General features: G+C 42.5%; 1 gene segment (V, D, J or C); it reads right to left on the minus strand.

The window, feature by feature from the left end:
- Positions 1 to 33,272: 33,272 nt before the first annotated feature.
- LOC140735145 (immunoglobulin heavy constant gamma 4-like) lies at positions 33,273 to 39,672 on the minus strand. The segment is given in 4 exon segments: positions 33,273 to 33,574; positions 36,107 to 36,186; positions 36,288 to 36,407; positions 39,410 to 39,672. Coding segments are annotated over 4 exon segments (471 nt in total).
- Positions 39,673 to 72,089: the final 32,417 nt, after the last annotated feature.

Consider the following 72,089-nt stretch of genomic DNA (forward strand, 5'->3'; position numbering starts at 1 on the left):
TTTGACTCGTGTCAACATGAAGTTTCAATATCCATCTTACTACCCGGATGTTTTTCAGACTGCACAATTTTACTTCCCTCTACCACTACCTCTGGCAGGTTGCTAAACATATCTACTACTTGTCTTCGGATCTAAGTATCCGTGTTGGATCTCTCTCATTTTTTTTTCTTTTTCCATCTTTTTATTATAATTATTAATAACAACAAAATAAAATTGATACATAGATAATGAGACGCTCATGGAGTGAGTACTGTTTTAGATTCGCTCCATAAACTTTACTTTTTTTAACCTTTGATCACCCTTATTCAACTTATTTTTACCTACACCAAAAGATTCTTGCTATTTTTTTGGACTTATCGTTAAGAGTTTATTGTGAATTTTTGAAGATATGTACTCAGAAATTGCTCTTAGATCTAAAGGACGAGAACCTGGGCGGAAACGGAATGGTAATGGAAAGAAGCAAGCTCATCCGCAACGCACTGAGTTAACTTATGAATTGTTATTGGAGGTTTTGGATAAAAAATTTGATGAACAACAACAAATTTTTAAACAAGATATAAAGGCTTTTCGAGATTATATGGATAAGACGGATTCAGTAATTAACCAGCAGCAAGTTCTTATCGCATCTCTGCAAGAAGACGCTAGGAAACGAGATTTGATCATTGAAAAATTGCAACAGGACTTACTTTCGACTACTAAACTGGTGGAAACACTTAAAGCCAAGAGTGTCGACTTTGAGAATCGGTCCAGAAGACAGAATCTACGTATACTTGGTCTCCCAGAAGGTATTGAAAAAGACGACCCTAGGGAGTATTTTGCGCAACTTTTAAAGGATGCGTTCCCGTCTGTTTTTCCAGACAGTCCGCCGTTACTTGATCGCGCGCATAGAATTATGCGTCGATCACCGAGTGCTTCAGCTAAACCTTCGGTCATTTTTTTTGGTAATTTGTTTTTTTTTTATTGAAGTTCATCGTCAAACAAACATTTCCATAAGATGTATTTCAAATTTCTTTCGTAAATATCATGCAGTCCTATATGCCACAAATCTCTACATAATATTTATCTGAGGTATACACTTACAGAAAAGAGAGGAGAGAAAGAACAAGCGAAAGGAGAAATCTATGTACAAGTACGGAGAGATCTTTTTTTTTTACGACATATTGATTTGTGAGGATAACATCAGGCCTATGCGTTGATTCGTAGTTAAATTATTTTTCCCAATATGAATCAAATTGTTACAACTTATGATTAATAGATGCTGTTAACTTCTCCATTTTGTAAATGTCCATTGTAATTTCCATCCATGCATTTAAGGTTGGGCTCTCCCGAAGATAACCATTTCGTAGTAAGCGTCTTTTTACCAGTCACCAGCAGTATATTCATTAAATATTTATCTTTTTACAAACATTCTTGAGGTATATACCCAAAATATATGGTCTTACTTTCTAAGAGTATTTCACATTTAAAGATGCCTTGTAGGGCATTGTGTATCCCACTCCAATAGTCTTTGATAAATGGGAATTCCCAGAAAGTATGATAATGGTTTGTATTTTGATTTCCACAATTTCTCAAGCAAAGAGGGAGGTTACTAACATAATGGGATTTCTGAGGGTGTATTAAAGTATCTTATCAAATTGTTCCATCCGAACACCCTCCCTTTACGTGAACTGGTACACTTCCATTGAAACCTTCATATTATTGTCCATTCTTCCTCAAATATGATTATCCCTCCTTCCTTCTCCCATTTTGTTTTAATGTATGACATCTGACACGTTTTAAGATTTGACAAACCCTTATACACGCTTGAAATGATTTTACTACCGTTATCTCAATTATATGCTTTTCTAAATAGATCTATCAAACATGTACTTGCCTTGGTTACATTTTTAAAAGTCCGATTGTCGCATCTGTAAATACCGATAAAACTCTTATTTTTCTAACAAGTGTTTCTCTTCAAAAATTTCAAAACTGAACAGCATTCCTTCTATCATTATATTGCAAAGAACTGTTATTCATTTAGCTGTCCAGTTCTTAAATCTAGCATCCAGTTTATTCGGCGTAAAATCCGTGTCATATGCACACCATTTATGAATTGCATTTTCTCCCGCTAGATGATATTCCTTTATAATAGTTTTCCATATTTTAAGAGTCCATTTCACCCAAGGGTTATCAATAGTATTTATGTACTTTTGTAGGTTGTTATCGCCCAGAACTGCCTATATGGGGATGGGAAGTATCCCCTCCTCAGTGTATTTCCATTTGGCATCATGTGATGGTTTGCACCAACAGATTACAGCTCTCAGCTGTGCTGAAAAATAATAATCTCGAAGAGAAGGTAGGCCCCATTCTCCCTTTTCCTTGGACAATTGCAAAGTTTTGTTCCATTCATTGAATTGATTTTGATTAATCTCTATTGGTAGGGTCTGAATGAGATATAATAGTCTGGGCAGTATATACATTTTAATAGATTCAATCCTTAAACTGAGACTAAACAAACGGAATACGTTCCATCTTGTTATATCTTGCTTATTTTATATGTAGGCTGACAATCGAATTCTGATAATTTTGCCGAATCGCTTGGCATAATGATGCCCAAATATTTCAAAAACTCTGTTTGCCTAGCCGAGGGATATATACTTTCAATTTTTCTTGATGGGCTATAGTTATAAGAAAGTAAGTGGGGTTTATCTATGTGGATCTTGTATCCTGATAATTGACCATATTGTTCAAAGGATTACGTCAATTTAGGTAAAGAGTATGTTGGTTGCCCTAGATAAATCAAAATTCATCCGTGTAACATGCCAATTTATGCTCTCTCCCTTTAATAATAATTCGCCTCGTATCTTCATTTTGTCTGATGTATTGAGCTAATGGTTCTAGATATAATGCAAGAGTAGAGTAAAACTGGTTGATAAGTACCCATTGATTTTAATACTAGCAGTAGGGTTGTCATATAGTGCCTGTATAGTTTTAATAATTGTGTCATGGAAACCAAATCTATGTTAAACTCAGTAAAGAAAATTCCAATTAACCGAATCAAATGCCTTTTCAGCGTCCGTGCGTATCACTCTGCATCGATGTTATGTTTTTCTATAAGATCAAATAATGTGAAGTGCCCTTCGAATATTGTCTTGTGTTTGGCCTTGTTGTATAAAACCTGTCTGATCGTTATGTATCAGTATGGGTAGAAACTGTTCTATTCGTTTGGCCATGATGGAGGTAAATAATCTATAATCTACATTAGGAACGGATATTGGTCTAAATGACCCACATTCCATTTTATCCTTGCCTTTTTTCTGTATAACTGAGATTATCGCTTCCTTCCAGCTGAGTGGCATTTGAGCCTTTTTTGGAGCCCAGTTCAGTCGCGGGAGTAAGACAAGAATTAACTGATTTAAAATTTCTTTGTGCCACTCTGCCTAATACCCTCTGATCATGGTGACTTGTTGAATTTAAGACTACTAATTGCAGCTTTTAGTTCAACTTCAGTTCTGTCAGCAGCCATGGTTCTATTTTGTTCTTCGCTTAAAGTGGGGAACTCCAAGAATTCAGGAAAGTGCCAGTTTGGGTTATGCTTCCCCCTGGAATTTTAATAGACGTATATCAACTTGCAAAATGTCTCTGTTTCAGAAGCATTAATTTTTTTCCTGATTTCTTGCGTAGCTAAAATATTAATTACATTCCAATTTTTAAAAAAATTTCCTCTAATGTATCCTGTGCCAAATTCAATTTGTGTTTTTTCTCTAGTTCCTTCAGCCTATTTTGTAATTCCTCTAATGCGTTATTCCTTTTTTTCTTATATGAAGATATCGCTATACTTTTCACTCTATTTTCCCTCTATTTCCGCTATAAATATCCCATAGAATGGGAGACGAAACTTCTCCATTATCATTGAATTCTAAATAAAGACCAATTTCTTTTTTACTTTGTTCCTTAAAGTAGGAATCATTCAGTAGACTTGAATTTTGTTTCCAAATAGTATTCTTTGGTTGTAGGGCAGATAGATTTACAGTTGCATCGTTACTTACATCTATTTTCCCAATTCCACAGGTGTTTATTTTGTCATTGTTTTTTCCCAAATGTCATGAAATAGCCTATTCTTGTATTTACAGAATGGGGACAGATTAATGAATATAATCCCTTTTGTTGGGGAAAAGGTCCCTCCATATATCAATTAGACCAACATCGTCAAAAAGTGTATTAACTTTCTTATGTAAGGATTTTGTTTCATAGGTTTTTCTATTGGAAGAGTCTAACTTTGGTTGTAATTGTAAACTTAATTCTCCCCCATATATCTCCCCTATTTCCGTTACCATAATATTACTAATTTTCTGAAAGAAACTAATATCACTTTCTGGGGCTGCATACATATTTAGTTGAGTACCTGATTTTTCCGTCTATATTCCCCCTAGCCAGAATATAGCTGCCCTCCTTATCTCCCATTTCGAATATTTTTTTCAAATTTTAGCTTGTTTGAGATAAGTAACTCCTCTCCTCTGTCCTGATTTATATGAGAAAAACCAATTAGTGAAGCCCATTCTCTTTCGACTTCCATGCTAATTGTCACTTAAGTGAGCTTGCTGTAAATATACTAATGAGTTTGTTCTTTTTTTTCATTTTGGACAGAATTTTGCCGCGTTTGATTGGATTTAACAGCCCATTGACATTAAAAGAAAATAATTTTACTTTGTCCTTAGCCATGTGTATTTATCTGTCAGTAAATCATTGAAATTAGCTGAATAAAACTGAATCGACCTACTCCCTGAACAATTAAGAACCAGGAAACCCGAATAATCAAAAGGGCAACGAAGATGTGATTCAAGGGTCTCTAGTAGATGACCCTGGGTTGAGCTAGATTCTGTGGGAAACGGGTCCAAATGGCTCTTTCAGTGGTAAAGGTTGCCGACCCCTGAGCTAGAAAAAACGTCTAGCTGTTGGGGATAGTCCCTCCTAATTGTCAGTTGAGGGCCCCCATAAAAGTAAGTGAATAAATCTATATCCATCACCCAGAAAGTAGTTCTCTGTGTATTCCTCCTATATATATATTCTCATTTAGGTGACGAAAAAAGTCGGGAATGAATGAATAAAAATAATAATTGAGTAATATAAAATCCACATGTTGGTAAGTATTTCTTGAGATAGGTATAAAACTGTTTGTTTTTGTTTCTGTTCAACTTATCAACACTTTTGAAGTTAGCCAAACCTAATGGCTCTTCTCTAGGGGCTGATACCGTATTCGGAAAGCTCACAGTCTCTTCCAGGTATACTTCTCTCGGCTACATCCTGTCCCCTGCTTTCTCGAATCTTTCACTATTTCCCAAGCAGAGCGGAATAACTGCTCAGCCAGGCTTTCCCTCGGTTTGATCACGCTGACGGGCAACGTCTGGTCTTCATGTCTGTAGTCGCACTTTCCACTGTCTGATACAGCTGGATCCTATCTTCATAAAACACCCGCAGTTTATCAGGCTAAGGAGGTTTGAATGTAATCGTTCCTTGCTTTAATATTGGCTTTACTTCAGAGTATTCTTTACGTTTCTGCAGGACCGCCAGGGGTTAATTTTGATGGAAATTTTAAAATTTCTACCAAAAAAAAAACACCCTCTTCTTTCCTCAGAGCTATTGACTTAAGCTGACATTCTGGACGACGACGTCACCGGAACCTGACCTTTCTCATTCACAGGAGGTTTTAGCCCATAGAACTGCTGCTCACTGGATGTTTTACTTTAATCGTTTAATTGTTTTTCACATCATTCTCTGAAAATACTAGTAACAGTTGTGCGTGAAAATTCCAGGACAGCAGCGGTTTCCAAGATACAGTACCCGAACCGCTCCCGCTGGCACCACCAATCATTCCGATCACATTCACTTAGAGAACTTTTCATCTCCATTCAGCTGTGTATCTAAACATCAAATGAATCTCTTGACCATATATGTGTAAGGTGCAAGAATTTAATTTCTATATCACTCAACCCATAACGAAAGCAGAGCATTGCGATCAGTGTTAAGAGCGATCCCACAAAAACTTTAGCAAAATAAATCACCCGGTGATGCACATGATACCCTGTTAAATATATTACAAGAATGACTACATCAATGAATTAATTGCTGTAAAGCTCTTGCTGTGCTGCTGAAATTTTGATAGGCGACATCAAAATGCAAATCTAACTATATTTTGCGTTGCAGACGCCGCTTTGGCAGTTTTGGACCGACTCCGATCCTCAATAATTCTCTACCGCCACCACTTGTTCACCAGCCGAAATTCGAGCAAAATTGCGAACCGCCCCCCGCCTCTTACTATCTTTTATTACCTTTTTACTGACAAATGTGAAACAATTTGTCATTTTAAAATATACCCTGCAAACTCCGGACTTAAATCCATTTTATTGCGAGCATATTTGGTCATGTTGATGGAATAATTCCATCCTCGAAAAAGAAAACTACACGCTGCCCTTTATAAAGAGTTTCAGCACCAAAGGCCTTACAGTAAGAGAGTTCCAGGCCTGTATACCTATTAAATCACTTCCACTCGATATCCTTCTAGTTGTCTCGAATTTGAACCCACTAAGCAAGGAGCCCCAACTATGAGACTGTCACGACGTGCACTGAGAAACTTCTGATCCCAGGTATGTACGATCCACAGACTCCCACATAGAGACAGTTTTATGTAACAATTCCAACAAGAATATCAGTGGCTTGAATGAGCATCAGCCAGTCGAATCTTTCTCGAAACACCAGGATACCGCAATAAGTGCCAATGGGGAGTCTAGTTTAAATAATCATACTGCGCAGAAAACTCGTGTCAGTCAAAATAAACTTATTAAGATTAAACTGAAAGCAAACTGCTTTAATGACTCTTGATAAAACAATAATTAACAAAGACACTTTCACAGCTCCGTATGGCACTTTGAAGTACATCATTCCCAAAGGCCAACTAGTGACGTCCTAAGAAGACCTAGGTTACTCGAGACAGGGATTGTGAATTCGAGACAGACATGATGCTCTCGAGAAAGTGCCGGGAAATTCGAGACAGAGCTGATATTCTGGAGACTGGACTGGTAAGCTCGAGGCATACCTGATTTCTTTGGTCCGAACTGGTAAACTCGAAACAGGCTTGATGCTCTCGAGACATGGCTGGTAAAATCGATAACATGGCATATAACTCGGGAATATGGAATATTCATTGGATACCTGTACGTCAGTGGGAGGCACAGGAAAACTCGTAGCAGAGCCACGACGCAAGCATTGAGGATATAAGGGACGCTCGCCTCCAGCTAACTGTTGTCGAAGCGGCAGTTGAAACTCCGTCGGGTCCATTTCAGGCTCTAGGTACGACTGTCACTGTGTGCGCTGACAAACATCTGAACCCAGGTGCCGAGGAACAGCAGACTCTCATGTAGAGACATAAACAAGAGTTTATTCATTGTAATTCCAACAGAAAATTGATGGCTTGTCGAGCAGCACCGTGAAATGAATAATTCTCGAAAAATAAGACAAAATATATTAGTATTGCAGCTGAATTTGTTGTTATGAGAAATAAATCTGCAGAAGGAGAACAGATCCGGAAAATAAATTTAGCAAAGGACAACCAAGAAAAGTAGCAATCTGTTGCGTTTTCAGTTTTCCATGCATTTAACTGCTTTACAATCTTTCCACTGCGAACACAAAACAGGAGAAACAGCCACGAAAAGTACACTCAGATGATGTTGTTGAGCCAAGTTTCCCTGAAAGATGGTCCGAAGGATCGCAACAAGAACCTGGTTGTATTCGATACGGCACCTTTCACTTGTCACGTGATTCTTATCATGCGAATCAGTACGGAGTTCCACAAAGGAACATATCTCCGGAGTGTGCGGAGTATAAAGATCGATAACAAGAGCAATACCACAATTTCTTATAACTGGACTCATTTTCGGGATTTAATTGTGCGCGCATGGGACTGAACTCTTTGGACTCGCTTTCATAATTTCTCTTGTCATTCCAATAAAAAAGGCAAGGATGTGATTAGTCTTGTTTGTCATATACATATCGGCACATACAGTGAAGTACAATGTTTAGGTTAACAACCAGCACAGTCCGACGGAACCCACAAACGTCGTAACGCTTTGGAGGTCAGTATATCATACCCACAACTCATGTATACACTCAGTGCCCACTTTATCAGGTATTGCTGATCGTTAATGCAAATACCTAATGAACAAGTCATGCGGCAGCAATTCAATCCGTCGAGGAATTCAGATCTGGTAAAGAGGTTTGTTTATTGTTGAGACCAAACATCAAAATGAGGAATAAGTGGCATTAAACCTGACATGATTGTGGGTGCTAGACAGGGTAGTTTGGGTATTTCGGAAGCTGTGTTTCTCTTGGATTTTTCTGGCACAAAATTCTCGAAAGTGTGCAGAGAATGGTGCGAAGAAAATACGCCAGTGAACGACAGGTCTCTGGACGAAAACACTTTCTTAATGAGATAGGTCAGAGGAGCATGACTGTACTGATGCGAGCTGACAGGAAAGCGACAGCAACTGGAATGACCACGCGTTACAAGATTGATGTGCGGAATAATAAACAGAAGCCTCAATAAAACTGATTTGGGTCCGCAAACACCAAACTTTAAAACAGTGTCAAATTATTTTCACGCTTTATGTTGAATGCAAAAACCATCATCTTCATTATAACGTTAATCAATCACATTGAAACTCTCTTCCCGATCTTTTAATTGATATAGATTCATTTATTTCTCCCACGCAAAGACATCCATATTTCGCTCGTTTTGAACATGTCTCTCCTTAATGTTTTGTTTGTGAAACACAAGTTTCAGTTTCACTGCGCTGTCTCCATGAATAATCATGGGAGTGGAATGACCATTGGTTCTCAAGGTTTGTAACACCTTAAGAAAAGTTTCACTGCTGACCCAATGGTCTTTCTTTAGAAGCAGTGTTTGTGTTATAGTTGGTGATAAAGGATGCTTTGGAATGTGAGCTGGGTCTATCGTTCTGCATAAGATGAAGAGAGTAGACGCCTAGAACCGGTCGTAGGACACACCCGGTGGGAATATTGTGATTAGAGGGAGCCGGACGGTGAGACCGGTGTATTGAGCTCAAACTGGTACTGTACACATTTGCCACTGTGGTGTTATTTTATGGTGGCCAATAGACAACTTCCTCCAGTGATGAGTTTTCCCTTTATTATTTTTAATCTCTACCTAGATGATTTCAGCATTCTACTCCTTAGATCTTATATCATCTCTAACTCTCACCCTGATCTGATCATTAATTAAGAGCACTTACCTTCCTGCCTATCCTTCCGTATTGCCTGATATCCTTGGATATTTAATTCCCAATCCTCTGCACCCTGCAACCACGTTTCGTGTTACGAATACTATGGGCATTCAAGTCAACTGCCTTTACACTCATGGTGCTTTTAAAATCTTGTAATCATTTACTCTTTTGCACTTCTGTTTTCTTCACAGCAAACTTATTTTTTTCCTTTTTTGTCTTTTTTTTACTTTTTTATCTTTATCCTCACTTTTCTCTTTTAATTCTCCAATCTGTTAAACCCATGCCTTACTATTTAGTTTAAAGCCCTATCCATAGCCCTAGTTATGCGATTCGCTAGGATCCAGATCCCATCACGGTTTAGTGCAGTCTGTCCAATTGGTACAGCTCCCTCCTTCCCCAATACTGGTGCCAACTTCCCATGAATTCAAACGTACTTCTTCCACACCAATCCTTGAGCCACGCATTTAACTCGATAATCTTCTTCACCTCCTGTCAGTATGATTCTCATCCTGTACCATCACTGGGAACGTCTCATATTCTGGAGTGAGTATTCGGGATCCATGGCTACAGCGGTGATTGCGCAATCAACCTTTGGACAATGGCAGCGGCTCGCCACCAATTGAACGTTTAGATGATCAAGAAAAAAATCAGCATTGGTTACCAAATTATAATTTATTGAAGCAGTATTTAGGAAAAGGGTTAGTTTTAATCCTAGCAAGCTGTACATAATCAGTGATTGGACTACAGATTAACTGATGTTCATCACTACCGATTGGTCTGAGACTGGGGGAGCTCTGAGTGCGGCATTGGATGGAGAGCTCCGGGAATATGACAAGTGCGCTTGCGGTCGATCGATGGCGCCATGAATCAATTGGGCCTCCTGCGCGTGGGCTTTCTTTCAGGAGTGCACGTTTTCGTCTCGGCGGGTCCGGTTTGTTTCTCCCGCACTGTAAGTTGTTCAGTTTGTGCCGTTACTAACACAACTCTTTAAAAACATTTAATCATACTACTCCGTTGCTATTCTTGCTCCGCACGTACGAAACAAGGTCTAATTCGTTCGTTGTTCACGGAGGATAATATTCACTCTGCCTTTCCAGATCAGTTCGTACCAATCGCCAGCTGAGCGTAGATCTGTAAAGGAATGGCATGTGATTGGTTACCGTAACGCTCCCCACCCTGCACCATTCCTCGCCAGTTTCCGTGTATAGGGCAACTTAATTACGGGTTAATTCCAGATCAAAGGGATGTTATATTAAGGAGCAAAGCGTGGCATTCACCTTTAATTTCCCTGATTACAGCCAATAAAAAAATGCAGGACCCTCTCTTTCGGTCGCTAAACCTGCCCCTGTGATATCCTTCTGATTTCTCTATTATTCTTCAGTCCCTGCTCTATGTAATCTTGCCCAGTCCTGGACCTAATATATCCATAATATTCTACAGCCCATGGACGTCTTGCAGTCCTGACGAAGTGTCTCGGCCCGAAACGTCGACAGTGCTTCTCCCTATAGATGCTGCCCAGCCTGCTGTGTTCCACCAGCATTTCTTATGTGATATCTGTGTAACTCGTCCAAATCCTAAACCCCTTTATGAATGCAGCACAACTTCTATCTCCTCGAGGATCTGTAATCTTCTTTTTTAATGCTATTTCCCTGCAACTCAAATCTCCTCAAATTCCCTGTCCAAATCCATTTCCTGGTGTATTCTTTCTCTTCTTCCGCAACTCCACGACTTCCCAACATCTCTGCACTTCGCAGTTTTGGACTAACGCCAACAGTGTCTCCATTCACTGCTGCGGGTCTGGAAACCCGACCGCTCCTCCTTTGAAGTCGTCCCGCCGACCGGGAGAGTCCAGCTGTATGGTTTGGTGTTAAATTCTGACTATTGTCATATTGGTAATTTGTTTTAAGACATTGAATCCTACACAAAGGTCTTAAAACAACGGGGTTGCTGCGGGTAACTTCAACTTCCCTAAGGTCAAGTGGGATCTCCTTAAAGCAAGAGAATTATACAGTACAACATTTGTTTGGTGAATCCTAAATGGTCTCTATATCAATGTGCAGATGCTCCAGAAAGGGGCTAGGGGAAAATTGAACTGGAGTTTGATAATGAGCTGGTCTATTGACTAATTTTTCACTGGGATAACGGTTATTATAAATATCATTAAATTCGAGCAGGGTAAATTTGCAGAATATTAGAAAGAAGTTAGGCGGCGTAAACTGGGAGCAGCTGTTTGAGCGGAAGTATCGAGACAGGCAGTGAATTTGGTCCAAAAGGAATGAGAAACTTTTGGTTACAAAAAAGATTTCCAAAGCTAACAAATCAGTTAGAGTCCATAAGAATTATACAGAAGCTAGAAACTAACTCGAAGCGGTTTGGAAGTTCAGAAAAGACCATGAAAAGTGATTTGAAAGTCGGATTAAAGAAAATCTTGAGGGTTTCTATACATACAACAAGAGCAAGACGACAACTAGGAGCTGTTAGAACAACTAAATTATAAATGAGGGAACATGTGCATGGATGTGAAGGATGTGATTCAGTGTTTAACATCAAGGAGAAAGATGTAGAAGGTGGCGCGATCAGTGTGCAGGGTACGAATTTGCTTCTGCACTATGAACACTATGAAATAAAGAATGAGGTATTAGTCTGCCTCTCAAGGAACATTAAGTGGGTGTCTTGATAGGATATACGCAGGGTGACTGACAGGCGCAAGAGATGAGATGCTGGAGGTTTGACCAATATCTCAGAGTGTCCTCTCTAGCGGCAGGCAAGGTCGCGGAGAACGAGTACGTAGCTAATTTCCCATTACTGTTGAAAGGAAATTGGGATAATCTTGAGAATTAAAGTCTGGTGAGTCTCGCGTTAGTGGTAGGGAAGTTATTGGAAATAATTCTTAATGATCGGATTTATGAGCGTTTGGAAAACCTGTCTTTGTGCGGGGGACTTCGTATCTTCCTAACTTGATTAAGACTTTTGACGATGGGACGATGGTGATTTGTTGCAGGCAGAGCTATGGATGTTGTCTACATGGATTATAGTAAGGCTTCTGACAAGGTTTCATACAAGAGGCTCAATCGGAAATTAAGCTGCATGTGTTTCTATGGTGAATGGGTCGTTTGAATTCAGAACAGGCTTGCCCATAAAAGATAGACTGCACCAGTCAAAGGGACTTATTCTAGCTGGAGGGCTGTGTCCTGCAGGGATCTGTACTGAGACCTCTGCCATACGTGATATATATATATAATTCTGTAGTAGATAGTTTTAATTAACTGATAATAATTCCAGTTGAAGAACCCAAGCTGTTTTCTGAGAGCCCGGCTGTAGTCACTGCACATGTCGGTCAGACGGTTGAAGTCTCTTCTGAACTCACGTACCCAGTGGAGGTCGCAAGCAATGTGTTCTGGTGCAAACAGCATGCGGACGAAACCCCGGTAGACATCAAATCCACGGACTGCCAAACGACCGGCTGTAGGACTACATACAAAACAGTCTCTGGCGACCTCACATCAGTGCTGGAAATTCAGGAGGTCGGTGTGGAGGATTCGGGTTCCTACTACTGTTCTAGAAGGGATTTGCTGTTTGCGAAGGGACCCACACTCCTGGTTGGAGGTAAGAGAACTCGACAGTGTAATTATACTCCGCCATCTACTTCATGTGAAGTTGCGGTTAACAGTGTCCCAATCTCTGTCTAGACAGTTCCACCAACCGGACCTACATCCTGGTATTTGTCCAACCGTCTGAGAGGAACGGGTCGGTTCCCCTGGTGTGTCTGGTCGGCGGCCTTTCTTCCATCCAGATTGCCATTTACTGGAACATTTCCGGAGACATCATGGACGGATGGAGCGATACCGGCACGCTTGACCCTGACCTGAGTTATAGTGTTAGAAGTCAGATGCCAGTCCCAGTGGAAACCTGGAGGAGCGGCGGAATCTGTACCTGTATCGCACAACTCGGTGGTGCGGGAAAGATGATAATCAAGAGCGTGTCCCATATCACCATTGAATCAGATCAAGATGAGGCAATGTTTTGTACATAAAGTATTGATACTCTTCTGTGGTGGAATGGCGGAACAAATTCGATGGGCTAAACGACCTTATTTTACTCTTATGTCTTATGATCTTATGTCTGCTGGAATAACACAGTCAACATTAATTTGTATTTATTCGTTTTTAACAATCTGCTTACCTCCACCATTGGCTGACCATTTAACAGCTGGGGGTGAAGCTCCTTCTTAACTGTTTGATGTCCGTGATGATCTCACAGTATGGTTGGGAGAGGCTTCCAGGAATTAAACACGGCAACGGTGAAAGAAAGGCGCAGTGTTTCCACGTTAGGATAGTAAACTGGGGAAATGATTGGAAGAGTCAAGGTGGCTGTGAGGCACAGCGGAGAAACGGTCTGAGGAGCTGTATGGCCGCAAGCGTTAGTTCATTCTTTGAGTCGTTCATTGGTTAACGTTGCCATGGGTTTCTGGTCGTACATTATAGTTTGAGGATCAAAGGTCGAACTTATTCGCCATATACACTTGCACGTATTGGGAATTTGCTGTAGTGTGCTGGTCAGGGCACGGCACACAACAGAAGTCAAAAACTTCCTAAAATTATTACAGTAGGGACTGACAAATAAATAATTAAAATAGCATCTACTGATGTAAAATCATTCGTATTACAACCAAATGAAAGCTCGAATAAAGTGTTCTTGGCAACCACGATTTCACCAAACAACAATTCTCTTTCTCTGAGTTGGTGTCGTCCTACAGCGATCCTCCTTGGGATCCTTGTCTTCCTGATTTTCCTAATTATTATTCGGATTTCTAAAGAGCGTAGATCAGGTGAGGGTTGGCCCAGAAATATCAATATAACTATTAACGGTTATCGCTGTCCCTGTTTCAAGGTTCTGTGTGATAAATGCTGCCAATGGGTTTAGAAGGGAGGAGGCGCAGAGGTGCTGTGGCGGGGAGTTGGACTGAAATCTCAGAAGGTAGGGATCTGAGGTCTCAATCCCGCCATCACTGGTGTCTTTGTGTATGTTGCTCATATTATTATTCTTGCTGAATTTTTATTTATTTTCCCTTGATCAATCTGAGAAAACCAAAGGTATGGACATAACCAATCATTGCCTCAATTGGTAGGAACTTTGTACTATTGTATGGGTGTTTATTTATAGGTGTATAAACGCTCTCTGAAGGTTTATAGAAATATTGTTGTGCAGACCTAAAGGTTAAATCCAACCGTGTAGAGATTTCGGGGAAATACAAGTTGTCGATATCACTTTTAGGACAAACGCATGCCTTGTTCATGTTCTATACACTTTCAATTTCCTCTTTTAATTCCGCACATATCTGGTGATTTTCACTTTGTGATTTCGCTGTATTACGTGTGTTTGGAATGACTATGTTTATTAAGTACGTTGTTCTTTCTTGTTTTTTTTCCCTGTAATATAAAATCCAGTCAGCTATTATAAATCACCCTATCCCTAATAATGCATCGGTCATAATATAATTTGTCCGACACTGACTCTAAAACTGAATTATGTTTATATTTAGAGTACGGTATAGTGTCTTTTATGAGTTTGGATTCTATGAGTTGTGCTTAGGTAAGTAATCAGATAAAGTTAAATTGCTGCAGTATCCTGTAATGATGTTGGATTGTTTCCGTTTATTTTCCGGGCGTTTTCTGAATTTATCGTCTTGAATTACTTGGTCTTTTATTATATATTTTTGATGAGTTGTGTTACCCACCTGATCCTGTCTTCAACTATCTTCAACAAGGAAGAGTGTTTCAACTCTGGGCCAGGCATTCGACATTTCCTTGTTGACATCTCGTCTGCTCCGATCATGGGAAGTCTTCCATGAAGGGTTGTGCTTTTCCATTGGTTCCCCTTTTCTTCTATGATAATAATTGCTTCATTTTCCTGAATTGTGCTTTCTTTGAAGTTTATTAATGATGCAGCCAATACCTCTTAACTGCATTGTATATGCTAGTGTGGATACTGAAACCTGTTTTCGTTGACGAAAATATATCCTTAAAAGTTTTATCTAACTGTTGTTTAGATTTTTAATATCTGTTATTCCTCTTCTTCCTTCTGCCCTAGGTAGTATTAATCTAAGTACGTTCAAGCGTACAAAGTGTTTTCTAATAATTGTCATTTAAATTCTTATTTTTCCTTGTAAAATTTCCAAATCGGTTTCAGACCAAGATATTATATCAACTAAATACGTTAATATGGTAAAGTGAAAGTGTTTAATCCCATTGTTATATTTTTACTTTGCGTGGAGGGTGAAGATACGTCTCGACCAAAGGAGGTGTAAGGCCCTCTTTCCCTCCTTGCTAGCTTGCCATGGGATTCCATGACGGAGTGGTTAGTGTATCTGAGAAATATTCTTGTGTTGGTCGTTATTGTCATATTTGGAAATGAGTAAGAAAGTCGCAATGCATTTGAGAAGCTTTAGTGAATTTGAAATAATTAGCATAGACCGACAGCTGATTTATTGGGAACTACTGTCATGTTTGGATTGCTGGCATATGACATTTCTACTATTAATTATAAGTTGGCCAGACCAAAATACTTGTTCCAATTCATGTTCTTACATTGCACAGGGTCTAATCGTCAATTGGCGACACACCAAGTATACGGCACTGAGGCTCAGGTATGTATGGAGACTGCAAGATACACAAATTTGATGTTTCGGATTGGGTACAAAATAAAGATGTGTTTGAACGGAGTCAACGGGGAATTATGAAGCGGAAAACATACTTTAATAATCTGCTGCAGTTGTTTAAGGGGTTATCTCGCAGTGGAAGTTTGCTACACTCGTGACTGTTGAAAAATGGTAGATCATGCTGTGTGATATCTTTGATTGCTAATGTTTTCTATACATTCCAGTCACAAGCTCTGATCCTTTACGCCTCTCTCGAGTTCGCTGCATCATCCTTTCCCCACAGATGAGAATCTGGTTGAAGGGCTGCGCAGAAATGGACCGAAACTGGGGTCACACTAAAACCTACTGAACGAATCATCTGACGCTGCTGGATTGACAAGATTTGTGCGGGTTCATTTGATACGTGAATAGAAAGTTGAAGTAATATCGATGTCATGATTCTGGCATATTCTAAACCTTAAGCGAAGAACAGAGGCTTTTTGCATAGTTTGCGTTAAGTCTCATCTCAATGCTTCCCTCCTTTGTTATCACTTTGAATTTTCCTTTGTATAAATTAAATATATTGTAACATAATAAAAAAACTGTATTGCATTATTCAATGGTCACTTTCGGGGTCATTCCGCCTCTGGTTTCAACTTAAGTTGCATCTCAGTTATTGCACATCGCGTCTTGCAGGATTCACTTTCAATTTATTGTAGTTCTATGTGTTTCCATTGTGCTTTTATGCTGCGTCGGATCGAAGTAACAATCATCTTTGTTCGATATAGCTGAAGAATGAAAAACTATTTTGACTCTTCAATCCGCTGTTTAGACAACAACCGAGGCAGTTGGAGAAGTTAAATGCCCGCACTTGACCAAGAGGTCTTTGGCCTGAGAGGGAAAACAGCGTGGTTTTAAACCAAAAAACATAAGACCACGTGACATATGAACAGAATTAGGCCATTTGGTCCAGCGAGCTTGCTCCACCAATCCATTATTAACAATTTATTATCCCTCTCACAGCGCCATTCTTCTACATTCTCCTCGTTGACTTTGATATCCGTACAAATGAAAAACCAGTAAAATACCGCTTTAAATATGTCTCCACAATCGTCCGTGGCAATGCATTCCACAGATTCACCACCCTCTCATCACCTCTATTCTAATGGGACGTCCCTCTATTCCGAGGCTGTGCCTTTGGCACTATAGGAATGTTTCCCACTATAGGAAATATCATCTGCACATCCACCCTTTCTGGACCTTTCATTTTTCAGTATATTTCACTGAGATCCCCCAGCCCACTTCATTCTCCTAAACTCCAGCCATCAAACGATACTCATATGTTCACCATTTTATTCCCGGAATCATTCTCATCAACTTTTCTCTGGATCCTCTCCAATGTCATTCTTTCTACAATTCGCCAAGTGTAATATGAACAAAGACTAACTGAGGTGCTTTACAAGAAGTATTCCTCAAACTACGTTTAAAGTTTCTGTACGATCTTCCGTTTCTCTTTAACATTTTGGAAATAACGCTGCACGGATGTAATGCTGAGGCCTTATAAGGTACTGGTGAGTTATCATCTTGCGTATTGTGAACAGTTTTGGTCTCCTTATCTCAGAAAAGATGTGCTGTCATTGGAAAGGGTACAGAAGAGATTCACAAGGATGATTCCGTGAATGTAAGGGTTATCGTATGAGGAACGTTTGATGGCTCTGGACCCGTACTCGCTGGTTTAGAATGATGAGTGGAGGGGACCTCATTAAAACCTTTTGAATGATGAAAGGCCTAGATTTGGTAGATGTGCAAAGGATGTTAGTTTTGATGGGGGAGCCTAGGACAGGAGGGCACAACCTCAGGATAGAGGAGAGTCCATTTAAAAGAGATGCGAAGTATTTCTTTGGCCCGGGGGGGCGGGGGGCTGAATTTGCGGAATTTGTTACCACGGATGGCTATGGTCATGTCGTTGGGTGTATTGAAGGCGGAGATGAATAGGTCCTTGATCGGCCGTGGCATCAAAGGTTACGGGGAGTAGGTCAGGCAGTAGGATTGGGGGGTGGGAGAATGATGGAAGGACGAGCCATGATTTTAGAGGAATAAAGAGTGATATGATTAGGTTTTTAGTATGTTATTGGCAGTAGTCAGGAGGATGCAGGTCCAGTGTTTAGAAGTGACGTTACACATTCTTTGTATCAGAGGCTAGAAGAAATGCAAAATTCTCTAGGGGAAACGGCAAAGAACATCGAAAAATTGTTTCATTAAAATCTGATGCTGGACTTTTTTTTATTAACAGTCAGTGGACGAATCAGTCCGAATGGCCACCTCACGCCGATATTATAACTTAGATTCATCTAGAGAAAACGGCTCTACCAATATGAATTTGCAATAACTCCATCTTCTGGTTCGTACCCTTGATCTCATCAGAACCTCACTGAGCCTCGACTGATGGGAAACTACATCGCTAAGCATTTGGGCTGATGTCGTGAAGATCGACTAAATGTCAATCTGTTGGAATTTATTTTTATTTGTGGTAATATTATTTTATGTGTTGTGTGGCAGGTATATGTCCTGTGTTGTACGCCTTCTCTGGAAGGAACAACTTTTTATTTGGCTGCATACGTGTAAGGCTGAATGACAGTGCGTTGCACTTGAGCTAAATCATCCCATACTTATCATAAGAGTGGCAAATATTTTTATATCTAAAACAGTGTGTCTACCGACGGCAATCAAATCTGTGTTTAGTTTGATTTTTCCCGAATGTGTTTCATTGTGTAAGTATTTGACTCGGTACCTTCTTACGCAGAGAAAGTCCTCACCAAAATTGGAGACCAAACCAATGCCGTGAATCTATTAATAGTGGTGGTTTCTGACACTCCGTCCCCTCGCCCATTCTCCCCTTACATCCCGGCACCCCAGCCCCGTTTCTATTCTCCTCGTTGTGGGCTCCTCTGACTTCCGCACATTGGAGGTCACTCGGCAACCTGAATTGACTCAGTCTTGAGATTCAGAATCAGAATCAGTTTTAATATTACTTACGTATTTTGTGAAATTCGTTGATTTGCGGCAGCAGCAAATTGGAATACATCATAATAAAAACTAAACATTACAGTAAGAATCAGATATTAAAATTAAATAAAATAATTGGTACAAAAACAGAGGATAAATTCTGAGGTGGTGTAATGGGTTCATTGTCCATTCAGAAATCTGATGGTAGAGGGGAGGAGTCTGTTCCTGATACGGCGAGAGTATCTTCAGGCTCCTGTAACTTCTCCATGATGATAGCAATGAGAAGATGGTATGTCAGTCGTAGTGGCCTTGCCGATTGCAGCTACGCCTTGTTATACAACCATGAGTGAAAAGACACGTCAGTCCATATCGTAATTCCGGGAACTTTACGCCAAAAGATTAATTCTAGATAAACAGCGTAAACCATGAACTGGGAAAGTGCGTTTACAGGATATTAGGTACCGGTGGACTCTGCTACCGGACACTGACACCTTTCAACGTTCACATGCAAGTACCTCCCAGTTTCCACTCAGTTATTTGGATTCACCTGCTGCTCCTTCGAGACTCTTACCCTGCAGCCTATTTAACCCCAGTTCTCATCCCCAGTTCACTCATCGAACCAACCGAATCCATCCAGTTGCTCCTAGCTTTTACTCTGCCTGGCTAAAGTATGCTTTGTTGTCTGTTTTGTTTAGTTTCTGTTTGCTGTGCTGTTGTGGTTCTTCGTGGCTTGTTATTTTGTGGTCTTTTATTAAAGTTATTATATTGTAATTTATTTTATATTGAAGTTCATCATCAAACATTTCCATAAGATGTATTTCAGACGTTGTACATGTATATCATATAATCATATATGCCACAAATTTCAACATAGCCTTTCTCTGAGGTAGACACTTATAGAAAAGAGTGGAGAGAAAAAAAAACACAAGCAAAAGGGAAAAAAAAACTATGTACAGGTAGAAAGTGATTTTTCTTTACAACATATTCATTGATCTGTGAGAATAAATTCAGGCCTATGAGGCATTATGTAATTTAACGTTTTTTTCTAGTATAAATCAAATTGTTCCAGCTTATGACTAACAGATGTTGTTACTTTCCCCATTTTGTAAATGCCCATTGTAATTCCCATCCATGCATTTAAAGTTGGGTTCTTCTGTGAAAACCATTTCCTGGTAAGAGTCTTTTTACAAGCCAGCAAATATTAAATATTTATCTCTTTTCAACCATTCTTGAGGTATAAGTCCAAAATATATGGTCTTAATCTGTAAGAGTTTTTCACATTTATAGATGTCTTGTAGGGCATTGTGCATCACACTCCAATAGTCTTTGATAACAGGGCAGTCCCAAAATATGATAATGATTTTAATTTGGATTTCCACAATTTCTCCGGCAAACAAGGCTGTTACTATCATAATGGGATTTCTGAGAGGGTATAATATAAAGTTATTATTCACCACTGAATCGTCTCCGTGGCTCGGCTTTGGGCCAAGCCTCTTCTGCATTTCTTGATCGCAATGCATGGAATCGATAATACACAGCGTTCTCCTTGTCCAATCTCCTTTATTGCACATTGTAACTGATACAATCTTGAACTAGATCAAGCCAAATTTTCCTGCATAGGTACAATGTGAAATTACATGTATTAGTTTAAGGAAAATTCTGTTAACCTCAAGTGAAAAATCATGATAAAAAAAAACAGCCAAAAAAAAAAAACAAGTGTCACGAGTTGGTGCTCCCGGGAACTGATATATTGAGAAGGACTGGTAGTTTCTCAACTTGGTATTTTGAAATTACTTACCATTATTTAGCTGACGTAATTTCGTAGACACCAGGAAAGACACAAATCTCATCTGCAAGAGATTGCCACCTTCTTGGGCATGACTGGTCGGAAGCCCTCAGAAGACCATCGCCTTATGACTGGAACTGTCACTGACAGCCCTTCCCACTGCAAACCTGCTACATGTCAAATCCTCATCGCGAAATCCTCTCCTCCGCCTGCCCTCTCGCGAAAGAGCCCACTTTAAAAATCCGCCCGCGTAGGTAGATTCCGAGAGAAAACGAAGAGCGTCATAAGAATATGACGGGGACAAAAGGAGACCGCTCTTCCCATCAAACTTCTTCAACAGTAGTATTCAATTCTGATTCGCTTAGACGGTGAGAAGATACTGCAAGAGTTCGTCAGAATTGGGATTGGTGAATGCGGTGAAGATGCAAGGATAATGCCATTAGGTCATAACAGAAAGGAGCAGAATTAGGCCATTCGGCCCATTAAGTCCGCTCCGCCATTTATGCTAATTTATTATCCCTTTCAGCTACATTTTCCCACCTCCATCCCGTAAACTTTGACACCCTTCCTAATCAAGAACCTATCATCAAAATCTACTCCCTGGCTAAAGAAATTCATCCTCTTCTCTGTTCTAAAATAATTGTTGTATTCATACGAGATGATGGTCATGGTGCTTTAAAAAGGAGTGAATTAAGTTGTCGATGGAAGTAGACTCACGTTGGATGGAGATCAAAATAATAAACGTAGCAAATATGGTACCATTGCGACTAGTGCTGGAACATCAACTTCCTACGATTAATGTAAAGCACGTGGACAAGTGCTTCAAAAGTCTTCAGGACACGAAGACAGTTAGAAAATTAAGTTCTGAAAGGATCATAAAGAGGACAAGACGGTTAATGGCAGTTTACTGAAGTGGATAAATAACTAACAAATGCAGTGCAGCACGGGTAAATGCGAAATTGGCCATTCAGGTAGAAAGTATAACAATGAGGGATGTGAGGTACAAGCTCAGACACGGAAGATCTCTGAGACACACAGCGATGTGCACCCCCAGTATTTTAGCACAAAATACTACATAAAAGGCATTAAAAATTGTTGTTTAAAGGGCTGCAGAACTTGATGGCAGTAACAAATCGAGGGGGCGCTGCTAACTAGAATGGTTGATTGAATTAAGTACCTGGGTGGGAGTCTTTTAAGATAGTGTGAGGTTTTTGATTTAATAGCCATATAGCTCTTTCCAGGGGGAGCATTTTTAAAAGCAGTTCCTGGGTGTGTTGTGTCCATAATGATGTGTCGTACCCGCCTCTTTATTCTAAAAAAAAAGCCAGTGCAGGATTTACATAGTATATAACCCGACCCGCGGTTGAAGTTGGCAGTTGGTGTTATAAAATAGACATTGGAACAGAAGCCATAATTCTATGTATGTGTCAACACAGTTCAAAATGCAAAGTTCAAAGTAAATTTATTAACAAAGCACAGACATGTTACTATATACCGCCCTGAGGTTGATTTTCATCCGGGTATTCACAGTACGTAATGGAAACACAATAGAATCAAGCTAAAACTGCACACAAACAAAGACGGACAAACAACCAATGTGCAAAAGATAACCTATTGTGCCACAAAAAAGGAACAGTAAACAGGTATGTTAATAATTTTTAAAAATTGAGGTGTAGAGTCCTTGAAGGTGAGTCCATAGGTGGGGGAATCAGCTTAGAACATGGATTCAGGACCCTAATGGTTGAGCGGAAAGAGTTGTTCATTAACCTGGTGGTGTGGGACCCGAGATTACTATACCTCATTCCAAAGCCAGAAGAAAGCATGGCCCTGGGTGGTAGGGTTGTTCATGATGAGTGCTGTTTTCGTGCGACCGCCTTCCTGTGTTCAGTGGGGGAGCGTTTCCTGTAATGTACTGGGATGTACCCACTAATTTTTCCAGGCTTTTCTGTTCAAGAGTATTGGTGTTTCCATGCGACGCAGTGATAGAACTAATCAGAATATTGTCCAGCTTGCATCTATAGAAGTTATTAAAGTTTGACAGCCCGACAGTGAGATGCCTGCAGATGGTGAATAAAGACCTGTTTGCCTTTAGCAGACGGGGCATAGAGAACGAGCTATTGAGGGGCCGCATCTGGAATATTGGTTAAATTCTGGTTTACATACCATAGAAATAACCTGCATCTTCAGTGGAGGGAATCCATAAAAGATTCATCAGAATATAACTGGGGACTGACGGGCTTGAGTTAACAGAGGAGACCGAGAATTCTGTAAATGCTTTCCCTGAAGCGATGAAGGCTCAGGGGCCACTCTGTGGATGTTTATAAAATCCTGAGTGATGAAGTAGAATGTCATGTCTTTTCAATAGTCAATAGACAATAGACAATAGGTGCAGAAGTAGACGATTCGGCCCTTCGAGCCTGCACCGTCATTTTGAGATTATGGCTGATCAATTCCTATCAATACCCGGTTCCTGCCTTGTCCCCATATCCCTTGATTCCCCTATCCATAAGATACCTATCTAGCTCCATCTTGAAAGCATCCAGAGAATTGGCCTCCACTAACTTCCGAGGCAGTGCATTCCAGACCCCACAACTCTCTGGGAGAAGTTTTTCCTTAACTCTGTCCTAAATGACCGACCCCTTATTCTCAAACCATGCCCTCTGGTACTGGACTCTCCCAGCATCTGGAACATATTTCCTGCCTCTATCTTGTCCAATCCCTCAATAATCTTATATGTTTCAATCAGATCCTCTCTCAATCTCCTTAATTCCAGCGTGTACAAGCCCAGTCTCTCTAACCTCTCTGCGTAAGACAGTCCAGACATCCCAGGAATTAACCTCGTGAATCTACGCTGCACTTCCTCTACAGCCAGGATGTCCTTCCTTAACCCTGGGGACTAAAACTGTACACAGTACTCCAGGTGTGGTCTCACCAGGGCTCTGTACAAATGCAAGAGGATTTCCTTGCTCTTATACTCAATTCCCTTTGTAATAAAGGCCAACATTTCATTAGCCTTCTGCACTGCCTGCTGCACTTGATCATTCACCTTCAGTGACTGATGAACAAGGACTCCGAGATCTCTTTGTATTACTCCCTTACCCAACTCTATACCGTTCAGATAATAATCTGCCTTCCTGTTCTTACTCCCAAGGTGGGTAACCTCACACTTATTCACATTAAACGCCATCTGCTAAGTATCTGCCCACTCACCCAGCCTATCCAAGTCACCCTGAATTCTCCTAACATCCTCATTACATGTCACACTGCCACCCAGCTTAGTATCATCAGCAAATTTGCTGATGTTATTTTCTATGCCTTCATCCAAATCGTTAACGTAAATGGTAAACATCTGTGGTCCCAATACCGAGCCCTGTGGCACCCCACTAGTCACCACCTGCCATTCCGAGAAACACCCATTCACCGCTACCCTTTGCTTTCTATCTGCCAACCTGTTTTCTATCCATGTCAATGCCTTCCCCCCTATGCCCTGAGCTTTGATTTTACCCACCAATCTTCTATGTGGGACCTTATCAAATGCCTTCTGAAAATCGAGGTACACTACATCCACTGGATCTCCCCCGTCTAACTTCCTGGTTACATCCTCGAAAAACTCCAACAGATTAGTCAAGCATGATTTACCCTTGGTAAATCCATGCTGGCTCGGCCCAATCCTATCACTGCTATCTAGATATGCCACTATTTCATCCTTAATAATGGACTCTAGCATCTTTTCCACCACCGATGTCAGGCTGACAGGTCGATAGTTCTCTGTTTTATCCCTTCCTCCTTTCTTAAAAAGTGGGATATCATTAGCCATTCTCCAATCCTCAGGAACTGATCCTGAATCTAAGGAACATTGGAAAATGATTACCAATGCATCCGCAATTTCCAGGGCCACTTCCTTTAGTACCCTAGGGTGCAGACCATCTGGACCTGGGGATTTGTCAGCCTTCAGTCCCATCAGTCTTCTCATCACCGTTTCCTTCCGAATGTCAATCTGTTTCATTTCCTCTGTTACCCTATGTCCTTGGCCCATCCATACATCTGGGAGATTGCTTGTGTCTTCCTTAGTGAAAACAGATCTAAAGTACTCATTAAATTCTTCTGCCATTTCTCTGTTTCCCATAACAATTTCACCCAATTCATTCTTCAAGGGCCCAACATTGTTCTTAACTATCTTCTTTCTCTTCACATACCTAAAAAAGTTTTTGCTATCTTCCTATATATTGCTGGCTAGCTTGCGTTCTTACCTCATTTTTTCTCCCCGTATTGTCTTTTTAGTTAAGTTCTGTTGTTCCTTAAAAACTTCCCAATCATCTGTCCTCCCACTCACCTTAGCTCTGTCATACTTCCTTTTTTTTAATACTATGCAGTCTCTGACTTCCTTCGTCAACCACTGAGGCCCCTTTCCCCCCTTTGAATCCTCCCTTCTCAGGAAGGAAGGAAGGTAATGGAAAGTAAAACGAGACCACGGGGTTAAAGTGAAAGAGGGATGATTTGAGGAGAAATTTAGGCTCATTTATTCAATAGGGCTCGGTCGTATTGTGCATAGAACCACTTGTCAGAGGAAGTGGTAGAGGCCAGTACAGTTACAACATTCAGTAATCATTTGGATAGGTACTGTACGTGGATAGGAAAGGTTTAGAAGGACATTAGGAGAATGTTGGCAAAGGAGACTAGCCCAATAATGCATCATAGACATCAGGAACGAGCGGTACTGAAAAGCCTGCTTCCGTGCTCCACAACTCTTATCAGTAGCTATTCCAGAATGTCAAGGACCAAACGAAAGATTTGCGCCGTCTCATTTGGAATGTTTTATAGCTTCTTATAATAAACTTAGACAGTCACATGGATGAGGAATGTACACTTGTACAGGTTGAATGAATTACTTTAATAGATTTATCAGCGTTCATTGCATTAGCTCGGCAAAACATTATGGCGGGAAGGGTCTGTTTCTCTGCTCTACGGTGCTGTTCTATGTTCTCTAAATAAACCAAAAAGAATTTTTTCATACTTCATTTCCTGCCGCGCGTGGTCTCACTTCTGCAAAGTTCATCCGGCCATTCTCGTTGCCTGAGCTGAAAAGAGATTTAATGTAAACAATAGTGTTAAACCCAGAACCAGACAACAACGGCAATAAAACAATCCTGGGGAGTTAGAACGAATTTGCAACCTGACTGCCGGTTCCTCAAGCTTCGTCCCACGGCGAATGTATCCGTGAACAGAAAGATAATCACCACAGAAAAGCTGACATGATACAGTTAAAGGCAAACATGCGTGGAAGGGACATCTGCAAGAGAGAAGAAGCGATCGTTTTTTTATATGTATGTTCGAACATCTCAATCTCATAATTTCCCGACTCCAACGATATATTCACAAAGGGATTGCGCACGGTAGAAGTTTGGGAGCAGATCGTCGTGCCCCCAGATTCAGAAATTGATTTATAAATATTCATGAAAGAGTTAAATACCCGCCTACGTATCAAAAGAGATGGAGGGGGAGAAAAGGATGGATGGGTCGATAATTAGAATCAGAATCAAGTTTAAAATCACTAACACCTGTCGTGAAACATTAAATTCTATAAATTACGATAATAACCATATTTTTTAATAAACTTTTTTTTATAGATTAACAGTTCCTTGTGGAGAAAGCGAGTAAACTCGTGAGGTAGCGTCAGGTGGTGATAACTATATGAATGCTCTATATCGGCAGATTAATGCGGTGTAGTACAAAGGACTACCATCCCAGTGTCAGGTACGGGGGAAGGTTATGGTGCTCTTCTTTACCCACTGTTCTGTCCACAGTATGATAACAAACACATATTAATTGGAAAGACTCCAACTTATGCTGGAATGAAACTGTTGCAAACTAACGAGGGGTAAACAATTAAGGTAATTGTGGAAAAATTTAAAGAGATGTCAGAGGTAGACTTTTTTACACAGAGTGAGCGGTGTGTATAACGCGCTGCAAATGTTGGTGATAGAGGCAGATACATTAGGGACCGTTAAGACACTCTTAAATAGGTTCAAGGATGATTGAAAAATGGAAGGCTCTGTATGCGGGTAGGGTGAGAATAGATTAAATCGTCGGTACATCATGGTAGGTCGAAGGGTCTTCACTGTGCAGTACTCTTCATCTGCCGCTAATCAGAGGAGTAACTGATCAGCAGCATTTATTTTTCCTTGACAACAGTCAGTGTTTCGTCTCAATTTTCAGCGCTCATCCCCCTTGGCCAATCGTTTTCCTTCCTCTTTTTTGTCGAAACATTAGATACCATTGTGCTTTGATGCGGAGGATAAGGAGGTTTCGTACGCTTTGTAAGTAGGTATCCAACAAAAATACGGTGAGAACAAATGCAAGGGGAGAGAATGCCAGCGCCGTAAGGAAATACCCAGGAAACAGAAGAAAAGGGTTTAATTCAGAGCTCCTGAGCACTAACAACTTCTAAAGGAAGAAATTCATCAGGATGTTATCGAGGTAAAGCTGTACCAAATCATTTGTAATATATAGCTCACCGTACACTTGTTGGATACCTACTTATATATATATACACACACATACATACACACATAGACCGGACTTTGCGTAAACTGCAATGACCGTTACCCAGAGTATTAGAATTCCTAATTCCCATTGGGACCTACATCCTAAGGATTAAAATCTATCAGAAACAAGAAAATCTAACAATTAAAATCAAACAGAGACAAGAAAAAAATAAATAGAATTAGATATAGGTTTGTTAGTGCTATTGGGGGCGGATTAAACTAGATTTGCAGTTGGGGTGCGAACCACAGTGACAGAGCAGATAATGGAGCAGGGCTGAAAATAAATGATGTTAAAAGTCCATGCAAAGTCACAAATAGAAGGTTTGTGTGTGGTGGTAACAATTTTCTGAGGTGTATCTATTTCAATGCGAGGAGTATTGTGGGGAAGGCAGACGAGCTGAGGGTGTGGGTTGACACATGGAATTATGACATTATAGCCGTTAGTGAAACTTGGCTGCAAGAGGGGCAGGACTGGCAGTTTAAAGTTCCAGGGTTTAGATATTTCAGACGTGATAGAGGCAGAGGGATGAAGGATGGAGGGGTAGTTGGCATTGCTTGTCAGGGAAAATGTTACAGTAGTGCTCAGGCAGGACACATTAGAAGGCTAGTCTACCGAGGGCATATGGGTGGAGCTGAGAAACAGGAAAGGTATGACCACATTAATGGGGTTGTATTATAGACCACCCATTAGTCAGCGATCTTTGGAGGAGCCAATCTGCAGAGAGATAGCAGACAATTGCAGGAAACACAAAGTTGTGATAGTAGGGGATTTTAATTTTCCTCATATTGATTGTGACTCACATACCGTTAAAGGTTTAAACGGGTTAGATTTTACAAAAATGTCTTCAGGAAAGATTCCTAAATCAATATATGGAGTTGCCAACTAGAGAGGATGAAATATTAGATCTCCTATTAGAAACTGAGTTAGGGCATGTGACGGAACTGTGAGTAGGGGAACAGTTTGGTTCCAGTGATCATAACACCATTAGGTTCAACTTGATCGTGGGTAAAGATACATCTGGCCCTCGGGTTGATGTTCTAAATACATACAGATACATAATTCCCTAAAAGTGGTGACACATGCAGATAGGGTCGTAAAGAGAGCTTTTGATACATTGGTCCTTATGAATCAAAGTCTTGAGTTTTAGAGTTGGAATGTTATGGTGAGGTTGTACAAGGCATTGGTGAGGCCGAATTCGGAGTATTGTTTGCAGTTTTGGTCACCTAATTATAGGAAGGATATTAATAAGGTTGAATAATTGAAGTGAAAGTTTACAAGGATGTTGCTGGGACTTGAGAAAATGAGTTACAGAGAAAGGTTGAAAAGGTTAGGGCTTTATTCCCTGGAGCGTAAATGAATGAGGGGAGATATGATGGAGATATATAAAATTATGATGGGTATCGATAGAGTGAATACAAGCAGGCTTTTTCCACTGAGGCTAGGGGAGGGAAAAAAACAGAGGACATGGGTTAAATCTAAAGAGGGAAAAGTTTAAAGTGACATGGGGGCGGTTCTTCACACGGAGAGAGGTGGGAGTGTGGAATGAGCTGCCAGGTGAAGTGGTAAATGCGGGCTGACTTTTACCATTTAAGAAAATCTTGGACAGGAGCATGGGTGAGAGGGGTATGCAGGGATATGGTCCAAGTGCAGGTCAGTGGGACTAGGCAGAAACATGGTTCGACTCAGCCAAGAAGGGCCGAATAACCTGTTTCTGTGCTGCAATGTTCTATGGTTCTATTAGACATATAGCCCTTGGAGGAGGTGGAAATGCAAAAATCTCCAATAACATTTCAGTCATCTTCATTGATGGATATCTGAGCTAAGAAGGACAAGTAAATCTTCTGTCCTTGTTCCAAAAATTCAGTTTGAGCTATTTTATATGTATCGTGAGAATCATTTTAAGATCTGGCGCGAAGCTGTGATAATACTGCAACAAAGTGCACTTTGCTTATGAATAATTCCAAATGAACCAATCTTCTCCCAAGGTAGAGGCTTCTCAACATTGGGTTCACGGACCTTTTGGTTAATGGTGGAGGTCCATGGCATAAAAAAAAGATTGGGAACCCCTGTCCTAAAACAATCATTCCAATGACCTGGAGCTCGAAATGCTTCCCAAATTCTGAGAAGCGAAGACTAACCTGGAAGGAGATATATCAGGACGCCGACAGTTGAAAACCCCACTGTCGCTGCGAATTAGGCACCGAGTGATTGCTCAGATATTGGTGGGTTCGAAAGGGAAGCGAAATACAGGTCGGATACCGAAATTGTGTCTAGCATTTAACGATGTGTCTGTGGAAAGTACCGGGCCTCGTCATCTCGCGCTACAGGTTTCCTGTTTACGCTTTCAAGGTCAGTGATTGCGTCTAACTGCAAAGGTCGCTATGTGATACAAGAACACCCGTGGAAAGCGTTGTGCGGTCCAGGCTGCTTAAACCGCTGGCAAGAAACAGGTGGTGTTAAGTGACATTTATTTGCTTCTCTCACCCGCGTGGCCACTGTAATTTACTTGTCACCCCGCAGAGCATTTACTCTGTAACAGCAACACTGTGTTCTACGTCCTTATTCCATTTAAATAAGGCCAAGGTTGGCTTGGTACCTCGGTGTCATTTTCCTATAATAATCCAAGGACTGGCTCTCCAGTTGTTATCTAAAAATCGATCCAGCTCGATCTTAAATTTGAACAGATACAAAGATTTGAACGCTATCCGCGTAGAACATTCTGGAGATTTATTATGATTGAAGAAATTACCTCTCACCTCAATTCTGAAAGGGCAACCCTATTTTTAAAGCATCGCCCTCATTCTAGGTACTTCTATCCAAGAGAATCATTAACCCCGCATCAACCCTGCATCAACCCTGCCAGGTCTTAGTCCTAACTTTAATCTTGTAATCAATTTCTGTATCAAACGTCGGCGGGTTGTCTGCCGCCTAATTGCTCCTTGTACCAACACATTAACTTTCAGTTCTACTCTGACAAATCCATAACTCTATCAAATCCAGTCATTATTTTTTTCCTGTTTCCACATCTTTGCCATTATGTTCGGGTAACTAGAAGTTGTATACTAATTTCTTTTGCTGCCAAGCCTTTAATGATGTGGATTTACAGTCATTGAATCTGAGGGAATATATATAGCATTTAGGAACATGACAACATTAGTACGTCAACGACATCTATAACTAACCTAGAAGAAAAAGAATGTCGGGATCTATATTGTACACATTTCTTTAACATTAAATGTACCTTTGAAACCTTTGAAACCTTTGATTATGTAGTCTCAGAAATTTAACACTTCCTTTCTTGCAAATTTCTGCACAGCCTCCAGAGCCTTTATATTCTTCCTCAAGGAAGGAGACCAGAACTGCACACAATACTCTAGATGCGGCCTCACCAGTACGCTATACAACTGAAGCATAGCCTCCCTACTCTTAAATTCAATAGCTTTAGCAATGACCTCCAGTCCGTTTGACTTCTTGATAACTTGATGCACCTGCAAACCAGCCTTTTGCGATTCATGCACAAGCAATCCGAAATTCGGCTGCACAGCATCATGCTGCAATTTTTAAACGTTTAAATAATAATCCGATCTTCCATTTTTCCTTCCGAAGTATATATCCTCACATTTACCAACATTGTTCTCCATCTGCCAGACCGTTGCTCACTCACTTAACCTATTTATATCTCTCTGCAGACTTCCCGTTACCTCTGAACAATTTGTTTTTCCATTTAATTATTTACTGTCATCAGCAAACTTAGATACAATACAGACGGTCCCCTCTTCCAGATCGTTAATGTATCCCGTGAACAGTTACGAGCCCAGCACCGACCCCGGCAGCACACCACTCACCACTGACTGCCAACCAGAGAAACAGCCGAATCTTTATATTCTATTAGCTAACAAATCCTCTATCCATGCTAATGCATTGCTCCCAATCCTTTTGAATGATGGCGTGAAATTCGCCTTCGTCAAATCCGTCGGCACCTGCCAGAGTCAACAAAATTTTGCTAACATATGACCAAGGCTTCAACTATAAGCCCTGCCATTTCTTTCAGTATCCTGTGATGCATTCCATCAGAACCAGGGGACTTGTCTATGTTTAGACCCGCAAGTTTCCTCAGCACTACCTCTTTAGTGATAGTCATTGTATCGAGATCCTCACCTCCTATCGCATCCATATCATCTCTCTTGGCATGTTAGACATGTCCTCCACTGTAAAGACTGATACAAAATAGTCATTCAAAACCTCAGTCATTTCCTCATTACCCAACATCAATTCCCCCTTCTCGTCTCCCAAGGGACCCATGTTCACCTTAGCCATACTTTTCCGGTTTGTATAATTATAAAAGTTTCGCGATCCGTTTTATATTTTGTGCTGATTTATTTTCATTGTCTGGCTTCCCTTTCTTTCTTGCTCGCTTAGTGGTTCTTTGTTGTTTTCCCTATCTTCGCGTTTCCCGCTATCCTAGGCGACGCTGTACACACGAATGTTTAGTCTGATGCCTCCTTTTATTTTCTTACTTATCCAAGGCTCTCCTCACTATTACTGTCCTTGCCTTTAACTGGAATATACACTTGTAGAGTACCGTAAAAAGTTTCTTTGAAAATCTTCCACTGTTCCTCAACCATCTCACCATATAGCCTGTGTTCCCAGTCTATCCTAACGAAATCCTCCCTCATCCCATTGTAGTCTCCATTGTTTAGGCATAATACACTGGTTGTAGATCAAATTATGGCACTCTACATTTCTATGAGAAACTTAATCATACTGTGATCAGTCTTTCCAAGGGGATCCTTAACTTCAGGTTCACAAGTTTTACCTGTCTCGTTGCATAGAACCAGATGTAAGATATGGTGTTCCCTTGTTGGTCCGGTAACATGTTATTCAAGAAAGCTGTCACGTATCACTCAATGAAGTTCTCCTCAAGACACCGTCTAGCATTTCAGATTTCACCGTCAAGACACCTCAGATATTTCTTTCTTTATTGCCACCGGAATGTTATTATTCAGTGGCCGATGGACAACTCCCACCAGACATTTTTTTTTCCATTACTGTTCCTAATCTCTGCAAAGACAGATTCAAAATTCTGCTTCTCAGATCTCATATCGTCTATTACCCTGATCTCATCTCTAATTAAGAAAGCTATTCCACCTCTCTCACCTTCCTGCCAATCGTTCTTTATCACCTGATACCACTGTATATTTAATTCCCAATCTTAACAGTTTGCAACTACCTTTCTGTGATGGCCACTAAATCGTACTGCTTTGTACTGATTTGAACCACAAGTTTACTGATCTTGTTACGAATACTATCGGCATTCAAATAAAGTGCCTTTACACTCATTGTGCTTTTAAAATCTTATAATCTTTTACTCTTTTCCACTTCAGTTTTCTTCACTCCACTACTACTTTTCTCTTTTTTTTTTTTTTTTTTTGCTTTTTCTTTATCCAGATCTTTCCTTTTTACTGCATCTGTATTTCTCCAATCTGTTGAACCCACCCCCTACTATTTATTTCAAGCCCTATTCACTGCCCCCGTTATGCGTTTCGCTAGGAATTCATGTCGCATCACGGTTCAGGTGGAGCCCGTCGGATTCCTTCCCGAAAAGTGGTGCCAATTTCCCATGAATTCAAACCTACTTCTCCGACGCCAATACTTGACCCACGCATTTAACTCTCTAATCTTCTTGACCTCCTGTCAGTAAGGATTTCTTTCTGTACCTTTAGTGGGAACGTCTCATGATCCTGAGTGATAATTCGGGATCCCTGGCTCCAGTGGAGATTATGCAATCAACCTTTGAACAATTACACCACCAATTCGGCGTTTAGATGACCAAGAAAAAAAATCTACATTTCATGCCGAAGTTTAATTTATTAAAGCAGTAGTTAGGACAAGGGTCAGTTTTAATTGTAGCAATCTGTACATAATCAGGGATGGGTCTGCAGATTAACCGTTGTTCATTATTACCGATTGGTCTGAGACTAAGGGAGCTCTCAGTGAGGCTTTGGATGGAGAGATCCGGGAATATGACAAGTGCTCATGCGGCCGATCGATGGCGCCGTGAATCAATTGGGATTCCTGCGCGCGGGCTTTCTTTCGAGTGTGCACGTTTTCGTCTCGGCGGGTCCGGTTTGTCTCTCCCGCATTGTAACTTGCTCAGCTTGTACCGTTACTAACACACTTCAAAAAAAAATTAATCATACTACTCCATTGCTGTTCTTGCTCCGCACATGCGAAACAAGGTCTAAATCTGTCGTTGTTCACTGAAGATAATATTCACTCTGCCTTTCCAGATCAGTTAGTATCAATCGCCAGCTGGGCGTAGATCTGTAAGGGAATAGCATGAGATTGGTAACTGTGATCACAACTCCATAGTTTTTCAGACAGCCGTAAACAAGAATATTATAAATACCATTACATTCGAACAGGGTAAATTAGTGAATATTAGACAGAAACAGGACAACGTCAATTAGGAACAACTGTTTTGGCGCAAGTATCGAGACAGACAGTGAATCCGGTCCAGAAGGAAAGGGAATCTTTTGGTAAAAAAAAATAAAATATTTGCAAAGCTAAAAAATCAAACAGAGCCCTTAAGAATTATTTTAAAAAAGCTAGAAACTAACTCGAAGTCGTTAGGAAAGGCAGAAAGGACTATGAAAAATCATTGGGAAGTAGGATTTAAGAGGATCCCAGGACGTTCTATTCATACGTCGAGCAAGATGATAATTAGCAGCGGGTAGGACAACTGAATGATCAATGAGGGAACATGTGCATGGATGTGAAGAATGTGGTTCAGTGCTTAACATCAAGGAGAAGGATGTGAAGGTGGCGAGATCAGTGTGGAGGGTACGAATTTGCTTGTGCATTATGAGATAAAGAATGAAGCAGTACTGGGTCTCTTGAAAAACATTAAGTGGATGTCCTGATAGGATATACTCCGGATTATTGAGAGGGGCAACAGATGAGACCGCTAGAGACTTCACCAATATCTCAGTGGCCTCTAGCCACAGGCGAGGTCTCATAGAACTAGTAAGTAGCTAATGTTCCATTATTGTTGTAAGGAAATAGGGATAATCTTGAGAATTTTGGACCGGTGAGTCTCCCGTCAGTGGGAAGAACGTTACTGGAAATAATTCTTAACGATCGGATTTATGAACAAATGCATGGGTTCTATGGTGAATTGGTCGTTTGGATGCAGAACAGGCTTTCCCATAAAGACAGAGGGTACCGGTCGAAGGGACTTATTCCAGCTGGGGTGGAGTGGGGGGGGGGGGGTTAGCTCTGTCCCGCAGGGATCTCTGCTGGGACCTCTGCCATAGGTGATATATATATATATATATGACCTGCTTTATAATGTAAATGGATGGGTTAGTAAGTTTACAGATGATACTAACGTTGTGGACAGTGGGACCAGGCGACCAAAGGATACAGATCAGTTGCAGATACGGTCGAATGACAAAGTTTAATCCTACCAAGTGAGAGATGTTGCATTATAAACGGATAGTATACTATTAATGACAAGACCCTTAACACCAGTGATATAAAGAGGGATTTTGGAGTTGAGTTCATATATCTTTGAATTCAATTTTGGTCGGATCCATTATAGGAAGAATGTTGAGGCTTTGGAAAAAGTGCTGAAGAAGTTTGTTGGGATGCTGTTTGGAATTGAGGGCATCTGCTGTAAGGAGAGTTTGGCCTTGCATACGAATTCTTACATTGGCAGTAATCCCTCCCGTTCCTCCAACAATCTTTCTTATCCCCTACCATCAGGCAGGCGGTACCGGAGTATTAAAACAAGAACTTTTAGGGTGGGAAACAGCTTCATCCCACAGGCCATAAGACTACTAAACTCCCTGCCACCACCCATGTCTCAGCACGTATGAAGTGTCATTGGCGTTATACTGTTTACCTTTGACTTGTGCCGTAGGCATTGTATTATTTGTTAATATATTTGTATTTATTATGGTTATATTACTTAATGTGTGGTGTGTAAGTTATATGTACTGTGTTGTGCAACTTGTTCCAGAGGAACGTTGTTTCTTTTGGCGATATACATGTGTACGGCTGAATGACAATAAACTGAACTTGAACTTGAGCAAACTTGTTTTCTCTGGAACTTCTGAGACTGAGGGGCTATTCTTCAGAGATTTCCATACTATGAGAGACACAGATAAGAATGGTAGTCAGTATCGCTTTTTCACATTGTTGAAACGTGACATGCATTTAAGGTAAACTGGGGTAAATTCAAAGGAGATGTGCGAGTCCATTTTTAACACAGAGATTGGGAGGAGCCCGGAATTCGCTTACCAAGGTGTTGGTGGAGGAAAATGCGATAGAGCGGTTCTGCAGTCTTTACGTTAGTCATATAGATGAGCTGGAAATTGAAGAATATGGATATTCTTCAAGCGGAAGTATTTAGTGCAGTTGTGTATTTGATTACTAATTCAATTAGCTCATGAAACATCGTAGGCTGAGAGACCTGTTCCCGTGTTGTACTATTCTAACCGCAAAGCAATTACCTGCTTGTAAATTGGGTACAGGAATGGAACCCAGTGTGGTATTCTGCCATTGTAGCCCATTCACTTCAAGGTCCGACGCATTGTGCGCTCAGAGATGCTCTTCTGACACCACTGTCGTAACACGTGATGATTTGTTACTTTCGCCATCCTCAGTTTGAACCAGTCTGCCCATTCTCCTCTAACCTCTTTCATTAACAACTCGGTTTCGTCCACATCACTGCCAGAATTGTTTGTTTTTTAAACTAGCCTCAATAAGCGCTACAGAATAGTGTGCCAGAAAACGCCAGGGTATTGCATTAACGAGCAGGTTACAGATGTACTTGAAATTCTGTGCACTTACATCCTTTCTCGATCCTCTCTCTGCACGTTCTCGATCCTTTCGCCGGGTGGTGGTGCTTTTGCCTGCCGCTTCTCTTTTTACTGATTGAAAGAGATGTTTAAAAGTGAGCTTTTTTTCAAAGGGATTATTCACCATTTGGCGAGAAGTTCAGGTCATGATTGGGTTAAGGCCAGCACGTTACCTGGTTTGCGTTCCTTCCGATACTTCCTAATGGCCACAGTGGTCGCCCCTACAGCAAGGAACACGAGAGTCGCCGCCAGGCCAATCGAAAGCACATGACAGATTTGGAGCTGCAGGTTGTCTGTAGAACATAGAATCGACTTTCAATAGAAAGTAATTTAGCATCAGTTCCAATCTGCATTTGTTGGCCTGTGTTTCCTAATTACTCAAAAGATTGTACATAAATTCAAGGTATTATCAGAATCAGAATCAGAATCAGGCATTTGTCGTGAGACGTGTTGTTTCGCTGTAGCAGTATATTGCAATGCGCAATAATCAAAACTATAAATTACAATGGGAAGTATATGTATGTGTCCGTCTGTCTGTCAGTGTGTCTGCAAAATAAATAAGCAGTGCAAACAGAGACGGAAATTGTGAGGTAGTGTTCATGGGCTAATTTTCCATTCAGATATCTGATGGCGGACGGAAAGAAGCTGATCCTAAAACTTTGAGTGTGTTTTTTCAGACTCTTAGAGTGCGATCTTGAGAGAAGCAATGCGTGGAGGGTATGTCCTGGGTGATGGGGTCCATAATGATAGATGCCCGTTTTTGAAGCATGGCGTTTTGAAAGTGTCCTGGATACTGAGGATACCGTCGGCCATGATGGAGCTAGCTGAGTTTACAATTGATATATTTTAAAAAGAGGTTGATGGTTTCTCGATTAGCAAGACCGTCAGAGGTTTCGGGGAAAGGCAGCAGAATAAGTTTGAGGGCGATAGTGAAGCAGCGACGATGGAATAGCGGAGCAGACTCGATGAGCTGAATAATACAACGTCTTGTGGTCTTATGCTGTAATCTCTGATTCCTTCTGAATAGACTGACCTTAGATCTCTACAATAGTCTTATCCAAATGGCTCTCTACTCGTCACTCGATCTGGCCTTTGGGCCCAACAACCCCATACTGGTAGTTTGGCTACCGGTGGCATTTACATTTTCTTCCACTTCTGCTCTAGTCTGACACTGGGTTAAAACCGATAAAATTAACGGTCCTTACTGCAAAACTACTTTCAAGGTTGGGGAGGGTAGTCACTGATTACCCTTCGCTTGCTGGCCAACGTCATTCGCTGTTTGTCGCTCTGTCTCGGATATTTTCGCTCTATTCTATTGTAAAGGTAGCTCGTTACTCTAAGGTCACGATTTCGATCCAGCTCTAGAATGTCCCCTCTGTGAAGTGTGCACGTTTCCGCGTGATCATGTGGCATTCCACCAGATATTCCCGCTGCCTCACAGTAAGGAAGGCGTTGCTGGTAACTATGTGGCAACAAAGAATCAAAGCAAGTATGATTTCCCTTTCTATGCGGCAAGGCTAAAGGGGATACAAAGGTCAGAAATCGGGGACAGTGTGTCTCAAGTCCTGACTCCGCCAATAACTTGCACGAGATTGAGGACTGTAAGAACCCGAGGGAATGTCATAGAAAATGGACCAAAGTGGACCAATTTGTATCTGGGGTCTAATTTGGAATGTAATAAATCTTGGAAAATTATAGTAATTAGTATCAGGTTTATTATTATCACATAAACCGAGATGCAGTGGAAAGTTTGCCATCCAGACAGATCATATCGCACATAAAACACAGAGTAGCACCAAAGGAGAAACTGGGGAATGAAGTATTGCAGTTACAAAGAAAGCGCAGTGTAGGTGAATAACAAGATGCAAGAGCCATGACGATTCGCTTTTGAGATGAATAGATCACGGAACGGAAATCTGTACAGCACAGTACAGGCATAATGATGCTGTGCCGACCTTTTCACTCTAAAATCAGTCTAATCCTCCCCTTCTACATTATCCTCCATTTTCCTTTCATCCATGTTCCTATCTAAATCGTGTAAGAACTCTGTTCAAAGAGCCCATAAAGATATACATCCGGGCCAAGGCGATTGAATTTGAAATTTACTAACTTTTGAGATTATAGCAAATATGATAGCTAAAGGCGAACCTACAGGGTCGCGCATGTTCAGAAATGTTCGATCTATCACAGGGAGCTCACAAGTTAAGCGCGCCCGACGCTGGGAAGCGATATATTGGCCTGCAGAGGGGAAAGGTTAACCGACAGAGAGTCGGCGATGAATAGGTCATTTTCGGACCTGAACTACTTATGTCTTGTGATGAGTTGAATGTTTTATAACCTGTTTCCCCCATTATATAAACTCTGAGGTACTATAGGGAAATTTATAGGTCCGTGCGGTAACGTATCGGTTAGGGAAGCGACTTACAGTGCCTTCTGAAAGATCGTGGCTCGATTACTGCTGTTGTCTGCAAAGAGATTATACATTCTCCCGGTAACCCCGTGGGTTGCCTCTGAGGGCTCCGGTTTGCCCTCACATTCCGAGGACATAGGGTTTAGGTTAGTAAGTTACAGGCATGCTATGCTGCCGCCGGAAGCATGGCGGCACTTACGGGCTGCCCTAGCACACCATCACTGATTTGATTTGACGCAAAAGATGCAGCTCACTGTATTTTTCGATGTGCACCTGACAATTAAAGCTTATCTATCCAAAATTTATTGGAGTCGTGGGTCGGGAGATGAGTACTTTCGAGGACTCTACAACTCATTATTAGTTATTAACTTAATCATTATTTGTGCGACTTGACTTCGTTTATACATCGGTTGTTTGTCAGTCTTCGTTATTCATATCTTTTCACAAATTCTGCTGTATTTCTGTGATCTCAATGCGATATAAAGTGACATATACTTACTTTGATAATAAATGTACTTTGCAGTTTGAAGATACAAAAACGAATTATTATGAATAAAAAGTCAATGATAATAAATCTGATTCTGACTCTGACCATTTCGCTCAGCAGATAGCCAAACCAAGTGCCCATTAAAAGTTAATTTGAGTGATGATAAAGCAAATGAGGGAAAGAGTTTCACTCGGGTAGAGGTAAAAGATTCCATGATCGGTGGCGAGAGGGGAGAAGCTCTGCTCACATTAACGCAGTGTTTGAATGCGGCAGTAGAGCCGTTGGGGCCACGGAGACAGCGCTGGAGAGCGGGATTTAACTCGATGCTAAGCATAAACACAAGAGGCCGAATGGCCTCGCGTCATTAAGTTGATGGGAATCGCTAGTTTCTACGATACCTTTCTGAGCGGAGACACTGTCACTGACCAGCTGTCCAGTGGCGCACGTGCAGACGGCGCCGCTACGCCAACTTTCCGCCGGGATCTGGAAGCGGCTTCTAACGCTGTAGCCTCCGTCCGGATCAAATATCGGGGGATCAACGCGACCTTCTTTGGTATTTCCCGATATGTTCCAGTGGATGCGCAGGGAGTGGGAAGACACGCCTCTCACCAAACACATCAAAGTCACCAGTTGCATTTGGGCAATTTGATCCGCTTGCTGCGCTAACAGGAATATGGTGGGAGGCTGTGCTGAATACGGAAAACACAACACTGTATTAATTGGATGGCCAATTTTAATCGCTGTTTCAAAAACAGGCTATTCTGGCTGTCTTCCCCGTGCTGGCGGTGAATTACATATCTGTGCTAATTCTAGTTTATAAGGCCATCTGTCTGTGATAGTTGGCCTCCAAAACTGAGCGGGTAGCTGCATCGCTACCCCTCAGGGAGTGAGATTTCAACGCCCCTCGGAGAGAAACATCCTTCTTCAAGCCTTCTCTAAATCTCCCACCCCTCCTCTATATAGGTTTATCGATACATTTACCGGCGCCCCGGCAGCAGAGCGTTTAACGCGACGCTATTATACTTCAAGGAGGCGGTGTTTGGAGTTCTACCCCGGCTTCCACTGTAAGAAGTTTGTCGCCCTGAAACGCCATTCCTTGTGGAGAGCGTGGGTATCTACCGGATGCTCCGGTTTCCTGTCACAGTCCAAAATAGTACCAGTCAGTAGTTTAATTGGTCATTGTATATTGTCCCGTGTTTAGGCTCAGCTGATGTTTCACGCTTCTATCAGCTTACCCTCTCCACCCCAAGGAAATCAAAGCAACGTTACAGCCGCTCCTCGCAAACGAAACGGCATCGTTGTGAGCGGGTAGCAGAAAATACGGCTCAACATCTCGACTAGTGGGCACCAATCAATATTAACCCCAACTTCCTGCACTTAGCAAAGACGCTTCTGTCTAAGTAATCAATGAACACATCTAGACACCTCTTAGATGCTGTCATCAAATCTACTGCAACCATTCGATGATGGTTGATCCTCTTCAGCTCCCCCCGAAAATCTTCTACATTATAATAAATCTATGCTCTTTTGTTTGTCTACATCAAATGTGTGGAAGGGCCTCCTGCTGATTACTTCGTGTCTATAACCTCCCTGTCTCTCAATTTCATAATCTCACTAATGAAAGGCCAATATCCATTTGCCTTCATAATTACAGTCTGTACGTACGATGCCAGCTTGAATGATCACTGGATTTGCAAACCAGAGTCCTTCTGTTCCTCAACCTCAATGCTTCTCATGTCCTTTCCTAATTAATCCTCTCAGAACGCATCAACTCGCGCTGTTCCCGGTTAACATTTATAATGCATTTCACCGATACTTCAGTATCACACCTTAGACAATGACTGTCACACTTCCCTACTATCCACTATTTCGCTCTTCTTTGTTTTCCCCACAAATTTACTAATCTATCTTCTGATATCAAAATCTAAACTATTCAAGAATATTTCAGAGCCAAGGTTCCACCATCTATTCTTGGACAACACCGATAGTAACAGGCATCCAACCTTCCCTTGTCCTTGTTGCCAGTCCAATGTGTAATCGTTTGCGAAATTGCACTAATCCATGTCTATGTGGGACCTTGTCAGAGGATTCACTGAAGTGCTTGTAAAACATACATGGATTGCACTGTCTACGTAATAAATTTGACTATCTCTTCAAGAATTTGGATTTAGATTTCTCAGACATGATTAGCTATTCACACAGCCAACTTGGCTATCTCTGATTAGACCTTGTCACTCCAACATATTATTATTCCTGGTCCTCGAAGTTCAGTCTTTTAAGACCCCTACCACTCATAGGTCTATTTTTGCCAGTCTTTTCCCTGGTACTCCAACTGTTACCTTCCAGGAGCCTCACATGTACACCGTGAATATTTACAATACCTCACTTAAAGACCCAGCAATCTCACACTTTGCTTGCCACAAAAGCCTAGGATAGATCCGATGATTTTTGACTTTTAAAGCTGCGATGGCTTCAAACACCTGTTCTTCATTTATTGAGATTTACACCAAAAGTTCACCTTTCCCTTCACAGATGCCTCCATCTACAATGTGCGCTACCTTTGTGAATTCTGATGAAGCGTACTCATATAGGACCATTCCAATACCTTCTGGCTCCAAAGACAGATTCGTCCGTTGCTGGTAATCGGCTCTAATATTTTCTTGGATGATCTTTCGCCCTTAATACACTTTTAGGTGGCTTGCAGATAAACTCTTATCTGCTTGCCATTGATATTTTGTGACTTTACTTAATCTGTCTTTTAAGTATCTCCTTCCATTTTGATACCAGGAAGGGCTTCGATCATCTTTAACTTTCTATACTTTTTTTAAATCCTTATCTATTCACAAAAAACTTGTCGCACATAATTCTCTGGGATTATGATATCTTACTTTTACCCTTACAGGAAGGAGCATGTTGGCCCTGAGTTCTTCCTATTTCTTCCATACACATATGGACTTACCAGCAAGCCGGTTCTCCCATTGAACCAGTTTAAAAGGTTTTTTTCTGGTTCATGCAAACTTTTATTTTCTTAACCACTTGAAATATGTGGAGTCACAACTACTATTCCAAAACCGCTCCCCAGCTGACACTTCTTCAAACTGACGAGCCAGAAAGTGATGAATCTTTGGAATTCGTTGCCACAGGGGGATATGCAGACCAATATTTAAAGCCGAGGTTGATAGGACCTTAATTAGTAAGGGTGTCAAAGGTTACGTGGAGAGGGCAGGAGAATGGGATCGAGAGGGAAAATACATTTGCCATGAAACTGCTGAGATAATTTATGATCTTATTGCAAACTTCATTCACTTCGATACGGTCAAGTAGCATTCCTTTCCTCATTGGTAACCTACACACTTAATTAAAGTCCTCTCTTGTCGGATCTTAAAGCTCCGTACTGAACCACTTATGATGAGCATTAAATATTCGAGAACTTCGAGGACGCAAAACTGGTGAATCCTCTTTGCATCCTGTCCAGCGCAATCGCGCCCTTGCTGCAATTAACGTCCTGGCTCCAATTTTAACAGACGACTCCAATTTTGGTTTGATTAATGTGTTACACAGTTTGAATATACCCATTTCCTTGCTCTTAGATTTTATTCCGCGGCAACTGAAGACAAGTATTTGGTAAGTTTGCTTCACCACCTTGTTCCCAAGTCTCCTTTGCTACTGCTGTTCATTATATCTGCTCCCGAGCTTTTCAGATTTAAATTACTTCTGCCATTGTTCTGACCACCTTTAGGGGTGGCACGGTAGCGTAGCGGTTATGGTAACGCTTTACTAAGCCAAATGTAAGACTATGGTTCATTCTCCGTCGGTACCTGTAAGACGTGAAAATTAACTCGTAATTGAAAGAGACTGATGCCGTGCTGTATCTCTAAATTAAACTGAATTAACATCAGAGGTATCACTCTATAGTTCAAACCTATTCTCCACACTTCCAACAGCCTCACAAATTCCCGTCTCTTTAGTGAACGTAATAATTTTAAACTCTACGTACCCTCTGGTCTCTAGCAAAACGCCGCCATATACATTCCTAAGCCCAGCTACAAAAGGGGTAGGGTTGGGTATGGGGTTCATAACCCCATCCCGTAAAACTTCAGTGCTACAGTAACGCAAACAGAAGCTCCCTGGGAGAAGAAAGACGTTCGTAAATGGGCTACACACTGGGACAATTTGCAAGTGGCCCAGGACAGGAGACTCTGACGAGCTGCTTTCCGCGTCTATGCCCAGTAGGGATGATGGTCTATAGAAAAGAATCCCAGCATCAGCAGAATTGTACGAACTTGTTACGACGAGTTACCTGTGACCACTAGTTTGGATCCATTGCCGAACTCGCCATAGAGCTGGTCTGCGCAGAAGTAGATCCCGGAATCATTTTGCTGGACGTTTTCAATCACCAGGGAGGAAGTGGTCGATTTTTCGTCCACTTGTCCCGAGAACCTCCCCTGCGCTTTCACGAATCTGCTCACCGTGCAAACGAACTGCAGATGCCTTTGGTCGCTCCGTTTATACCAGTTTATAAAAGCAAGCACACCGAGGTCCCGGCTACAATTCAGGATGGCCCGACCTCCGACATGGACGGTCTGAATCGGCGGAGACTGGAACAAGGCAAACTGAGACACACAAACTAAGAAAAGGAAGATTTGATCACAGAGTGGTCCTCTCACTGACAACACAGCGACTTCAACACCGCCCCATCGTTTTAAGAATTGAAACTTTGGAACACAAAAGAGCAGCATGCTCAGTCTCTATAGTTAATTGTATTACCGGTTGCTCTACTCTCATAATTATATCTAAATCCCCTTCTTAAAACCCCATTGGAAATCCTTCCAGTTACTTCATTCCCTGGTGGGGTGGGAATTAATTTACTGCACCTTCTCTCCCGAGTAATCTACCTTCCTGATTCTACCTTCTGCTTTCTCCGATTACCGGTATCGGTGGTTAAACAAAAATATCGACATAGAATATAGAACATTACAGCAGATTAACAGGCCCTTTTGTGCCGAGCCAATTAAATTAATAATCAAGTGGCCATCTAATCTCTTCTGTCGACACAACGTCCACTTTCCTCGTATCAATGCGCCCATCTAAACGTATTTCAAAAGTGTCTCATGTGGCTGCCTCTATCACCTCCCCAGCGCATTCCAGGAACCACCATTATCTGCCCTTCACATCTCCTTCGAAACTACACCATTTCAACTTAAATGCAAGCCCTCCCGTATTAGAATCCACTGATTTATTCTACCAAATCCCTTCAGTTAATTAACGATCAGCATTCCCTCTAAACCAGCCGTCCAAGCTTTTCTCTTCTCGAAATTCGGGTCGCTCACCTTGCACAAAGTAAGAGAGCGCGAAGACCGCGCAGCATCTCATTGTTCGTGACCGAGTTAAACTCCGGGTGTTAATCGCAGACGTGTGTTCATCGGTTTGTAAAGTAGGCGCAAGGTAGGGGATGAGATCCTTTGTAAATGATGAGAATCAAACGTAATGCTTATTAGTAAACGTTTGGTTGTATTGGAAAATGGTGGAGGCGTTCTGCGGGTTTCCTGTTTACGCGGGGCCAGGTACAAGCAGATGGAACGCGGTTTGCAAACACATAAAAAATATACACGCTTACTCGCGTTGGTCAGGCCACACTCGAAGCACTCTACATAGTGCTAACTCAGGTATGTGAGACTGTGGACAGGACTCTAGTTAGATTTATCATGAAGGCCTAATTAGGACAGGAGGTTTTCCTCCAGAGCAGTACATACAGTTGGCTGGGTGGCTACCTTCTCGGGGTTAATTTCAAATCTAGAAGTATTTGGTGAAGTGGTTTGGCGATGTTTCCATGCGGCGATGGTTGTGTTGGAGGCGGGCGCGGACGTTTCTAACATGTTTCACTCCTCCTGTGTTCCAAAGTTGTTTAATACGCAACGAAGTGTTTTTCTAATCGATGTTGCAGCATTGAAAAGACAACGACCAATATTTACACATAACGCTCCGACAAACCGGCCACGTAATGTTGTCTATTATGCATTGATGGACATTGGCTCTAGGGACGGAAAGAGCTCACTTTCTCTTGTTTTCAGTGGAGTGGTAATGAATAGACCGGCTTCAGTTTATCTTCTCGCCTGAAAGCCGCACAGTGGGCAGCGCGGCTCGTTTTCATGCGCGATTCCTTCTGGACATTTCCACAGAAGTTGAAGTTAAACAGTAGTTTGGTAGGCAGGTTAAGGAGGAGAGTGAGGAAGTTAAATATTGAGGAGGGTGGGTCGAGGAGGCTGGCATGGCGTGCGCTGACAGTGACCAATGGGACTTGTACTGATGTGATGAAACGATCTTTATGGAATGGACGTTTTCTTCACTGCTCCTCAATACAATAATAAACCAATTATACTGAGTGTTTGATTGCACTAAGTATAATTACATAAACACATAAACACATGTATACACACGCACACACATATTCGTGATAGAGGTTTGTGACAAGTGGTGTCCCTCAGGGATCGCTGTAGTGTCCTGTTAAATGAGCAAAATATGGGTCATTATCCATTATTCCTTTCCACCCTTGCTGTCTGGCCTATTGAGTTCGTCCAGTATTTTGAGCCTGTTGCTCTGGATTTTCAGCATCTCAAGAACCTCTTGTGTTTATGACAGAGGCGTTTAAGTGTCTGTTAGACAAAATATCAATATGACATGACATAGATCACGTTCAAGTAAACGAGAATTACTGTCATTTGTCACAGTATTCGGCAAAAAACATCGTGGTCCGAAGTGATGTTCCTGTGTTGTTTTCCTATGTCATGATTATTAATATTTCCACAGCTTTTGGACTTTAGTTCCTGATCACAACGACTTCCTGCACGAAGGTCCTTTGTCCCCCGTTTTGAATCTTTGTTTACTGGGACTCGATCTCCAGAAACATTCCTGTCTGTTTCTCGAAAGCAGCAGTGTTATAACAGACTCACACAGTGCTCAAAGCGGCCCTTCGGCACAATGCCCGTCCCATCTCGACGCTTTTGGCCCATAGACCGCTAACCCTGTCCTATCCTTCTGATTTTTTAGATAGTTTTTAAACGTTGTTAATGTACGCGCCTTGACCTCAGTATCTGGCAGCTCCATTCAAATATACACCACCTTTCGCATGAAAAACGAGCACCTGATTTTCGTCTGAAATCTCTCGCATCTGATCTTAAACCTTTGTCCTCTTCTTAGCGCCCTTTACCTGGAAATAAGACGGCGTGTTTTCGCCTTGCCTTCGCTCCACATGAACTTATGTGCCTGTCAGGTCACTTTTCAATCTCTAATGTTCCAGAAAACAGTCCTAGTCTACTCAACCTTCCGTTGTAACTCGGGCCGTCAAGTCAATGCAACGTTCTTTTAAGATCTTTCTAGTTCATACGGATTGAATTGGGCCCGGATTGTGCACTTGGCCATGACGTTAGATCCTATGCAGATCAACTGACAGTAAAATTTAACTTCTCCCCGCATTAAGGTTTAGATCCTTGCTACTTTAAGTAGACCACTATCATTCCACTACTTAAGAGAAACAAAAGGCCATGCCTTAAAGTCCACCGCACGGTGGCTTTGACATCTGGCATCATGAAAATCTCCGACAGCCTCTTCATGGCACGTATCCACTGCAGCATTCTGGACAACTTACACCCGCTGAAATTCAGCTACCTCCGAACAGTTCTATGGCGGATGCCATAACCAGAGTCAGGAGTAGCTACAGAGAATTGTGAACAGAGCTCAGCATACCACGGAAGCCAGCCTCAGTAAACCATAATGAAAGACCCCACCCACCCCGGACATTCTCTCTTCTTTGCTCTCCCAAAGGGCAGAAATTCAGAAGACATGAAAACACGTACCACCGGTCCCAAGGGCAGCTTCTGTCCACTGTTATGAGTCTCTTGTCCGGACCTCTTGTATGGATGGAATTCTGGTGTTACAATTTACCTGGATATTATTTGCAATTCATTGTTTACCCACACTGTATTTTCTCTGTAGTTGTTGCAATTTATTCTGCATTGTAATTATTTTGCATTCCCTTATTGCATTGTGTAATAATTTCATTTCTCTAAGCAGCATTCACTTTACTTTGGTACATGTTACAATAATAAACTAATACTGATGCCAATATTGAAACAAACACTTTTATTTAGATTAATAACATCATGTTAACGTGGGAAACTGGGGGCTGTATATTTCGGGGATAATCTGTCTTCCTTACAAGCATATATTAAGGGTCTTGACACAAAATGTCCACTGCCCACCTCCCTTCAAAGATGTGGCCTGACCCGATGGGTTCCTCCAGTTCCTTTGCAAGTTGCCTCGGATCTCTCTTCAATTACTAGCTAGGCGATTGTGGTAATTCGTTGTCCCTTTCCGGTAGGGCATCCACCGGCGTATGAGAGACCAGATAGATGATGACCCTGCCCCTTTAATGGAAAGGGGAGGTTTGCCGGAGTGGCAATGCGTAAAAGTTGAATCGGGATGGAATTCAGACAGAGTGGAGAGGCCCTTTAACATTCTGTCGACTGGATTTCTAAAGAAGTGCTCGGTGTCCCCTGAGGCCGCGGCAGTCAAGACTTTCTTTTGCACTGGCTTGTCTGGAGGAGGGACACTGCCCCTTCAAGCAGCAGTTTCCTTTTCCGGCAGCTTCTTGGAAAAAAGGGGCCCCATATTTTCTATTTCCTCCACTCAGCCCTCTTCCAGAAGGCGGCGACTGAGTCCCAGTGACACAGACGCGGTAAGCGTGTATTTGGCCACTTTGATCCGTAAAGCCGTTCTCAACAGGCGCCAGGAAACGCAACGACCCCTGCGGGAAGAATAGTCCCGTCTCGGAGGATGAGACTCCCCGTTCTGCATACTCGTGAGACCCCGCTGAGCTCTTTCCAAACCGTTTCACTGAATGCACGACTCAACGGAACCGTCTTACCTCGTTAACTATTAGCGCGAGAAAGAAACTAGGGGGAGGGAGGTGTAAGGCCTACCTGGGGAAAGCAACACTGGCCGCGCCTCTGGCAGAGTCTGGTCCTGTGCCTCAGAAAGATAATGAAAGGAAGAAGGCAGGAGTAATAGGGGACTCTGTAGCCAGGAGGTCAGACAGGCAATTCTGTGGACGCAGAAAAGAAACACGGATGGTAATTTGCCTCCCAAGGGCCAGAGCCCGAGATATCTCTGATCGCATCCACGGTATGCTAAAGTTGGAAGCTGAACGGCCAGAGGTCAGGCTACATTTTGGTACCTGCAACATAGGTAGGAAAAGGGTGGAGGCCCTGAAATCAGACTACAGGGAGATAAGAAGGAAGTTGTGAAGCAGGACCTCAAAGGCAGTCTTCCCGGGCTTAATATTTGTGCCAAGCGACAGTATGTACAGGAACAGAGTGAGGTGGAGGATAAATTCGTGGCTGAGGGTTTGGAGCAGGGTCAGGAATTCCGATTTCTGGATCTTTGGAACCTCGTTTAGGACAGGCGTGATGTGCACAAAAAAACGGGATGTACTTCAATCTCCTGGCAAGCAGGTTTGCTCTTGGGGAGAGTTTAAACTAGAATTGCTGGGGGTTAGGGACCGAACAGGAAAAAGAAGGAAGAGGTGATTGGCTCACAATTAGTGTCACGTACTAGAGAGCGTCCCCGTGGCTGCCCCGCTTAACAAAAAGTTTTCATATTTCCGTACTGTTTGTGCGGGGAGGGGTGGGGGTGTGTGACGGACGGCCTACCTGGGGAAAGCAACAGTAGCCGTGCCTCTGGCACAGAGTCTGGTCTCAGTTGGGACAGGCGTGACCTGTACAAAAAAGACGGGATGCACTTCATTTCCAGAGGGATCAATATCCTGGCAGGAAAGTTTGCTCTTGGGGATAGTTTAAACTAGAATTGCTGGGGGTTGGGAACCGAACAGTGAAGAAGGACGAAGAGACGATTGGCTCACAATCAGAGAAAGCTTGGAGACAGTGCTAGAGGGACGATAGGAAGGTGATAGAGAAGGGATGCGCTCTGCCCGATTGTTTGAGATGTGACTATTTTAATGCAAGAAACACCATGAACAAAGCGGATGAACTTAGAGCGTGGATCAGTACTTGAAGCGATGATATTGTGGTCTTTACAGAGACTTGGATTGCTCAGGGGTAAGAACGGTCAACTAGAGTGCCAGGCTTTAGATGTTTCAGAAACGACAGGGTGGGGGGCAAAAGAGGTAGAGATGTGGCACTGCTGATCAGAGATAGTGTCACGGCTGCAGAAAATGAGGAAATCATGGAGTGATTGCCCACTGAGTCTCTGTGGATGCAAGTTAGAAACGGAAAGGGGCCAAAACGCGAAAGGTTTAAAAAGGCAAGGAATCTTCAACGGTTTGTTATTAAATCAGAGCAAGACGGCTGCGAGTGAACTGCTGATTTGTTTTGGAGCAAGGGACGTTTTTACCACGGGTTAAAGAGAGGCGAGACTACTCGGGCGTGTGATGTCAGCCAGAAAAACGCGAAAGGTTTGAAAAGAAGGCAGCCACATCCAGCGGAGTGCGAGGCAGCGGAGAGTGATAGGTCGTTAGCTCAGCGGGCTTAGGCGGTAACGAGGCAAGCCGAGGAAAGGGGTATGTGTGTGAGGCCAGTTTTCTGTCCTCAGTGTCAGACGTGAGAGGTCTTGGAGTCTTTCAGCCTCCCAGTCGGCCATATCTGCACCAGGTGTGTCGTGCTGAAGCTCCTAAGGGACCGAGTTAGGGAACTGGAGATGCAACACGATCACCATCGCCAAGTCAGGGAGAGCGAAGAGGAGATAGAGAGGAGATACAGACAGATGGTCACACCGGGGCTACAGGAGACAGACAAGTGTGTCGGACAGGAAGAGGAAGGGGAAGAGTACTGTAGGGAGGTGGGGAGACAGCCTAGCTGGGGAAAGCGGCAGTGGCCGTCCCTCTGGCACAGAGTCTGGCCCTGTAGCTCAGAAGTGTAGGGAAGGGAAGAGGAAGGCAGTAGTGATAGGGGACTCCATAGTTAGGGGGTCAGACAGGCGATTCTGTGGACGCAGGAAAGAATCTCGAATGCTAGTTTGCTTCCCAGGTGTCAAGGTCTGAGATGTTTCGGATCGCGTCCAAGATTCCTGCTGTGGGAGGGAGAACAGCCAGAGTCGTGGTACATACTGGTACCAATGGCATAAGCAGGAAAAGGGAAGAGGTCCTGCTAAAAGACTACAACGACTTAGGAAGGAAGCTGAGAAGGAGAACCGCAAAGGTAGTAATCTGGGGATTAATGCCTGTCCTACGCGACAGTGAGAATATGAATAGAATGAGCTGGAGGAATATGCGTTGCTGAGGGATTGGGACAGGGGGCGGAGATTCAGATTTATGGAATATTGTGACCTCTTTTGGGGCAGGTGTGACCTGTACACAAAGGACGGATTGGACTTGAATCCCAGGGGAACCAATATCCTAGCGGGGAGGTTTGCTAAGGCAAATGGGGAGAGTTTAAACTGTTAGAGAGTGGGAACAAAACTGAAGAGACTGGGAAAGAGGCGGTTGGCTCACAAATGGAGAAAGATTGGATACAGTGTGTGAGGGAGGATACGCATGTGATAGAGAAGGGGGGCGATCAGATTGACTGATGGAGAAGTTTCCATTTTAACGCAAGGCATGTTGTGAACAAAGCGGATGAACTTAGAGCATGGAAATATGATGTGGTGGCCATTACGAGACTTGGATGGCTCAGGGACAAGAATGGTTACTTCAGGTGCCAGGTGTTAGATGTTTCTGAAAGGAGAGGGAGAGAGGCAAAAGAGGTGGGGGTGTGACATTGATGATCAGAATTAGTGTCACGGCTGCAGAAAAGATGGACGCCATGGAGGGATTGTCTACGGAGTTTCTGTAGGTGGAGAATAGAAACAGGGAGGAGTCAATAAATTTACGGGTTGTTTTTATAGGCCGCCTAATAGTAACAGGGACATCGAGGAGCAGACAGGGGAACAGATCTTGTAATAATAACCGAGTCGTCGTGATGGGAGATTTGAATTTCCTAAATATCGATAGGCATCTCCCTAGACCGGGGGGGAGGGGGGTTAGTTGGAGTGGAGTTTGTTAGGTGTGTTTAGGAAGGTTTCTTGACACAGTGTGTAAATAAGCCTACAAGAGGAGAGCTGTGCTTGATTTGGTATTGGGAAATGAACCTGGTCAGTGTCAGATCTCTCTGTGGGAGAGCATTTTAGAAACAGTGATTAAAATTCTATCTGTTTACCACAGAATTAGAGACGGATAGGAACAGATAAGTTAGAAAAGCATTTAACTGGAGTAAGAGTAGTTATGAGGCTATCAGGCAGAAAATTGGAGGCTTAACTTAGAAAGAGATTTTCTCAGGGAAATCTACCAAAGTAATGTGGCAAATATTTAGGGGATATTTGTCTGGTGTTCTGTATAGGTACGTTCCACTGAGACAGGGAAGTTATGGTAGGGTACAGGAACTGTGCAGTAGAAAATCAAAAAGAAAAGAAAAGCTTAAAAAAAGGTTCACAGAGCTAGGTAATGTCAGAGATCTAGAAGATTATAAGGCTACTAGGAAGGAGCTTAAGAAGGAAATTAGGAAAGCCAGAAGGGGTCGTGAGAAGGCCTTGGCGGGCAGAATTAAGGAAAACCCCAAAGCATTCTACAAGTATGTGATGAGCAAGCGGATATAGCCATGAGGGAATAGGACCAATTAAGTGTGACAGTGAAAATGTGTGCATGGAACCGGAGAAGATAGCTGCGGTACTTAATTAATACTTTACCTCGAGCCTGATTGAATATTTTGAGGATGTGAGCAAACACGTTGATGAAGGTAGAGCAGTAGATGTAGCGTATATGGATTTCAGCAAGCCATTTGATAAGGTACTCCTTGCAAGACTTATTGAGAAAGTAAGGAGGCATGGGCTCCGAGGGGGTTTGCTTTGTGGATCCAGAATTGGTTTCACAACGGAAGGCAAAGAGTGGTTATAAGCGGGTCATATTCTGCATGAAGGTTGGTGCTCAGTGCCGTGCCGCAGGGATCTGTTCTGGGACCCCTTCTCTTCGTGACTTTTATAACTGATCTGAATGAGGAAGAGGAGGGATGGGTTAGAAAATATGCCGATGACATGTTGTAGTTTGTGTGGAGGGCTGTCAGAGGGTACACTGGGACAATATAGGATGCAAAACTGGGCAGATAATTTGCAAATGGAGTTCAACCACGATAAGTGTGAGGTGCTTCATTTTAGTAGGTCAAATATGATGGCAGAAAATAGTATTAATAACCATATAACCAGATAACAATTATAGCACGGAAACAGTGCATCTCGGCCCTTCTAGTCCGTGCCGGACGCTTAATCTCACCGAGTCCCATCGACCTGCACTCAGCCCATAACCCTCCATTCCTTTCTTGTCCATATTCCAATCCAATTTTACTTTAAATGACAATATCGAACCTGCCTCTACGACTTCTACTGGAAGCTCATTCCACACAGCTACCACTCTCTGTGTAATGAAATTCCCCCTCGCGTTACCCCTAAACTTTTGACCCCTAACTCTCAACTCATGTCCTCTTGTTTGAATCTCCACTACTCTCAATGGAAAAAGCCTATCCACGCCAACTCTATCTACCCCCTCATTAGTTTAAATACCTCTATCAAGTTCCCCCTCAACCTTCTACGCTCCACAGAATAAAAACCTAACTTGTTCAGCTTCCCTCTGTAACTTAGGTGCTGAAACCCAGGTAATATTCTAGTAAATAATTTCTGTACTCTCTCTATTAATGGCAAAACTCTTGGCAGTATGGAGGATCAGAAGGATCTTGCGGTCCGAGCCCATAAAACACTCAGAACTGCTGTGCAGGTTTCTCTGTGGTCAAGACGGCAAACGGTGCATCAGCTTTCATCAACAGTAGGATTCAGTTTAAGAGCCGAAAGGTAATGTTACAGCTGTATAGGACCCTGGTCAGACTCCACTTGGAGAATTGTACTCTGTTCTGTTCACCTCACTGCAGGAAGGAAGTTGAAACTATAGAAAGATTGCAGAGGAGATTTACAAAAATGTTGCCTCGATTGGGGAGCATGCCTTACGAGAATACGTTGTGAACCTGGCCTTTTCTCCTTGAAGCGACGGAGGATGAGAGGTAACCTGATAGAAGTGTATAAGATGATGAGGGATATTGTGGGCCGAAGGGCCTGTATTTTGCAGCAGTTCTTCTACAGACAGACAGGCAGACAGACATACTTTATTGATCCCTATGGAAATTGGGTTTCGTTACAGCCGCACCAACCAAGAATAGTGTAGAAATACAGCAATATAAAACCATAATGAATTAAATAATAATAAGTTATTTATGCCAAGTGGAAACAAGTCCAGGACCAGACTATTGGCTCAGGGTGTCTGAGACTCCGAGGGAAGAGTTGTAAAGTTTGATGGCCAAAGGCAGAAATGACTTCCTATGACGCTCAGTGTTGCATCTCGGTGTAATGAGTCTATGGCTGAATATGGTCCTGTGCCTGACCATTACATTATGGAGTGGATGGGAGTCATTGCCCAAGATGGCATGCAACTTGGACAGCATCTTCTTTTCAGCCACCACCGTCACAGAGTCCAGTTCCACCCCCACAACATCACTGGCCTTACGAATGAGTTTGTTGATTCTGTTGGTGCCTGCTACCCTCAGCCTGCTGCCCCAGCACACAGCAGCAAACATGATAGCACTGGCCACCACAGACTCGTAGAACATGCTCAGCATCGTCCGGCAGATGTTAAAGGACATCAGTCTCCTCAGGGAATAGAGGCAGCTCTGACCCTTCTTGTAGACAGCCTCAGTGTTCTTTGATCAGTCCAGTTTATTGTCAATTCGTATCCCCAGGAATTTGTAATCCTCCACCATGTCCACACTGACCCCTTGGATGGAAACAGGGGTCACCAGTGTCTTAGCCCTCCTCAGGTCCACTATCAGCTCCTTAGTATTTTTCACATTAAGCAACAGATGATTCTGCTCGCAGCATGTGAAAAGTTTCCCACTGTACCCCTGTACTCAGCCTCATCTCCCTTGCTGATACATCCAACTATGGTAGATTCATCAGAAAACTTCTGAAGATGGCAAGACTCTGTGCAGTAGTTGAAGTCCGAGGTATGGATGGTGAAGAGAACGGGAGGTAGGACAGTCCCCTGTGGAGCCCCAGTGCTGCTGACCACTCTGTCTGACGCACAGTGTTGCAAGCACATGTACTGTGGTCTATGTTTCTATGTTTCACTCTTTCTATGTAACTGACTGTCCGGGTGCAATGTGTTCTCTTTCCCTGAGAACGAATGTATTTAAAATGTCCATGAAGGATTTGGCCGTCAGTAACCTACTACTTTCAAACTTTACCCCAAGTGAAATAAGAGATAAGATTCTTGTAGTGACAGTTGTCAGGAGGTATGAGGGGCAGGGGGTGGTTTGAAAAGGCGTGGCGTTAGATCTGTGGGAACATGCAGTCATCCTGATGGCAGCGGAATGGCAATGATTGGAGCAGGCTATGGAAGGGGTGGTCCAGATGATCAGATGAAAACAAGATTGTGCCACGTGATTACATCTGTTCCGGAGAGCTACCAGGCCCGGCCGCTGCCGCGAAGACATGATGCCGAATGCCCTCTAGCCAAGTGTGGCCTTCAAATTTACTGAAAAATAAATAAATCTACTAACATTTAAAAATGGAATCCATGGTTGCCTCGCGTAGATCCCAAGTAGTTTACTGCCGAATCGGGACTAAATCTACCATCCTTGTTTCATCTAATCTATCACGATGGACCTAGAAAGATGCTGGTGTTCAAATGCCGTAATGGAATTAACTCAGTCCCAGTAAATCGGGAATAATGGACTAGTGCATACCAGGTTCCAGTGGTACATGCTAAGTTACACACTGAAAACGGAGCCGTTACCACAAGGGCTCAGAAAGGGAGGACCACACTGTAGGGTTCTGCTGCTGCTGGAGAGAGGGCCGGGATTGGATGAGTAAGCCCCTCACTTGTTAAATAATATACCACCCCCAGGGGGCAACATAAGTGCCCACAGTCCAATTGGTTTTAAAGGAATTTAAAAGACTCGCACTGAAAACATTAATTAGGAATGTGAGAATGAGATGATATTGGACGGTTTATTCTCGTATTTTTTTACGGGTAAAGTTTATTTTGAGAAAAATAATATTCATCTACTCAGCTAGCAGCCTCGAGTGAGTTGTATGCATACAGCGAATGGAATTGAAATATCCAGATCTAACACACGGAGTCACTGGGGCACAATGCACGGAGGATAAGAAATAAGGTGGATGATCTTGTTGCACTATTGCAGATCGTCAGGTATGATGTTGTGGCCATCACAGAAATCGTGGCTGAAGGATGGTTGCGTTTGGGAGATGAATGTTCGAGCTTACACGTTGTATCAGAGGGATAACACGTAGAACTGCTCTGCTTATAAAGAATGGCATCAAATCATTAGAACGATGTGACAGAGTGTAGGATCAGAAGATATTGAATCCTTGTGGAATGTGTTAAGCAAGGTTAAAAGAGACCTAATAGCAGCTATATATAGTAGCTGGGATGAGGACCACAGATTATAGCGGGAAATAGAAAAGAGGTGTCAAAAGTAATAGCTGTGAAGGATTTCAACATGCAGATCGATTGGGAAAATGAAGTTGGTAATGGATCTCAAGAGAGTGAGTTTGTGGAATGCATACGAGATAGACTTGTAAAGCGGTTTGCTGTTGAACCTTCTGAAGGATCATCTAACTGGATGTTATGTAATGAACTGGAGGTGCTTAGGGTGCTTAAGAGAAAGGAACCCTTGGAAGCCAGTGATCACAGTATTATTGAGTTCAGCTTAATAATTTATAGAGAAAGTCTGGTCTGAAGTTACACTATGTGAATGGAGTAAAGGAAATTTCAGTGGTATGAGAGAGGAGTTGACCTTAGTAAGTTGGAAGGAGTTGCTGGCAAGAATGCCAGCAAAGCATCAATGGTTTGAGATTCTGGGGAGAAAATGGGAAAGATGTAGGATATATGTATTCCAACAATAAATAAATAGTCATTTGGAAAAATAGCACAACCTGGGATGACAAGGGAAGTCAAAGCTAATGTAAAAGTAAAAGAGAGGGCATATCACAAAGTAAAAATTTGTGAGTAGACAGACGATTGGGCAGCTCTTAAAAACCAATAGAGAGCAATGAAAATCATCATTAGGTGAGAAAAGATGAAATATAAAAACAAGCTCGCAAACTATATCGAAGTGTTTAGTAAACGTTTTTCGGAAATAAGTAAAAAAGAAAGAAGTGAAAGTTGTTATAAGACCGATGGGAAAATGAGTGCAGAGAAATAATATACTAGATGAACTAAATGTGTATTTTGCATCAGTCCTCACTGTGGAAAACGCTAGCACTGTGCCAGTTGTTGAAGGGTGTAGGGAAGAGAAGTGGGTGCAGCTAATATTACAAAGGAGAGGGTAAAACGCTGAAACAGCTAAGATAAGTCATCCGGGCCAAATGAACTGGCCCATAGTGTTCTGAAAAAGGTAGCAGTAGACATTATGGAGGCATTAGTGATGATCTTGCAAAAATCATTGAACTCTGGTATGCTGCCAGAGGACTTTCCTTCAGCGAAGATCTGGCCTGACCAACCTGTTCAAATTCTTTAAGGAGATTACAAGTAGAATAGATAAAGGGGATGCAGTGGATCTTATACTTGGACTTTAAGAAGGCTTTTGACAAGGTGCCACGCATGAGGCTGCTTGCCAAGTTAAGAGCCCATGATATTACAGAAAAGTTTCTGGCACGGTTGCAATATTGGCTGATTGGCAGGGGCAGCGAGTGGGAATAAAAATAAACGTTTTTGATTGGTTGCCAGTGACTAGTAGTGTTCTGCTGGGGTCGGTATTCTGACGGCTTCGTTTTATGCTCCATGTTAATGATTTAGATGACGGAATAGATGGCTTCCTTGCTAATTTTGCAGATGTTACGAAGATAGGTGTAGTTTCAGGTAGTGTTGAGCAAATGAAATACAATGCTGAAAAATGCATGGACATGTAGAAGAAATAATTGTGCAGATTATTTTCTAAATTTGGAAAAAATCCCAAAATCTGATATGTAAAGGGACTTGGTCGGCCTTATGCAGAACGCATTAAAAATGAACGTGCAGGTGCTTCAAGGACATGGCGGTGGAACGAACCCAAGTGCTGAAGACAGGCGCAGAATTGGTGCCAAGGGAGTCTTTACCCGGAGTCTTGGTTTTAGCAGAGAATTCAGGAACGATGCTAGACTTGCTCGTAAACGGATCGACCAGGGAACTGGCAGTTCCTTGTTGTGGTCACAGTATTTTTATACTGCATTTGCCGATGGAAGGCAGGTGTCTGTAGTTAGTGGAACCTGAGAATGATCGGGAACTAAACGAGGTGACTGAGGCCCAATACCTGAGGAAAATAACCAGGTGGGCGATAGCCGAAAGGGACGGTAGTAGCAGGTGGAGTCGGTATTTCAAGAGGTCTGGAATACAAGGTCAGGGCTGTGATGCTGAGGCTTTACAAGGCACTGGTGCGGCCTCATCTTGAGTGTTGTAAACTGTTTTCCGTTCCTCATTTAAAAAAAAATGTGCTGGCATTGAAGAGAGTTTAGGTGAGGTTCACAAGGATGACTCTGGGAATGAAAGGCTTATCATAGGGGAACGCTCTGGGTCTATATTCACTGGTAGTGGGGGGGGGGGAGATCTCATTTAAAATTTTCGAATGTTGAAAGGCTTAGGCAGAGTAGATGTCGAATTCATGTTTCCCATGATGGGGGTGTCTTGGGCTACAGGGCACAGCCACAGGGGCGTCCATTTAAAAGAGGGATGATGAGAAATTTCTTTAGCCAGAGGGTGGTGAATTTATGGAATTTATTATCACAGGCAGCTGTGGAGCCCAGGTCGTTGGCTGTATTTAAGGCAATTTCTGTCCTTATTTGTCTCTATCTCTTTCCCTTTCTTCGCCCATCCATTCATCTCTTTCCGTGTCTATCCGGATGTTCTATGTCTGACTGTCCGTCTCTCTCACTCTCTCTCTCTCATCTCTCTCTCTCTCTCTCTCTCTCTCTCTCTCTCTCTCTCTCTCTCTCTCTCTCTCTCTCTCTCTCTCTCTCTCTCTCTCTCTCTCTATCTTTCTCTATCTCTCTCTCTCTCCTCTCCCTGACCCTCACACATACATGCATAAATATTTGCTCAAAACCACACACAATGCATAGGGACACAATCCTCAATCCTCAACGCGTCAGGGACACGGCAGTACGGCTCAGGTACGGACGCTGTCTGAGCACCTATCTCAGATGCACAAACTTGATATTCGATACAAAAATGTTGGGTATGAAGGGAGTCAGACATGAAACGGGAGCCATATTTTACGAATGTGCTTGAGTTATTTAAGGAGGTGTCTCGAAGTGGAAGGTCGGCACAGTCGGGACTCGACTAAACACTGGTAGATTATGCTGTGCGATAACTTTAATTGACAATGTTTGGTATATATTCTAGTCCCAAGCGCCGATCCTTCATGCCTTTCTTGAGGTGCATCCTCCTCTGCCCGCAGATGATAATCCGTTTGGTTTCTAGCTCGTTGGATAGAAACGTACCGAACCTTGGGTCACACTGAAATTCTTTGAACGACTCTCGGCGATTAACGAGATTTTTACGGGCTCATTTATTATGGCTAGCATTGATGTTGTGATTCTAGCATATTCTGAGCCTTTTTTTCTGTAAATTATTTTTATTGACGTTCATCATCAAACAAAAATTTACACAAGATGTATTTCAGATATTGTACATATATATCATTTCGTCATATATGCCGCAAATCTTCACTTAATATTTATCTGAGGTATACACTTATAGAAAAGAGAGGAAAGAAAGAACAAGTGAAAGGAGAAAACTATGTACAAGTAGGGAGTGATCTTTTTTTACAACATATTCATTGATTTGTGAGAATAAAATCAAATCTATGAGGTGTTATGTAGTTAAACCATTTTCCCAGTATGAATCAAATTGTTCCAAATTATGATTAGCAGTTGCTGTTATCTTCACAATTTTGTAAATGTCCATTGTAACTTTCATACATGAATTTAAGGTTGGACACTCCCGTGATAACCATTTCCTAGTACGAGTCCTTTTACCAGTCACCAGCATTATATTCATTAAATATTTATCTTACATTTATTGTCCTAATTCCACAGGTGTTTATTTTGTCTTTGAGTTTTCCAAATGTTATGAAATACTCTATTCTTGTATATACAGAATGGGGTGGGGAGAATAATGAGTTTAATCCCTTCATTTGGGGCTAAAGGTCGCTCCATATATCAATTAGACCAACAACCTCAAAATGTGTATTAACTTTCTTATGTAAGGATTTTTTTCCATAGGTTTTTTCTACTGTTAGACTCTAACTTTGGTTGTAATGTAAATTTCAGTCTCCCCCACATATCAGGAGACCTTCTGTTTCCGTTACCATAACATTAGCAATTTTCTGAAAGAAACCAATTTCACTTCCTGGGGGTGCGTATATATTCAATAGATAACTGAATTTCCGTCTATCTCCACCCCCCCCCCCCACCCCCGGCCACCATTTCGAATACTTTTTTTCAAAATTTAGCTTATTTGAGATAACAATAGCAACTCGTCTCCTATGTCCTGATTTATATGAGGAGAAAAACATATTTGTGAAAGCTATTCTCTTTAGTTTTCCATGCTCATTGTCACTTAAGTGAGCTTCCTGTAAATATGCTACTGTAGCGGTGTGCTACACGCAGCGCTGAAATAATGACACGGTGTCGGTGAGCTGCAGTTGCAAAAAAGGTTTATTCAAACTTCGCGGCCTCGCTTTAAAGCCTTCCTGATCCCGTCCTCCGCTGGCGGGAATACAGTAGGCGGTGCGTATTCACAGTCCCGTCCGGCGCGCGGGCTTGTCCCCTTGCTGGTGAAGTAGGCATGGCGCCCTCTTTGGGACCAGCCTCAATGCCGGTGCGCACCGCTTTGTGAGCCGTTTCGAGTGCGCTGGGAAGTGGGTCGCCACACCACATGGGTTTGCTATTAATTCTTTTTTGGATAGAATTCTACTACGTTTGATTGAATTTAGCAGCCCATTGATGTTAAAAGAAATGAATTTTACTTTGACCTTAGCCACGTGTATTTATCTGTCAAGATCTCATTGAAATTAGCAGAATAAAGATAAAATCGATCTACTCACCGAACATTTATGAACCAAGAAGCGCGATTAATAATTTTAAAAAGGCAACGTAAGTGTGATTCCAAGGCTGATGTCTCCAGTTTATGACCCTGGGTTGAGCTAGAGGAAACGTCTAGCTGTGGAGGATAGCCCCTCCTACCTGTGAGTTCAGGACCCCCATAAAAGTAAGTGAACAAGTCAATATCCATTACACAGACAAGACTTCCCTGTGTATTCGTATACATACATACATACATGCATACATATATACATACATACATACATACATACATACATGTGTGTGTGTGTATATATATATATATATATATATATATATACATACACACACACATTAACGGTGGGGAAAAAGAATGAATGAATGAATGAATGAATGAATAAAAAAGAATATTTGAGTAATATAAAATCCACATTATAATAATTATTTCTCGAGATAGGGATATCACTGCCTCTTTTTGTTTCCATTTAGCTTCTCAACACTTTGAAAGTTAGCCAAACTTTATGGCTCTTCTGGAGGAGATGAGGGCTGTCTTCGGAAAACTCACAGTCTCTTCCTGATATATTTCTCTCGCTCTTCTCCCGTACCCTGTTTTGTCGATTCGCCCACTATTTCCCAACCAGACCGGGATACCTGCTCAGACAGGTTTTCTCTCGGTTTGATCACACTGACAGGCAACCCTCTGGCCTTCCTGTCTGTAGTCGCCTCTTCCACTGTCTCATACAGTCGGATCCCATCGTCATAAAACTCCCGCAACTTAGCAGAGTATGGAGTTTGAAAACTTATCCTCCTTTGCTGTAAAATTCGCTTTACTTCAGAGTGTACTTTACGTCTCTGAGGGACCGCCGGGGGGTAATATTGATCGAAATATATTACTTTACCGTCCAAAAACAGCCTCTTCTTACCCCAGGCCCTTCGTAGAATCTCCGCCTTGGTATTGTATCGAAGAAATCTAATTACTATAGAGCGTGGCTTATCTTCTCTGTCTCCAGTAGGCCGCGGGGTGAGCGCACGAGGCACCCTCTCAATTTCAAGCTCCATAGTCGAGGGAAGTTCCAGCGCGTCCCGCAGCAACTTTCGTACAAACTCCATCATAGATAAATCCTACGCTCCTTCGAGAACATTATATATCCTGATATTTTTCCGCCGTGATCTTCCCTCCTGGTCAATCAGTATACTTTCTTGTTGATTTAATATTTTTATCGTCTTACTTAGTATATGTTCCACGTTTTGCACGCGATCTTCTACCTTCTCAATTTGTGTCCCTGCCACCGTTATTCTTTGATTGACGTTGACGAGCTCTGACTTGGTATAATTTAGTTGCTGGTTTATATCTTTCTGGAACTCCCGTGTCTCTTCCAGAATTTTGATCATATTTGCAGCTTCGCCTGAACGAGGCCCATCGTCAGCCTCGGTACCACGCGTTCGAGTAGGAGAGCCGCTCTCTGCACCCCTCTTGTCCACATGGTCCGCAGTGACGCTTTTTTGATCTCCATTCTTTTTCACCATTCTTGCCCCCTTTATCAATTCAGATATTTTCGAAAGATCTTGTATTTGGTGGATTAACGGGGCAAAATATGCGTTTTTCCGGAGGAGCAATTGACTTAACTGCCATTATGGAAGATGACGTCACCGGAACGCAATATTTTTATATCTAAAGCACTGATCGACTGACTGTAATCAAACTGGTCTCACTGTCTTTCTTGCCTAATGTGTTTACATTGTGTAAACATTTAACTCTGCGCCTTCTTAAGTAGAGGAAGTCCCCATCATTTCAATTGGAGACCAATACCGTAGAGCTATTGACAATGGTGGCTTCAAATACCCTCCGTCCCCTCGCCCATTCTCTCACTTCGCCGCTGTTCGTTAAGGGGCTCCCCTCCATCTCCGTACCTCAGAGTTTCTCCTTGTCATTTCAAGCAACGTGTTAAGGGTCCGGTTCCCAACCCCCAGCAATTCGAGTTTAAACTCTCCCCAATAGGCTGAGCAAACCTTCCTACCAGGATATTGGACCCCTCGGATTCAAGTGCAACCCGTCCTTTTTGTACATTCAATGCCTGCCCGGAACGAGGTCCTAATGATCCAGAATTTTGAATCCCTTCCCCCTGCTCCAATCCTTTAGCCACGCATTTATCCTCCAGCTCACATTATTCCTATACTCACTGTCGCGTGGCCCCGATAGTAATCCTGCGATCATCCCAGACCATGGCACCTGCGAGGCAAACTACCGTGCTTCTTTGCTGCGTCCACAGAATCGCCTGCCTGACCCCCTAAATATAAGGTCCCCTATTATGGCTGCCTTCTTCCTTTCCCTACCATTGTGAAGCACAGTGCCAGACTGTGCCAGAGTCGCGGCCACTGTTGCTTCCCACAGATAGGCCGTCTACACCCAACAGTTCTCAAACAGGAGTACTTATTGTTAAGGGGGACAGCCACAGGGGTAACTCTATGGTATCTGACTTTTGCCCTTCCATCTCCTGACTGTTACCCACTTATCTGTCTCCCAAGGCCCGGGTATGACTTCTTGCCGAGAGCTTCTTTCAATCCCTCCCTACTTTCCTTCACCAGGCGAAGGTCATCGAGCTGCATCTCCAGTTCCCTCAGAAGCTGCATCTCGACTCACCTAGCGTAGACGAGGCCGTCCGGGAGGCAGGGAGTCTCCTGGACATCGCACATCTGATACCCTGTACAGACATACTTGCTGTTTCTATTCCTCAGAGGTAACCTACCTCGCCTCGACCATTTATCGCTGGAGCCCGAATGAGCCAAAGGCCTATCATTCTGCTTCAGATCACTCTGTGGATGACCGCTCTGCTAGGCCGTGTCTCCGTTTTATTAATGAACCTTCCCCGCCATCTAATTCAACGACTGGTGCTCAGGTTGTACCCGCTGATAGGCCAAGTACAATGGACAAACTCTCTCGATGCTCCCTTTTTTAACAACTGCCGCCGAACTGCGAGAAATCTCTTTTGGTATAGCTCTGCGGAAGCCCCTGATAAGCCATCTACGGCAGGCAATGCACCTTAAAGCTACTTCCACCAGAAGTAACCCGAACAGACGGCGTTTGGGTGCAAACGTCTTCAGAGCTATCAACTGCAAAAGGAAAAAAAAATCATCAGGATAGTCTTTGGACTCTCTCTCTAAGTAGCCTGTAAGGGTGAGGTTGTTTTCATTCGAATACGAAAGTGTGATTGTCACATAGTTAATCGACAGGGGCGGGTTCTCTGGTGAGAGGAAATCCTTTATGAATACCAAGGATGTGTTTACCCTTTTGTCTGTGTGTGGTAGTTCACTGAAGAAGGCACCTCGGTGGCAAATCACTGTTGGAGTTATTTCGTATGTTGTGGAACTGGATAAGTGGCTATCACGTGTTGTGTGATTAGGGTAACCTTGTGGAATCTACCGGTGTGTCGTCCCTTGCGTGGGTGGTGGTGCCCTTGAAGATGGTCCCCTTTATGATAGGCTACCGTTGCTGATAAACCATTCGTCGATTCCGTTTGAGTATCCTATGGCCACTCCCTTGAGATGTCCCATTGCTGAATTCGTTGAAGATCACTGTCGGTAATACTTCCTGTGTGAAGTGGAACAACTTCGGATATAAAACCTACTGCTGTTGATATTTTGTATTGATGTCGTGGAATCTGTGGAATATCGACATAACTGCCTTCTCACAACATTTGCCTTTGGATTACAAATATCTCGCATTATATAACCTGTAAACTAAACAGAACGTTATTACATACCACCGTAAGACTGTATCACTTAACACCTAAGTTGAATAAGTTCGGGAACTTGAATATTTACCCCTATATATGCATAACACCGTTAACTCTTGATTTACCTGGTTTACGTTACTATATTGCGTAGTTACTAATGAAATAGAGTTTTGTTAGCAGCAAAACCAGTCTCCAGGTGTGTTCTATTGCTGCTGATACTTTTACAGTGTTGCGTGTACGTGCCAACTGTTACAAAGTAACAGGCCCTTCAGCCCATAACGTTGTGCCGAACCAATTACATTAATAATTAACTACCCATCTCATCACTTCCGACTACATAATAGCTATTTTCCTCACATCCATACGCCTAACTAACCGGCTCTTAAAAGTCCCAAATGTGTCTCACTCTACCACCACCCCAGCACGTTCCAGGTCAACACCACTATCTGTGTAAAACCCTGCTCTTCATATCTCCTTTGAAATCAGTCGCTTTCACATTGAAGTGTGCGACCTCTGGTATTAGAAACTTCTTACTTATTCTACCAAATTGTTTTTATGCCATCTGAATTAGCTGCCCAAATTCTTTTCCGCACGACATTGCTGTCGCAAAACTTGCAGTAGGTGACATAGCTGAAACACCGCCAAGTATCTCATTGTTCGTGACCGAGTTAAACTCTGGATGTTAATCACAGTCGTGTATTCATCGCTTTGTAAGGTCGATGCAAGGGAGGGGTAAGATCCTACTTAATTGATGAAAATCAAACGCAATGCTTATTAACAAATATTTGATTGTATTGGAAACAGGCAGAGGCGTGCAACGGGTTTCCTGTTCACTCGGAGCCAGGTACACATAGATGGTTGTTTGCAAAATACACGGCTGCTAGCGTTGGTCAGATCACACTTCGAGTATTTTACACAGTGCTGAACCTAGAGTGTGAGACTGCATATTGAAAATCTTCCAGAGCTTTGGTCTTTCGTTCCTGATCACAACAACCGCCTGCACGAATCTATTTTGTTCCCTGTTTTGAATCTTTGGTAACTGGGACGGTCTCCAAAACCAATTTCCGAGTCTTTTTCAGAAGCCGTTGTGATAGCAAAACAGACCTTTCGGCCCAACTCCTCCATCTCCACTGTTTTGCCAGCGAGCTCGTCCCATCTTCCCGCGTTTAACGCACAGACCGCTAAACCTCCCCTAACTTGCTTTGATAGATGGCTTTTAAATTTTATTAATATTCGCGCCTCGATCACTATTTCTGGCAGCTTCTTTCAACTACGCACCACCCTTTGCGTGAAAAGCTGGTCCTGAGTTTCGATTTAAATCTCTCGCTTGTGATATTAACCAACCCGCCCTCCCCCCCGTTTTGCGCTCTTAAAAAAAAGACCGTATCCTTTTGCCTTGTTAATTCATCTCCTGATCTTATATACTTCAAACTCTAACGTTCCAAAGAATACCCCTAGTCTGCACAACCTCTCCTCAAGTCTATGCAGCATCTATTAACCACTTTCTAGTTCATGCCCGGATTATGTCCTTGGCCATGGCATTAGATCCTGTACGGATCAACTGACAGGGATATTTAACGTCCACCTGCATCAAGCTGTACTTCCCGCTTGTTTTAATTTGACCACTATCCGGTACTCAACAAAAACAAACTGACGTATTTTAAAGACTACCGCACTGTGGGTTCGAAATCTGACATCAGGAAGGTATTCTACAGGCTGATCATTATCTACTCTAGTTTACCAGACAACCTCCACTCACTGCAATTGACCTACCGTCGAGACAGGTCTACGGCGAGCTTCATAACTATAGCCAGAAGAAACTGCAGTGAATTGAGGACACAGCTTAGCACATCACGGAAACCAGCCTCAGTAAAGCATAATCAGAGACCGAAACCCAAACTGGCAATTCTCTCTTCTTCGCTTTCCCAACGGGCAGAAGATACAAAAGCCACGAAAGCTTGTAACACTAGGCCCAAGGGCAGCTTCTAACCACTGTTATGAGTCACTGGTATGGATGCACTCCTGAATTTGGATTCTACCTCGCTATGATTTCAACTTCATTGCTTACCAGAACTGTATTTCTCTGTCACTGTTAACTGCATTCTACAATATTATTATTTTACGTTGTGCCACCTTTATGTATTATGTAATGATTTGATCAGTCTACATAGTACGCAAGACAAGCTTTTCACTATATCCTGGTGCATATGACAATAATAAACCAATAGGAATGCAAATATTTGAATAATACCTTTATTAAATTCAATACTATCGTGTTCATTTGGGAAACTGAGGGGCAGTATATTTCGGGGATAACATACCTTCATTGGAAGCACAGATAAGGATCGCAACACGAAATGTCTACCGTCCATTTCCTTCCACGGATACTGCCTGAATAGCTGAGTTCCTCCAGCTCCTTTATAAATTGCCTCGGATCATTCTTCAATGACTTGGTGGCAGGCCTGCTGGGCGATTGCAGTCGTTCGTTGTCCCGTTGCAGTAGTCCATCTGCCAAGTGTGAGGGATCAGCTAATAGGAGGACTCTGCCCCTGACATAGGAAGGAGAGACTTGTCGAAATGGCAACACGGCTTCGTTGAACTGGGCATTGATGCAGACAGAGTGGAGAGACGATTTAAAATTATGGCGACCGGAATTTTATGGAGGTGCTTGTTGTCACTTGAATCCGCGGCAGTCAATCTTACAATGTGCACCGGCTGGGATGGAGCAGGGATATTGCCCCTACAAGCAACTGCTTCCTCTACCAGCAGCTCCGAGAAAAACAAGGAGCCCCGCGTTTACATTTCCTCCAACCAACCTTCTTTCAGAAGGGGGACGAGGTGAAAGAATGGGGGAAAGAGAGAGAGAGAGAGAGAGAGAGAAAGAGAGAGAGGGAGGAGAGAGAGAGAGAGAGAGAGAGAGAGAGAGGAGAGAGAGAGAGAGAGAGAGAGAGAGAGACGAGAGAGAGAGAGAGAGAGAGAGAGAGAGAGAGAGAGAGAGAGAGAGAGAGAGAGAGAGAGAGAGAGAGAGAGAGAGAGAGAGATAGAGATTAATCGTGAGTAAATCTGCTATCCTCGTTTCATCTAGACTGCCACCTCGGAACCAAGGGGATATCGCTGGTGTTCGCTTGACCCCATAAACTTAACGCATTCCCAACGAATCAGGGATAAAGAACTGGGACATTCCAAGCTGCAGGAGTAGAAGCTGAGAGAGCTGAGAGACCCACTGAAGTTTGGAGCAGGCACTACAGGGCTCGGAATGGGAGGACCATAGTGTAAGGTTCTTTCGCCACTGGAGAGGGAGGGGTCGGTTTGGGAGAGGAAGCCCGTCAGTTATTGTGGCAGTGTATTACCCTCAGGGGGCCAAATGAGTACCGAGCCATCTCTGCACCACTGTTGAGAAAGTGCTTCATTTGCTGCTGGGAGTGCGGGGAGGGGTTAGCAGGCGGACGGGATACGGTCCTTCTCGAGTGAAGAGAAATAAGTACAGCGCTACACACTGCCAGAGGGGGGAATGACTTGCAGAAAGGGGTGTGATGCGGGACAGCCGTGTTGTCAGACGGTGTTCCGATGGACCTCCTAGGCACTCTACTGTCACTAAGCCAGCACCAACAGCAGCTGGGAGGTCACACCGCTGCTGGGGAAGATTGCACCAGAAGCCCCAACTCTGCTGCCTGTTCATTGAGCGTACTGGGGGGCGGTACCCAGTAATAACGGCGGAAGGGTCAGAATATCCTCTCGCACAACTTCTCTACACTTGTCCACCAATTAGCACCTCGGAGGTGCCTCTGTGAGACACTTGGTGCGTTATTTGACCAAAAGACATAGCAGCAGAATGACTCTCCGCCATTCCATCATTTTAAAACCATATTTTCCTGCCTTCTTTGACTCCCACCCGAATCAAGAATCATCCTCCGTTTTAAATATACGCAATTACTTGGCCTCAGAATGCGCCTGTGGCAATTAATTCCACATATTTACCATACTCTGGCTGAAGAAATTCTTCCCCACGTCTATTCTAAATGGACGTCCCTCTCGTTCTAGACTCGCCCACATTGGACATGAAAGGTGGAATGGAATCAACAGGGAATCCTGCTTTAAGATGACTATGGTGCCGAAAAGAAGCTGTGGGTTTACTTTGCATTACTAAATATATTTTTTTATCTAAGAAAACATGTGCTAGCATTGCAGAACGTGCAGAAGAGGTTTACGAGAATGTGCCCTGGTTCGAAAGATTAAACTATGAGGAGTGTTTGATAGCTATGGGCCTGCAATCGCTGCAGTTTAGAATAATAAGTGTGAGATGGGGGAGAATTCACGTGGAAAGCTATCTAATATTGAAAGGCCCAAATAAAGTGTTGGTAAAGAGTATGTATCCTATAGTGAGGGTGTCTAGGAGTAGAGGCACAGACGCAGAATAGAAGAATGTCCAATTTTGAACAGAGACGATTAGCAATTACTTTAGCCAGTGGCTGGTGATTCTGTGTAATTCATTGCCACAGACGTCTGCGTAAGCGAAGTCATTGGGTATATTTAGAGCAAAGATTCATAGGTTCTTGATTAGTGAGGGTTTCAAAGGTTATATGAGGTTGCTTTGGCAGTCAGGTTGAAGGATAATACTAAAAGCTTCTACAGGTATGTTAAGAGCAAAAGGATAGTAAGGGATAAAATTGGTCCTCTTGAGGATCACAGTGGTCGGCTATGTATGGAACCAAAAGAAATAGGAGAGATATTAAATGCGTTTTTTGCATAAGTATTTACTAAGGAAACTGGAATGGAGTCTATGGAAACAAGGCAAACAAGTAGGGAGGTCATGGAACTTACACAGGTTAAGGAAGAAGAGCTGCTTGCTGTTCTGCTGCAAATCAGAGTAGATAACCCCAGGACCTGACAGGGTATTCCCTCGGACTTTGAGGGGGTCTAGTGTTAAAATTGCAGGGGCCCTGGCAGAAATATTTAAAACGTCGACATCTACGGGTCAGGTACCGGAGGATTGGCGGATAGTTCATCTAGTTCCGTTGTTTAAAAAAGGCTCAAAAAGAGCCGGGAAATTATAGACCAGTAAGGTTGACATCGGTAGTAGGTAAATTATTAGAATGAATACTAAGAGATAGGATCTACAAGTATTTGGATAGACAGGGACTTATTAGAAACAGTCAGTATGGCTTTGTGCGTGGTAGGTCATGTTTAACCAATGTATTGGAGTTTTTGAGGAAGTTACCAGGAAAGTGGATGAAGGGAAGGCAGTGGTTGTTGTATACATGGATTTCAGTAAGGCCTTTGACAAGATCCCGCATGGGAGGTTCGTTAGAAAGATTCAGTCGCTAGGTATACATGGTGATGTAATAAATTGGATTAGATATTTGCTCAATGGGCAGAGAGTGATAGTGGAAGATTGCTAATCTGAGTGGAGGCCTGTGACTAGTGGAGTGCCACAGGGATCAGTGCTGGGTCCATTGTTATTTGTCATCTATATCAATGATCTGGATGATAATGTGGCAACTTGGATCAGCAAATCTGGTGATGATACAAAGATTGGAGGTGTAGTGGACAGTGAGGAAGGCTTTCAAAGCTTGCAGAGGGATTTGGACCAGTTGGAGGAATGGGCAGAAAAATGTCAGATGGAGCTTAATGCGGACAAGTGTGAGGTATTGCACTTCGGAAGGTCAATCCAAGGTAGAACATACAAGGTAAATTGTAGGACACTGAGGAGTGCAGTAGAACATAGGGATCTGGGAGTACAGATATATAATTTCATAAAAGTGGCGTCACAAGTAGATAGGGTTGTAAAGACAGCTTTTGGTATATTGGCCTTTATAAATCTAAGTATTGAGTATAAGAGTCGGAATGTAATGGTGAGTTGCATAAGACATCGGTGAGACCGAATTTGGAGTATTGTGTGCAGTTTTGGTCACCTAATTACAGGAAGGATATTATTAAGGTTGAAAGAGTGCCGAGAAGGTTTACAAGGATGTTGCCGGGATTTGAGAAACTGGGTTACAGAGAACGGTTGAACAGGTTAGGACTTCATTCCCTGGAGCGTAGGAGAATCAGGGGTGATTTGATAGAGGTGTATAAAATTACGATGGGTATAGATAGAGTGAATACAGGCAGCCTTTTTCCACTGAGGCCAGGGGAGAAAAAAAACAGGTCATGGGTTAAGGGTGAAGGGGAAAAGTTTAAAGGGAACATTAGAGGTGCTTTTTCACGCAGAGAGTGGTTGGAGTGTGGAATGAGCTGCCAGATGAAGTGGTGAATGCGGGCTCACTTTTCACATTTAAGAAAAACTTGGACAGGTATGTGGATGACAGGGGTTTGGAGGGATATGACTCAGGTGAAGGTCAGTGGGACTAGGCAAAAAAATGGTTGGGCACAGCCAAGAATGGTCAAGTGGCCTGTTTCTGTGCTGTAATGTTCTATGGTTCTATGGTTACAGGAGAATGTGATGAGAAGGGTCATAAACCAACCATGACGGAAGGGTAGAGCAGACCCGATAGGCAGAATGGCCTGACTCTTCTCCTCTGTCTTATAATCTTATGATCTATGGTATGTTTTAGGAAAACATAATCAGTTTAGTATCAAGAAACAATTTCGTCCTGCTGGTGATTGTGGAAGAGATGTTGCTGTCAATCCGTACTGACTGGATCTGCCAGTAAAGAAATCCAGGATCCAGTTGCACAAGGAGGTGTAGAGGCCTAGATCTTAGTCTATCTTTTCGCTTCGAGGGGCTAATAGCTAAATCCAGGAGAATGAGGTGTACTTGATAGCTATAGGCCTGTACTCACCCATTTGTTAGGTTTCACTGTATTTCCCTAACAGTGAATAAATTTAATTAAAACAGCGATACAGTCATTTCTGTCTCGATTTTATCATATCAGCCCTCCAAATATACTCGGCCTTCTGGTGTTGTTCCTCATTTCAGATATATGTTCCTCTAAAATAGGCAACACCATTCTGGAGATCAACGACATTTTCTGCAGTCTCCAGTGATCCCCTCTCAACTACAGCTGTGATTGAGAACTTGTGGTGCATAACCTCGCTATCCCTGTGTTCACCCCTGTTTCTGTCTGTTTCTCTATCTCACTCTTTGGCTGTGTCTTCCCGTCTGTTGTATGTCTGTCTGTATGCCATTATCTCTCTCTCCGTCTCATACACCCCCTCTCCATCCACCCATCCATTCTGTGTCTCCATCTGTCTATCACCCTCTTCCTCTCTCACCCATTTCTCGTACTTTCTCTCCCTTTCTTTCCCCTCACTCTACCTCTCCTCTCACTATTTCCCGATATCCAATAGTTATTAATGCCATCTCCTGATCCTGCTTCATGACCGTTGTTGAATATACTGTTTTGTGTGTGGGTGCACCTGTTTTACCGTTTGACATCCTGCTCTGGTTCTTTGTGCTGACCCATCTCTGCTGTGAATCCTGCAGATAACCTCTGGAGCTGAGCAAGACAAGATGATGTGAGACATCCGGCAACCATAGGAATAATCTTGCACAGGTTCTGTATATGAACGCAGGTCTCCAGGATGTTAAACTGGCAAGTTGTCTCACCTATTAACTAATCGCCAAGTTCCCAAATTAAGTCTAAGGAAACGGGTATCTTTTCTTAATATCCTGTATACAGGGAATTACTTCACACACTGACATCAATGCGTGAAATAAAGCAGATCAAGACAAGAACTACAATCTATAAGGCAGGGAAGGCTAAAGGTCAATTGCGTATAAATAGAAAGCTTTTAACTTTTAGCTTTTAGCTTTCAGCTTTTTAAAAACAGTGAATGGGTTTTGTATGATCAGCATATACGTTGTGAGCTGTAGGGCCTGTTATTTGCTCTTTGACTCCAAAGCATGTTTGCATACAATCACATACATGCACCCGATATTCCTGGGAATCACTTTAGTTATGAATAACAAAAAAGAACAGAAAAGAGAGAAATCTATCACCACAAATAATTCTTAAACCTGAGCATATTCCATTGTACTATGTCCGCCACGCCCTACTGACCAGCCTTCAGTTTGAAGGGCGTTTGTACGTTCATTTCTGGGAGTTTAATTCTGAGCCTTGAACTAATGGGATTAAGTTGTATTGGAGGAGGCCACGTTATGGGTGAGGAGGTGCTGAGAGAAGGGCACAACATTGTTGCAGAGAGTAAGGAGTGCTACACTACAGAACGTGGGATG

This window comes from Hemitrygon akajei, chromosome 11 (assembly GCF_048418815.1).
Source record: "Hemitrygon akajei chromosome 11, sHemAka1.3, whole genome shotgun sequence".
NCBI lineage: Eukaryota > Metazoa > Chordata > Chondrichthyes > Myliobatiformes > Dasyatidae > Hemitrygon > Hemitrygon akajei.